The sequence below is a fragment of the Panthera uncia genome, assembly GCF_023721935.1.
Source record: "Panthera uncia isolate 11264 chromosome A3 unlocalized genomic scaffold, Puncia_PCG_1.0 HiC_scaffold_12, whole genome shotgun sequence".
NCBI classification, from domain to species: Eukaryota; Metazoa; Chordata; class Mammalia; order Carnivora; family Felidae; genus Panthera; species Panthera uncia.
The window spans coordinates 25,305,227-25,377,315 of record NW_026057579.1 but is presented as its reverse complement, the minus strand read 5'-3'; the positions used below and the strand labels follow the sequence as shown (position 1 = coordinate 25,377,315).

The 72,089-nt window shown below is 44.6% G+C and overlaps 1 protein-coding gene across 1 annotated transcript; it reads right to left on the bottom strand.

Annotated features, from left to right (window-relative positions):
- Positions 1-42,056: 42,056 nt before the first annotated feature.
- On the bottom strand, positions 42,057-49,279 carry OSR1 (odd-skipped related transcription factor 1). Its single transcript, XM_049652479.1, has 3 exons — positions 48,993-49,279; positions 43,816-44,515; positions 42,057-43,040 (listed from the first exon to the last, which is right to left on the bottom strand). Exons 2-3 carry the CDS (start codon positions 44,481-44,483, stop codon positions 42,905-42,907), a joined length of 804 nt encoding a protein of 267 aa, XP_049508436.1. The 5' UTR covers positions 44,484-44,515; positions 48,993-49,279; the 3' UTR covers positions 42,057-42,904.
- Positions 49,280-72,089: the final 22,810 nt, after the last annotated feature.

The window sequence follows — 72,089 nt, the reverse complement described above, 5'->3', positions numbered from 1 at the left end:
GTCTCTCGCAGAACATGAGTGTTACTTCATATTCCTACACTCCCCAACACTTGGCATTATCACATTTTATAATTTTAGCCAAAATAACAAGTATAAATTTATATCTCATTACTGTTTCATTTTCATTTAATTTGAATTTCTTCATTTACTTGTTAGCCTTTGAGGTCTTTTCTCTGTTAAATTGGTGATTCATATCCTTGGCCCATTTTTCCACTGAGATTCCCTCTTTTACATATTGATTTTTAAGAGTCTTTTTTATGTCCTGGATATTAATATCTTGTCTATATAATAAGAATGCTATCTTGGTTATTAAGCTGTTATCAACTTTATTCATGATGTCCTTAAATTTTACATGATCAAATCCATCAACTTTTCTGCCTTGTGCACTATGTTTTAATGGTTTCATTTAAGAAGTTCTTCCTCCCTCCTAGGCCTTAAAAGTATTATCTTATATTTTCTTCAATTAACATACAGTATTTCCTTCCATGCTGAAGTCTTTAATTCATCTGAACTTCACCTTTATATGTTATCACGTTTATTTCTCTTAAAATTGTGAGGCCTTTTTCCCAAATCCAACTATTAAACTATTTATCTTCCTGTCCCCACCCCTGTCCTTCACGTGTTGTGACTGTTTTATGGAATATTAAGTTTCTAGATGTAATAAATACATGTATAGGTGAATACATATACAATACATATAAATATACATGATATAGATATGCATATATAGAGAGAGATGATATAGATGTTCAAATACAGATGTTTCAGATAAATATAGATACATAAATATATAGATATATGTCTGTCTCTGAGTTCTCTAATCTATTTCATTGGATTATTTGTTTCTTTTACACAAATATCAGTCTTTGTAACATGTCTTAATATCTGGTAAAATAAGTATACCCTTTTCTCTATTTTTTTAAAGTTCACTTAGCTATTCATGGACCTTATTTCTTCCATATTTCTTCCATTATTTCTTCTATTTTAAAAAACATGTTTATCAAGTTCTTCAAAATATCCCATTGGAATTTTCAATGAAATTGCATCGGATCTGTAATTTAATTGGGGCAGAAAACAGCTTGATAATATTAACTCATTCCATACAAGAATAAGGATTGTGTCTCCATTTAAATAAATCATCTTCTATGTACTCTAATAGAACTTTATGTTTTTCTATAGAAATCTTGTATACTCTTGAGTAAGCTAATGCCTGCATACTTTAGTTTTTATTGATTTATGAATGTTACCTTCTTATGTTTTTAAGTGATAGTTGATTATTGCTGATGAAAAACCATGTTAAATATACTTAGGCTGATTTGGGATCCAGGAAACTTTTCTTAGTACTTATAAGCATTTGTTTTGTGGGGTTTTTTTTCCTACTTTCTTTAAATGAAAGCTTCTTTTAATTTTGTTGTTTTTGTTGTTATCTTAACAACTACCTCACTGAGTTACAGCAAATATTCTTTCTTGGAATCTTTTTTTTTTCCTACTTCCCATATGAAGATTATACATTCAAAAAGCTGAATAAATCATGTTTTAAAAAATAACTACATGGGGAATAACTGGAACCAAGAAGAAAGATACAACTGTATTTTAACAGGGAACATGTCCTTCATAGAAGCTAAAACTGGAAGTAGATACTCTCCTGGCTCTTGGAAAACCTGTGAATACTGTTTAGGGTAAACTTTTGTTTAACAGTTGTAGAGATGATGTTACAATTCAGTGACAAAATTAAGACATAAAGTTTATACCAGGGTTTATAAACATAGGTCTTTCAACAGCTTGTGTCAGGAAAATGTCCTGTGGAAAAATGATGCAGTTACACTCCTTATGCAGTAACACTGACAGTTGTACGCACAAGGACAGTCACTCAGACTAAGTCACCAGGGAAGGGTGCTAACTACTCCCAGAAAATGTCTGATGACACACTCTTTCTTCTTCCTATGTCCATAGTTCCATATCTTTCATCCTCTGTCCTCCTTACCCCTTTGGCTGCGGTACATACAGGTTAAATTTATCCTGACTGGAAACATTTATGAAAAATGTTCCCAGTTCATTGAACTTTTGTCAGTTTTCAAACAGCAACAGATGTTTCCCCTGTGCTATTCATAGCCTTCTTCATGTTTCCACAAGCAGGAAGAACCCTCAAGCAAATGAGAGCTATCTCTCGCTAAAGGCAGGAATACTATGCACTGAAAGCAAATTCAGTTTGGAAGGAATATGTCAAAAGTTCCAAAATCCTTCTGTGGACTTTGAAATGATGGTAGTAATCTTGATCACATGGTGGTCATTTGGAATAGTCACATTATTTCACACCACCCAAACCTTTTCCTGATTCTTTACTTACAGCCTATCTAGGAGCAGCTGGAAAGCCTCCAGGGCTCCACCCAACAGCAAACATGAGATCCCATTCCCATCCTTAATGAGCGGCTGAGGATCACCCCACTTTGGAATGAACTGGGTCCACCATCACCAAAGCCAACTCCCTGAGGCATGAGCTGGGGCAAGAGGGAAGGAGCAACTGGAACTGGGACATGAATCTTGCTCAGCTCTTTTAAGACAGACACATGCTGCCACCTGGTTCCCATTACTGCCTCGAGACAGGGAGACCTGCCCACTGAGGCACCCAGGTGGAAGAATGAGGCTGAGGCCCTTGTGCTTGGAGCCCAGAGAATGTTCCCAGCATATCACAATTACAGAAACATCTGTGCCCAACAGCTTTCAGCTGAACTGCTGTGAAAATTTACAGTGTTCGATTGCTTTCAGAATTTCTCACTTCTCAGCCTGAGGCAGGGTGGTCTCAAGGCTGCCAGTGAGTTGCTGCAGGAAGTGAGAGAGATCACAATTTCCAGTGTTTGGATGAAATGTGGCATAAGGGTGTGAGGGGTGATCCCGGGGCCCTGAGGGCTGTGGACCTCCACCAACTGAGCATTTCTTTCTTCCTTTCTATTCAATCAACATATACTTCCTGAGCATGAGGTGAACTGACCTTATGATGGATCCAAATCTGTGTAAGAGATGGTCCTCAAAGAACCAATAACTTAGTGAGAAATAACCAATGGTTAAAAATAATTCAAATAATATTTATGCTGAAACAAGATGAAAATAAAAAAGCTATACTAAATGTGAACATATTTGAGAGTACCATATAGAACAGCACTAAAGTCCTCAAATAAGCAACAATAGCATCACTTGGTATCTTGTTAGAAATGTAAAGTCTATGATCCCCTCCCCAGACCCACTATCTGGGAACAGGGCCCAGGAATCTGTATTAAAAAGTTCTGCAGGTGATCCTGGATTAGCCTTCAGAAGCAATGATCTAGAATACAGACAAAACCAAAAACAAATTCTAGGCAAATAAATTACCCAAAACAATCCAACTTGGCTTTTCCAGGGGACCAGGGGAAACAGGCAAGAAGGACAGACTGCCTAGTGCAGTGTAGCAAAGGGTCACAGTGCTCAATGGTGAAAATGGATAAGGATTCATGGGACTAGTAGCAACAGCTAGCCAAGGGAGGAATCAACAAAGTCTTGGAAAATTACAGAGATTGCATGAGGATATTTTCTTAAAACACTTAGACATTGCTAATATACGATGTCATGCAAAGACCTCTCAACAATTAGAGGATAAACAACTAGAGGGTAGGACTGTGCACAGTTGGGAAAATTGGCCAAGGCCTCTGTCACAATTTATACAACACCCCCACAACCATCACTACCACCTTCTATACTATGAACCAAGGATTTTCACTTTTTCTGAGTTTTAAATATTGTAACCCATATGACGGTTAACTTTATATGTCTACTTGACTAGGCCACGGGGTGCCCAGGTATTTGGTTAAACATCATTCACGGCATATCCACAAGGATATTTCTGGAGGAGATGAACATGTGAATTGGTAGACATAGTAAAGCAGATTGACCTCACTGACATGGATGGGTCTAATCCAATCAGTTGAGGGCCTGAACAGAACAATATGTCAGCATAAGAGAATTCTCTCTCTGCCTGTCCTTGAGCTGAGATATCAGTGTCTTCTGATGCTTTCAGACTCAGACTCCTGGGTATTCAACTTACTGACTGAAGACCTTGGGACTTCTTAGTCTCCATAATCACTTGAGCCAATTCCTTATAATAAATCTATTTATGTACAAATATATATACATATAAACACATATGCATATATACATACATATACATATGTACATACTTATCTGTGTATGTATCTATATATATATATACATATGTTTATATATATATATATATATATATATATATATATATATATATATGTTTTTCTATTGTGTCTGTTTCTCTGGAGACTAATAACCTTTGTTAAAATAATATTTTACCTGAGATCAAAATGCACAGGAGACAGGTAAGCCAGCTTTTCTAGTTGAGAAGTGTATTGGGCCTTGAGAGGATTCTACAGAATTCCCAGGGATTTTAAACCATTAAGTTAAAGAAACGTGTGTGCTCTTCATTCTAGTTTATGGTCTTCCACAAGCTGACACATACTCCCTACCCATCCCAGGTCTATCCTGGTCAATCCTGTGTAAATGAAGGCTACCAGTTCCAAAACCATTTAAACCATCTCTTATAACCTCCCTATTAAAGCCAAGTGCTGCTACTTTCAGTATATTCATGTGCCTCCTTGGTAGAGTTCAATAATCCAATCTTGTGAAGACTGGGCTCAATTTTCTTACCTGATCCTGAGCTCTTTCTGAAGCCTGTAGAAGGCAGAGTCAAGACACCTCTGTGATGCAGGGAAGAAACTACACAAAGGCAATGTGCTTTCAAGAGTCTTCTACAACCACCGCTGCCACACTTACTCAGGCATTACTCACTACCTATGATGCAAAAGTTCTTATCATAGCCACATGGCAATTTTATATTGAGTTGAACCTCTGACATTAGGGCAAAGTTGGATGCTTAAATAAGTGGCCAAAACTTAGACCTTCTGATTTCCCATTACAACACATTTTTCCTCCCCTACCCCTGCTTTATTAAGGTACAACTGACAAATAAAAAATGTATATATTTAAGATGTACAAAGTGATGTTGGTTTTTTTTAATGTCTATTTATTTTTGAGAGAGAGAGAGAGAGAGCACAAGCAGGAAAGGAGCAGAGAGAGGGAGACACTGAATGTGATGCAGGCTCCAGGCTCCAAGCTGTCAGCGCAGAGCCCAACACAGGGCTCGAACCCACAAAATGTGAGATCGTGACCTGAGCCGAACTCGGATGCTTAACTGACTGAGCCACCCAGGTGCCCCCAATGTGATGTTTTACATATGTATACACTGTGAAATGATTACCACAAATAGGCTAATTAACACATCCCTCACTTCACATAGTTAGCCATGTTTTTTTTGGTGGTGAGAACACTTAAGATCTACTCTCAGGAAATCTCAAATAGCAGTATCATATTGACTATAGTCATCATGCTAATTTTAAATGACCTATCTTCAAGTTAGCTAATTCTTCTGTATGATCAAGTCTGTTATTGAAGTTCTATATTGAATTTTTCAGTTCAATCATATATTCTTCAGTTTCAGGATTTCTGTATGGTTCTTTTTTATGGTTTATATTTATCAAATTTCTTATGTTGCTCATATATTGTTTTCTTGATTGTGTTTGGTCATCTGTGTTCTCTTGCATTTGCGTCCAACTTCGGCTCAGGTCATAAATCTCACTGCTCCATGAGTTCGAGCCCCGCACCTGACAGCTTCAGAGGCTTGAGCCTGCTTCAGATTCTGTCTCTGTCTCTCTGCTCCTCCCCTGCTTTCTCTATCTCTCAAATGTAAAATAAAACATTTTTTAAAAGATGATTACTTTGAATTGTCAGGCAATTTGTAAATTTCTATTTCATTGTGATAGGTTACTGAAGCTTTATTCATTTCCTTTTATGGTGTCATGTTTACCTGATTTTTCATTATCTATATAGCCTTGTATTGTGTCTTTGGCATTTGAAGAAGGGAACACCTCTTCCAGTCTTTACAGACTGGTTTTGGCAGGTAAATATCTCCTGTTAGATCTCTTGATGATGGGATTATCTCTGGTTTGCAGCTGAATGGGTATGAAGCCAGATCACATGGCTGCTGCTGAGTCTACAGCTAAAAGACCTGTTACCAGGAGCTCAGGGGGGTGTGGATCCTGCCTGGTCCCTAAGAAGACAGGACTGCCTCCAGGACCTTTGTCAGTAGGGTTGGCACTGGGACAAGGGTCTACTTCAGGATCTACAGTTGGGTCCACAGACAGGGGCTGTTACCAGGTATGAAGAAAGGTATGGTTCCTACCACGTCCCTGAGAGGGTTCCTGCTGCATCACTGGACAGATCCTCTGGGGTAGGACTGGCCCCAGACCACAGGAGGGTGTGGCTCAAACCAAGTCACAGAGCTGCTTCAGGGTCTATAGTCAGAATCAAGGTCTGCAGATCTGCCTCTAGGGATACAGGAATACATCTCTTGCTGGGTCTCTGGGTAGGCAAGACCAATCTGAGACCATGGCTGAGAGGGTCTGGAGCCAGATCATGGGCTGCTTCAAGTTCCACAGCCAAGACAGGTCATCTGGTCCGCTACCAAGGTATACAGGTGTATGGATCTTCCCAGGTCCCTTGGCAGATAGTGCTAGCAGATGGCCTTAGCAGGATGAAGGACAAACAGGGCTGTCACTAAGTCCACAGAAGGATGGAGCTGTTTCTATGACTATAACTAGGACCAGGGTTGGCAAGCCTTCATCATGAGTGTGTAGCTGCCCTCTCTGAATGGCCTTCTTTGGTCTTAGGCTCTACTGGGGTTTCACAACATACTACCTACACCCCAAAGTTCCCACGAAGGCACTTTTGCCCATTGATGGCTGCCAAATTATTGTTGCTTTTGGAGAATATGAGTGGGTACTCTCCTGTTACACCACCTTACTGGCATCCCATTTTTCTGTTTGGTTCAGAGATCCCTAATCTGATAAAAGATAAGGTGAGGTAGGAACTGTTGACAACTGTGCAAGAAATTTTAATTGCCCCTGTGTAGTTCCTGGTCTAAATCAAAGGGTAATATTAGATTTGATAATATGTGTTGGCGTTCTTTTGTGGTGGTTTAGGTTTAGGTTTCCATTGGTTAGTTGGTTCATTGGTTTGGGGGAATTTTATTTTGTTTTGATTTGTTGTTGCTTTTGAAACCATCGACCTGAAGGAAAACATGAGTTAGAAACAGAGTAATGAAGCAGCATGTAAGAAATTATCCTAAAAATAAACTATGATCTTTGTAAAAACAGGAAGAATTTATATCTCCTAGGCTTTAAATTTTTTTCTTGATTCTACCACCAGGATGGAATAGCAGAAAAAGAGAAGAGAGAGGCACTCCTATTGTATCTTTGACAGAAAACTACAGATTCTGGCCAGTCAAAAATATGTGTCTGAATTACAAATATTTGAGGAATAGAAGTGAGGAGAAAGGAGATCTTACTTTTAACTGTCAACAGGAATTTAAAAATAATCAATGAAAGTCAAAATTCTCTTGTACTATTCTATGGAAGACTTTTTCTGTATGGTCCTTGACCTAAGAAGGCCATGAACTGACATCAATCCGTAAGACATCCAAGCATGTTTTAAAGAAAGAAATCCAACATGTGAAAGCAGAGAGTTAGCAACATAAAAATATCAGACTTTGAGTCACAGAGCATACAACTATAAAGCCCATTAGAGGGCTTCCAGAATAGGCTCCCATTTAATACATGGGGGAAGATGAAACTATAAAAGGAGAAATGGACCTAAAAGGCGGGGGGGGGGGGGGGGATGGCAGGGAGGACCAAACAGGAACTTTACCTAAGAGGGGACTCAAATAACTATAAACATATATAAAGTTGTTCAATTTCACTAGAAATCAAAGTTGCCAGTTAAAACAATAATAAGATATATTTAACATTCACCATACTGGCAAAACACTTAAAATTTGACAATACCAAGTATTGGTGAAGATGTAAAAATATGGAAACTCTCTACTCTATGAATCAGGCAGTAAATAGGTTACAACAAATTTAGAAAGCAGTTGGGCATAAAGTTGAACACACATAACTATGACCCTCCCATTCTTGGGTGTATACACCCTAGAGAAAATTCAGCAGATGGGCCCCAGGAGAAAGACTAATAATGTGCATGAAAGACTTATCTGTAATATCAAAAGCTTCAATGACCCAGGGGCACCTGGGTGGCTCAGTCGGTTAAGCGTCCGACTTTAGCCCGGGTCACGATCTCGCGGTCCGTGAGTTCGAGCCCCGCGTTGGGCTCTGGGCTGATGGCTCAGAGCCTGGAGCCTGCTTCCGATTCTGTGTCTCCCTCTCTCTCTGACCCTCCCCCGTTCATGCTCTGTTTCTCTCTGTCTCAAAAATAAATAAACTTAAAAAAAAATTTTTAAAAAAAACAAAAGCTTCAATGACCCAAATGTCCACTGAGAAAAGAATGACTAAATAAACGGAGTTAAAGTAGCATTCCAGGGGCACCTGGGTGGCTCAGTCAGTTAAGCGTCTGACTTTGGCTCAGCTCATGATCTCATGGTTTGTGAGTTTGAGCCCCATGTAGGGCTCTCTGCTGTCAGTGCAGAGCCCACTTCAGATCCTCTGTCTCCCTCTCTCTCTCCCCCACCCCTGCTCCCGCTCTCTCAAAGATAAACAACCATTTAAAAAATAATAAAATAAGTAGCATTCCATTTAGCACTGAAAAGAGGTGAACTATAACTATATAGCTGAATTTCACAAATACAAGTTAAAAGTATACAAAGCCAGTCAAAGAAAAATACCACACAGTGTTTCTCAGTTTAATAAAGTACAAAAACAATCAACACTAATCAACATGTTGTTTAGGAATGTGGTATTTGTGTGTGTATACATATATAGTGCATGTATAGAAAAATAAGAAAATTAAAAAAAATAAAAATCCAAAATGATGGTTAGCTCTGGGGTTTAGTGAGGATGGCATTGTCAATAGGGGAGGGACATATGGAAGGCTTCAAAAGTATGGGAAATGTTCTACTTCCTAATCTGCCTGAAAGGTACCCAGGCATTTGTTTTATTAGTCTATAAACAATACATATGCTCTTTTATATATGTAATTGTCATCATTAGAAACAAAATTAAACTTGTAACTTTAATACAATCAATACAGACCAGTAGTCAAAGGTTAAGTAATTTTCCCAGGTCACTCCACAAACAAATCACTAAATCTGGACTTGTACCCAGATGATATAGTTTCAGCATCCAAGCTTGTAATGACTATGTTATTCAGCCTACCATCCCACTACAGGATATATACTACACTCCTTACTTAACCTTGCTGAGTCTCTTTTAATCTGTAAAATGGAAATTAAATATAAGTTTGTAAAGCTCTAAGCACAGTGCTTAGCCCATGTTATGTGCTCAAAGATAATGCTAAGAATGAGGGAGGGAAGGAAGGAAGGAAGGAAGGAAGGAAGGGTAAAAGAAAGGGAGAAAGGAAAAACTGAGAAGGAAAGAGAGAAATACCAATGAGGAATGGCATCCTTAAAGAAACTGCACATGCCCAATTTAGAAAATGTACAAAGTAGAAGTGTAAACTAGAAAATCTGTTTTCTCTTCATTGCTGCAGGCCCCAGAGCATCTGGTCTCATTAAAGGTGCAAAAGTCGAATATCCTATTGAAAATTCTCTTTGGTGTAGGAAATTAAGTTAAATTAAAAACATGACCTTTCTTTCAAACTGGCAAAAGTGATCTCGCTCTCTAAGCATGATCGTATCCATCAGTAATACATCAAAACCAGACGTCGCTGTGGGACTTCTATGGCGGAGCCATCAACCTCCTCTGAGACTCCCATTTATTTGGCTCCATTCAGGCAAAGAGGATCAGGTTCTTTATAAAATCCAAAAGAAGAAGGTGATATCCGCCCAGGGAGGAGGGTTTCAGGTCTTCTCTAACATTTCACAGGCCATTCACTCAAAGGGAGAGCTGCTAACAGCCTGGAGGGTTGCTGCCCCCACTCTTCACTTTGGATACAACATTGAGCGGGACAGTACAGACAGAATTGCTCTCTCTGGCAAAGATTGAGCCATGAATTTGATTGTAATCTTATAAAGCCCAGTTGGGAGAGCCCTGGAGACCCAATGGGGACTCTAAGCAGGAACATGCACTCAGAGACCTGATGCGCCCTCCCTCTCCTTGTTCTCTGCCCATCCGTCCCCAAACAGAGACTACCCTTTCCCTACACCAAGATGCCCCAGAGCAGTGGGGCATTATCAGTCTAGCTTCACCATCCACCCAACAACCCCAAAGCCTATCCTCTTGCAACCCCACTCAAACTCGGGCCTTTCTGGAGGTCCTTCTGTGGTCCAAAGAGAATGCAAGGGGAAAGAGCTCTCCAAAGAGCAGAGCAGCAGTGCTGACAAGACAGAAGCCCAGAGCAATGACAGCCCTATGAGAAAGTGGCCTCCTGAAGCCAAACTCCAAAGAGATATTCAGAAATGCAGACAAAGAATTTATGCATAAGTATAATAACTGCAGTGTTATTTATAGGCCCAAGTAGTCTGAAACAATTTAATTGCCCAATTTATGCCAATTTATGGTTACATAAATTGTGGTCTAATTATACCATATCACTTAAAATAGGCTATGACACATGAACACTCTGGTCCCCAACAGGAGGATATTTTTCCAATTAAGTTATTATTACTGATACTATAATAATGCATATATTTAGTAGAACTTTACAATTTATAGTGAGCATTTCTTACATCAAACTTATTCAATTTAATCAGCACGAATGTATGAGCTAGTCATGATGTCTGTTTTTATAGATAAGGAAACAGATTCTCAGAAAGATTAAGTGATTTGCCCAAGGTCAGATACCTAATAAGAGGCAGAGATGAGATTCAAATCCAGGTTCTCGATGGGAGTTGGGGGGAGTAGATATACACGCAAAAAAATGTCAAGCCTTACTTGAAGGAGCTTCAGAGCATTGTGAAGTGCACTGCAAAATGTGCTTGACCAATATGAAGGGCCAAAAAAGACTTGTGACACTCTGTGCTCAAAGAGCAAAGATGTTTACAAGTCTGAAGAGGCTTTCATCTTAGACCCTTTACAGTCAGGGGTCACTAAATAACCTAAAAGGATGGGATAGCTGTGTCTACAATAAGTTGTAATAATAATAATAATAATAATAATAATAATAAGGAGGGGGAGGAGAAGGAAAAAGATGAGAAAGAAAGAGGAAACATGGTACTAAAATAATATTTATTTCATAATTTTCATAATCACCTAACAATTCCTGAAAAATTCCTCAAGAATTACATAATGGAAAACCAGCATCACACAGAGCTTATTTATTTCCTTGATACTTTTAATTGTTTTGATCTCCAAAAATCACTTTTCAGAGTGAAAGTAAGTATAGAAAACTCTCCTTAAATATATTAGCTATATTCTGGTATTGTTCCTACTGATTAGCAGGGGATGTAAAGTCTGAGTCATTTGGAAATATGTTTAAAAGAAACACAATACATATACATATATATTATACATACATAGAATATTATTCAGGCATAAAAAATAAGGAAATCTTGCCACTTGTGACAACATGTTTGAATCTAGAGGATAATGTGCTAAGTGAAAGAAACCAAACACAGAAAGAAAATACTGTATGATCTCATTTATATGTGACATTTTTAAAAAGTCAAACTCAGAACCAGAGAATAGTTGTTGCCAGGGCTGGGGGATAGGGAAAATAGAGACGTGTTGGTCAAAGCATACAAACCTCGGTTAGAAGTTGAGTAAGTTCGGGGCACCTGGGAGGCTCAGTTGGTTAAGCATCTGACTTCAGCTCAGACCATGATCTCATGGTTCAGGAGTTTGAGCCCCACATAGCGCTCTGTGCTGACAGCTCAGAGCCTGAAGCCTGCTTCAGATTCTGTATCTCCCTCTCTCCCTGCCCTCCCCTGCTTGTACTCTGTCTTTCTCTCTCACTCAAAAATAAATAAACAAAAAATTTTAAACAAAGAAGTTAAATAAGTTCTGGGGATATAGCATAGAAGCTATAGCTACTGCATACTTGAAATTTGCTAGGAGAGTAAATTGTAAGTGTCCTTACAACAACAAAAAAGATAACTAAGTGAGGTCATGGGTGTGTTAATGAGCTTGAGGGTAATCATTTCACAATGTGTGTGTGTGTATGTATGTATATTAAATCATCACATTGTACACCTTAGATATATTCACTTTTATTTGTCAATGATACTTCAGCAAAGTTGAAAAAACACACAATACCTTATAGACATATTTCCATTCTCCATCATCATCATCAATTCTGGAAAAAACAAGCAAACTAAAACATGCATGGAAATACAAGGAAAGGGAAAATTATACCATGGTAATACAACATGAAATGGCACGAGTGTGTATGTGTTTGTACATATAAACTAAAGAGAAAAGGGTAGTAAGGAAGAGAAAGGAAAAAATGAGCACTTAATTCCACCCAAGAAGAAAAAGATTAAAGCTACTGTACAAAACACTAACAGGTTTCAAACAGACCCCTAATTGCTGGAGGTCATGTTCAATTCATATTTGTTCATCCGGCCCTTTCAATGGATCAATCTGCTACTCACGGAAACCTACAATTGTTGTTAATGAATCCAATGTTCTCTAAGTTTTTCCATAAACGGTTCTTTTAAATAAATGGAACTTGAGTAGCTAAACTGTTTTGAAAACAATAGACCATAGACTGTGCAGTGTTACTTTCCCCACACTCCACCATGCACTGGAGTCTTAATTAGAGCCGTAGCTATCTGAACTATTTTTGCCTTTGACTTTATAGCACAACATGTAATTCCTATTGGTATAGTAAACCAGTAACTTCAGTATTTGTTAAAACTAAATAAAGTTTATAAGCCTATCAAAATACCTCTTGTTTCTTGTAAATGTTTAGGAAACATTTCTGAAATGTTTCTGAAAGTTAAAGTCTTAAGAGTTAGCAGGAACCAGTGACCTCACTTTGCACTTTTCTTCCTTCTGAATGAAGCAAGCCCTCCACTCCACAAGGGGCAAGGAGAGCCATGGCCGTCAGGGAGGGGAGTCAAAGAGGAGATGAACCACAGTAAGGGTGGACTTCTTCCACAACCACACAAAGCCCCTGATGATAGCACGCTTTGTCTATTAATTGCCTAGCACCATCCATTACAAATGACATCTGTATTCCCAAGAGCTCTGAGTAAGAAGTGAAGGAGGAAGGAAGAGTGAGGTCTCAATCCACATAGTAGCCCTTGGGGAAAACAGCCTTTACTTATTCCCTACATCACTTCTGAAAAATTGTGTCACGTCATTGTTCTTTGGCAGGGTCCTGAAATAATGCCTATATGCAAAAAAGTAGTAAAAATCAGAGTCTCATTAATATTTCAAAGGACTACACCTCTGCCTATAAACCACTAAGTCTGTAAGATAGGAATAACAGAGATACCAACTTCACTGAGTTGTGAGCATTAAATAAGATAATCCATGACACACATTCAGTATAATGCTTCACAGTAAGAACTCTAATATACTATTATTAGTTGTTGCTACTATTGTGGCTGTTCTGTTATTAAGAGACTCTGCATGACAAGCCTTGAGTTACTTCTAGGGAAGCTATAGGTGATGTAGCCTTTGGCTGACTCAACACCTTCCCAACTAGTTTTGCCGGATACTCACACCTGAATGTTGATTTCTCTTTTAGGCCAATGCAGTATTTGGAAATGTTAAAACAGCACAGCAGTAACAAAGCCATTCATGGTTTATTCATGTGTAGCCCTTTGAAAATCATGAGATTCCTTGAAATATTTCAAGTTACCTTGAAAGAGTTGTCATTATTCTGTCTCATTTCCTCTCTTCTTATTCTCTTTTGAACACAATTTAGTCAGGCTTTTGATTCTATTATTCCACCAAAATAGCTCTTACCAAGACCTCCTATGATTTCCAGAAATCAATTTTCAGCCCTCATCCCACCTTCCTTACTGAAATATATTTTCCCCTTGACACAGCTCACTTGGCTCACTTCCAAATTCTTCATCCTTTCCTATTCAGTCTTCTTCCCAAGGCTCTCCTCATCTTCCCACATTCTAAATGATGAGTGCTCCAGAACTCAGTCCCAAGAACTTTCCTTTTCTCTACACTGGCGATCTCATATAAACTTGTGGCTTTAAATGTCCTTTATATCTCCATCCTGAACTCCAGAACTCTATATCCAACTACATGTTCAGTATCTTCATTTAAATGCCAAATAAGCACATCAATATTGTCACATCCAAAACAAGATTTAGAATTTTTCATATCCAAATCTGCTCCTGTCAGTCTCCTCCAACTTAGTAATTGGTAACTCTATCTTTCCAGTTGCCAAGGAAAAATTCCTTGGAGATATTACTGATTCCTTTCTTCTGGTCATACTCAAATGTCTGATCTGTCAGTGAGTCCTGTGGCCAATGCCTTCAAAATATAAAAAGAGAATACAAACTGTGATTATCTTCACTACTACCCTCCACTAAGTGAGACTGGAAGCTATCGGGAGACTATGAGCAGAGAAATAACATGATATGACCTAGGTTTAAAAGGACTTCTGGCTGTATTGACAATGAACCGCAGGAGGTCTTTGGCACAAAAAGACCCAATCAGAAGCCTACCTTAGCAATCCAGACACTAGATAGCACTATTCATTGCTGTATCCCCACTAACTTGAGCAGTATCTGGCTTACAGTAAGTGCCTAATGAATGTTGTTGAACAAGAAATAAATATAGCACAAGCAGATCCTGGAGGGGCTGAGTCCAAGGTCAGGGTTTGTCATGATAACAGGTAGATTAGGCAACCTAATCTACTGGTGCAAAATGCACAACAGAGCACCAGAGTATATAAAGTGCAGTAGATGCTCAATAATTACATGTTTGACAATTGGTTAGCTGGTGGATGAATGGATAGATGATGGAAGGAAGGAAGGATGAATTCACTGATGGGTAGACATTAGGAGGTAGGCTAGCCAAGCTGCTCCAACAGCTTGGGCCTTTGTAAGATGGTGCTTTTGTGAGCCTGAATGAGGGCTCACAGACAACAATATACCCAGAATCATCACCAGAATACCCAATGAAAGGAATGTGTGAGAGACATCTGTCCTTAAAACTTCCAATTCTCAAGAAATACTTACTACACTGAGAAGTGTGTTTTGATTTTCAATAGTATATGAAATTGACCACACACATTATAAGTAATACTTTCATTTGTTCTGTGACATTGTACAAATTACAAATATTTTATTGACCCAAAATGTTTAAGTATCTATTAAAATGTTATCTTAACCCAACTGACAATGATACCACTCTTAAACAAGCTCTACCCGCCCCCGCCCCCAGAGTTCTGCTGACTATCCAAACTCATTATTTACATTAACACATGCACAGCCCTCCATCACATAACACATCCTGTAGCCGCATTTTCAGCCCTGTCAGTTTGGAGTTTTTCCTTTGGTAATATAAATATCTAAGAGAAACAAAAATGTTTCTTTCTCTCCATAAGAATTTCTCAGTGACTTATCCAAATGCCACTATTAGTCTGCCTCTCTACCATCTTGACCTCTTCATTCTACACTTCTGGCTCAGAATTTCTGGGAGAGACTGAGTAGCCATCAAGTGTGGCCTAGCATTAGGAGCTACAGCCATGCCTCATGCAATGATAGTTCAGCACTATGGACAGCAATGTGTATGCTTATGTGCACCACCCCCCCAAGAGATTTTATGTTCTAACTATACTCAGAATGTGTACCCATATCACACCACCTCCTCGAAAAAATAGCAATAACAGGTGAGATTAATTGAATACCTAATGTGTGCCAAGCACTGTGCTAATCTATTTTATTTGTTATTATGTTTATTCCTCTCAAGAACCCTACAAGATTATCTCCATTCATGGATGAAGAATCTCAGGTCCAGAGAGATCGAGTAACTGCAAATGTCAACAACTAATAAGTCTTCAGAGTGGGCCCTTGATCTACTTGCAATACCATCACCACCCCCAAATACACACATAATAATGTTTCCTCTCAACAGCCCAATGAAGCCCCAGTTTAGTGGGCCACCAGGTCACTTCCTGATAATAATCAGTGAGAAGAAGGTCCTATATCAGAAAGGAAAATATAGCAACCATCAGGTGTCACCCAAGGAAAGTCACCATTGTGCAAGGGAGAAGGAAAGGGGCTCTGAAGACATGTTTTCCCCAGCCATATCTACAGGTTACTCACAAGGTCTCTGGGCACATAAACCACAACGATAGGCACATTCCATTTACAAATGCTTGCATGTTTTCATTTTCATGTTTCTGAAATCTACAGTTTTTTCCCAAGCATAGCAGTTTTCTAATCAATCCCGCATGTCTGTTCTCAACCATGTTTCTGAGGGCCAGCCAGACAAGCTGCAAAGTCCTTGGCCACAGAAGCACCTGGCTCCCCAATGATGTGTGGCTCATTGTCTTAAATCTAGGAAAGGCTCTTTGATCTCCCTACTTAGACAAGATTGCGGCCAGGCCTTTTTCCAGCATCTTTCCAGACTCAGCATTCCCCCTTCTCCCAGATCCTTTGCTACTCACTGACATCAAACTCCCTCCCTCCCCTTCTTCATCTCCCATAGCTCTGAGCAGACATATCTCTCTTTGGGTCCTCCTCTTGCCTCTATGAACCATCTCCTGTCTTGTGGATATGCCCATGACTCTCAAACTAGACTGTAAACTTATTCAAGAATTACCTCTTAAGGAGGAAGACTTGATCCTGGAACTACCCCAATTTTAAGTGTCATTCCTTTGACTTTCTATGGAGTTATGTTCTTATCATAACTCCATAGAGTTAAGCTCTTATCATGTTCTTATCCATGGATCCTAAGTTTTACACATAAAACAGGGTCAACACTTTCACAACTTTGTATCTCCCACATTGAGTGTTGCCCTTTACCTTAGGACACTACCTCCCAAAATACACACAGGTGCACACACAGAGACACAAGCATATATGTATATGTATGCATGACTGAGTGCATACGTGTGTGTGTGTGTGTGTGTGTGTGTGTAGTACTTTCTCTGCTACTGAATTACTGACTTCCTAAGATTAGGGGATATGTCTAATTCTTCTCTGAATTTCTAAACTCTGATACTGTTCCACATAGAATGTGGCCAGGTATTCAAGAGGTGGATTGAAACACAGAGTATGTGCATTAAATGGCTCAAATATTGAAATGTGAATAACTCTGGCATAAGCCATACCCAGAAAGAGCCTAGCCAGCTAAGTCTAACCTGTCTGTATGTGCTACTCAAGAGCTGGGAGATAGTGCTGAATCTCCAACCCACCAAGGGACTTGGACAGGAAACACCTTTATACTGAGCACCACAAACAACTCACTCCACACACTCCCACTGATCACCTTCTACGTGCCAGACCCTCCAGCTAGGAATAAGAAACTAATTGGTCTATTTTGAATTGCTTTTTAAAAATATGGAAGAAAACCGAATTCATAAAACAGGATATAAAAAAGGAGAGTAAACTGTTTTTACTGAATACCTCTCGTGTGTCAGGTTTATTGCACATATTACCTCATTTAAGTATCACAACCAACCCGAAACAGGGAAATCATTTTATCCATCTCAGGGAGCTCTAGAAATATCTGAGCCCTGATCTGCAGTCCTGGAATGCGTGCTTCAGACCTGTAACCCTTGTGGGAGGCAAGATTGATCATGTAGGCATCCCTGCTCCACTCACTCACTATCTGTTTCCATTTCTTCTACAGCTCATCAGAGATGGTGAGCCAATTTGAGCACATAATACAATACAGTTTAGTAATGTTTCTTTATGATAGAAAAACAGTAAAGATTTCCTGTCATAATATGAAATGCCACTTACAGGAGTACAGATGCTGACTCTGAGCTGATTAGCCAAATTACGGTATAAACTCCAGCTCTTGGAGTTGTGTCCCCAAGGCAAAGTAAAATGCCCAGTAGCGATTACCACATTCCTCAACAAAAACAGCTTTCTAAAATGTGATGCAAATAAAATATTACATTTCTTAAACTATGTTGTCTTTGGGTCAGTTGCATATTTTCTACCAGAGTTAATACCACATATTGAGGTATAGGAACTTAAGACAAGCTTCTAATACAGTGAGCCATTTTAGGCAAACCCAAATTTCAAACAACAATATGCTCTGCACAATGTAACTTGTGTTACATTGCTTTTGGTCCTCACTGATCCTTTGCTTTGCAGTATGAAATTCTTTACCTCTGACTGCAGTTGTGGGAAGAGCAGAGAAGCATATGTTGGCCAAGTAGATGAACTTAGTACATGTCCTCCAGGCCTTGCCCTTTGGGGGGCCCTACCACTGTCCTCACGACACCACTCTAGTCCAGCTTTGTGTTTCCATCCTAAATCTTTTTTTTTCCATCCTGTATCTTGAAAAGACATCCAAGACTCCAAACTTCTATCTTCCCCTGCCACCCAGATTATTCAGCATGCCCTCCCCATGTCAGAGCACTGCAGTTCCAAAACAGACAAGAGTTAAGCCCACCTTCCACTGTGTCTGATCTCCATATAATCAACTGATACTTATTGAAAATTCTGTTATGCCTGGCACTGAGCTAAGCTCATTATACAAATGACTGCATTTACTCTTCACAACTTAATTGAGGATATTCACTTTTTACCTCCACTTTACAAATAATGAAATTGATGCAATTCCAAAAGACAAATTCTATGAGGACTTTATCGTATGTTGCAACAATTCCATGGCCTAGAATAGGGCCTAGCATATAAGTACTCAAGAAATAATAGCTGAGAAGAGTGATATCATCAACATGGTGGAATTAATAGTTTTCTACCATCTTTCTGTCCAAAAATACTCATTTAATTACCCATGAAGTAGAATGCCTTTGTGGAAGTCTGGGAGTCCAGTGGAAAGTTCTAGCATACAGATGGAGCAAAAAAAAAAAAAAGTGAAATCAGATGCATTGAAGAGGATAAAAGCAACAGTTTCATTATACTCACATCATCCTTCTCTCAAAGTGGCACATCTGAGTGCCTGTGATTTCTCCAACAAGGGAAAGTGAGAGTATCTGAGTGAGTGCCCAGCTTCCCCAGCTGTGTGGAACCCCATCAAAGAGACCCAATTCCTTCCCACTTCACCTAGAATCCTGAGATGTGCTGCCTGAATGCAGAGCAGGAAATGTCTGGGAGAACAGCAGTCAGGGCTCTTGGAGGGCACTGAAAAGACATACATCCTACTAAACGTGTTGCACACCCCATCAGGAAGTCCATCAATGAGCCAGTGGGACTATCTCACCTACACATCCTCCCACTGGTCCACAGGCACCCCAAATGCATCACAACCTCTCCCATACTCTACCCTACCACTCTGTGGCCAGCTCCCTGAGCACAATCCCTATGACAACAAAACTGAGTCTTTGCAGAAAGTTAGTGAGCACATGTGGAAAGCCAGCCCAACTCTGCAGCACTGTGAAAAAGCACACAGTCTGAGCATTCAACACTGCCCTCGAGAAAGCAAATGGGAGTCTGACAGCCCCAAGTCTGGTTTTGCAGGATCAAAAGAAGGCATGCAATCTTAAGAATTCACCTTGTAAGAGGGGACAAGAACTGTGGAGAAGAAATACAATAGAAAATATCTGAAAAAGGCTCAGAATCCCTAACATGGATGATGGAAGGTGTTTCCTGAAGCCAGTCAGTAAAGACTAGAGGAGGTGAGTGTCTCTTTAAATGCGAATGCAGCAACACAAACTTCAAGGAAAATTTAAAAATTATTAATCACAAAACCATCAAAGAAATAATATTTTCTAATAACCAACCTTAAAAAATGAGATTTCTCTAATGAAAAATACAAATAGTCATTTTAAAGAAACTCATTGAACTTCAAGAAAACACAGAAAGGCAGTTCGCCAAAATCAGCAAAACAATAATAAAATGAAGAGTCTATTACAGATATATAAATCATTTTTAAAAACAAGTTCTGGAACTGAAGAATGCAATGAATGGAATTAAAAATTCAGGAGAAAGGGGCACCTGGGTGGCTCAGCTGGTTAAGCATTTGGCTTTGGCTCAAGTCATGATCTCCCAGTTCATGAGTTCACGCCCCGTATCAGGCTCTGTGCTGACAGCTCAGAGCCTGGAGCCTGCTTCAGATTCTGTGTCTCCCTCTCTCTCTGCCCCTTCTCCACTCACAGTCTGTCTCTCTCTCTCTCTCTCTCTCTCTCTCTCTCAAAAATAAACATTTAAAAAAACTTTTAAAAATTTCAGGAGAAAGTGTCAGTATCAAACTGGATCAAATAGAAGAAAGAATCTGTGAAGTAGAAGACAGATCTTTTTAACTTGTCCAATAAGAGGAGAACAAGTCAAAAAGAAGGAAAAGGATAAAAGAAAGCCATATGGACTATGGGATACCATTAAAAGAAATGACCATGGATTACTGGAGTCCCAGAAGGAGAAAATAGGGAGAAAAGGGCAAAAGCTTTTTGAAGGAAAGAATGGCTGAGAAAATCCTAAAACTGGGGAGAGATATGGACACTGTTGGTGGGAATGTAAATTGGTACAACCATTATGGAAAACAGTATGAAGTTTCCTCAAAAAATTAAAAAATAGAAATGCCATATGATCCTGCAATCCCACTCTGGACTCATATCTGAAAGAAATGAAATTATCTTGAAGAGATAGCTGCATTCTAATGTTTGCTGCAGCATCGTTCACAATAGCCAAGACATGGAAACAACCCACATGATAATCAGCAGATGATAAATAGACAAAGAAAATGTGAATTATATATAATTTAGCCATTAAAAAAAGGAAATCTTGCCACTTGCAACAACATAGGTGAAATTTGAGAGTATTATGCTAAGTGAAATAAATAAAGCATAAGAAAGAAATACTGTATGATATCACTTCATATGTAATCCAAAACTAAACTCACAGAAACAGAGAATACAATGGTAGCTCCTGGGAGCTGGGGGTGGGAGAAATGGGGAGATGTTGGTTAAATGTACAAACTTTTAGCTGTAAGATGAGTAAGTTCTGGGGAGCTAATAACAGCATGGTGACTATAGTTAACAATACTGTATTGTACACTTGAATATTGCTAAGTGAGTAAACCTTAAATGTTCTCACCACAGGGGGGAAAAATGGTAATTATGTGAGGTGATGGAGGTGTTAACTAACCTTTTTCTGATAATCATTTTACAACATATACATGTATCTAATAATCACTTTGTACACCTTAACTTAGGTGGGTCTAAGATGTCAATCATAGCTCAATAAGCCTGGGGAGGAGGGGGAAGAAATTATAAGGAAAAAAAAGGAATATTTGAGTATATAAATGAATGAAGGTTAACAGAGTTGTTCCAAGATCACACAGCTAGTAAGCATCGAGTCTAGAGAATACTGTGTAAAGTAGGACTTCCCACATTCCTGTGCTATGCCAATGCTGACATTCTCTAGGCACATCCAAATTAGAGGTCAGCTTGGTAGCATAGTGTCGAGGACAATGCATGAGACTAGGAAGGACAGAGCTGGGTCCTGGTCCCGGTCCCACAGTTTACCATAGGCCATTAGACAAGTCACTTAGCTTTCCTTAGCTTCAATTTCCTCATCTGTAAAATAAAAATAATATCGACTTTTCATTGTGTTGGCAGTTATTGCATAATAATATTAACTTCACCATACCTAAAAGGAAGTAGTAACTTTAACTGCACAGAGTTAATATGAAAATTAAGGGAGACTGTAAACTGTGAAATCACTCTTCAAACTAAAAAGATCTGTGCAAATGTAAATCCACAGAAGAAGCAATTATCTTCACAATTAAGAAAGACTGAGAAACAGGGAAGCACATTTCCCATCATTATACATGGTCATTGCTACCATGACCACCTGTCAGAGAAGCTTCAGTTATAAGATCTGCCCTTTGTCTATAGCACTCATTGACACTTGGGGCCACTAGCCAAAGCTTGGGTGAAGGATTTTACCTCAGGAAATTCCAGACATGGGCTTAACACCAGGATCCTGATGTCGCTGCATTCCTATCTGCAGGAGTTAGGAGTCAAACCTGGCACAGGACTTCCTGCTAGCATGCTACCCGTAGCCCAGCCAGCTTTCCTCATCTTCGCTGAAATCATTACACCTGTGTCATCTGCTTTTGGTTCAAGGCCTACCACTCTGGCTGCTCATTCAGTTTCCACTAAGAAAGTCACCTAATATTCTATAGCAATTGTTAAATGTTAAATTGCATCCCCTAAAAAAAATACGAGAGTCCTAATCCCCAAGATGCCTCAGAATTTGTCCTTATTTGAAAATAGGGCTATTAGATATGTAATTAGTTGAATTCAAATGAGATTATATTCGAGTAAGGTTGGTCCCTAATCCAATATGACTGGTGTCCGCAGAAGTAGATGTCCATGTGAAGACACAGAGACACACAGGCACAAGGCCACGTGATGACAAAGGCAGACAATGAAGTTATGCAGCTATAACCAAGGAACCCCAAGGATTGATGGCAAACTCCAGAGGCTAAGAAGAGGCAGCCAAGAATTCTCCTACAGGTTTCAGAGGGAGCATGGCTCTGCTGACACCTTCACCGCAGACTTGTAGCCTCCGGAACTGGGAAACAATGCATTTCTATTATTTTAAGCCACTTGGTTCATGGTACTTTGTCATAGCAACCCTAAAAAACTAATACAGCTTAGTCTACAATCCAGCGAAAGTGCAATAGCGCTACCCCCACCGGACTCATCAACAAGAAGAACTCCCAAACAAAGGTTCAAAGTAGCGTTATGTCTCATTTATCCAGAAAGCAATGCTTTAGGAGACTCAACTATGTAACTGTGGCCAAGGACCAGAAAGGAGGCAATAAAGTGCCCCAGTCAAATACCTATGACATAGTTCACATTGTTAATTCCTAGAAGAGATTTTTGAAGACTCATTTAGAACCTACTGACCCTTATCTGAGAAACTGCCCTACAGCAGAGTTGACGCATAAACTACTGGAGAGTAGGTATAGAGCTGATAGCAGAGGCGAGCAGTAGCTGAGGATGGAGAAGACAAACTTACAGGTGACATTTAAAAAACTCTCGGCATCCTGGGGCCATTTAGAGCAGAGGGAAACATGTCTACATTTTAATAAATGCTTGGGAAAAAATGATGAGTTTGATTCATCCAAAATGTATAAGTGGTTTTTTTCCAGTCAGTTGGAGTAACACGGACCATTTTTACGCCCCTGCCCGAAAAGACTAAAAAGCCAGACAAAATATATGAAACAATGGTGTTCAGGGACATAGGATACCAGGCAATGAGGGACAGTGATTCCTCAGAGATGGGAAGCAAATGAGGTGAGCCCTACTATTGCCCAAGAGCGCATGCAGGCTTTGGAACTGGGGGGGAGGGTCCAGCAGGGCCCAGGCTCTCCTGAGTGGGGGAACGGAGGGAAACCAGTGAGCTTCCAGGGAACTGTGCCAGCGAGGAAAGAGCTGCAGAAGGAGCACTCCTCCAGAGATCTAGGGAGTCTCCCTCACATCCTCATGGTGTCCGGAAACTACCCAAGACTGGGGAAAGAACCACCAGAAAGGATCAGCAAGCACAAGCCCCAGAGTTCACACACACCTGGAAACAATTCCTGTTGCCACAGCAGAGCAGAAAACCTCATAATTCATGGAGCGTCAGGCAGAGCACTAAGAAAGGTTTTTTTCCCTCAGCCGTGGGACAAAATTGGCTCTGATATAAACACTAATTCCAGTAGCACCTAACAAGATTTAAAATACTTTAACAACGGTATGGTCTCAAAGTATCTCCCCACAAAATACTTATCAATTACAAACTGATAAAGGGCAAGTTTAGGGTGGTGAAGCTAGGCAGACACAAGCCCATCAAATGATCAAAAGTTGAGTCACCAGTAATGGACAAGTCAATGTGCCTCCTCATAGGATGCATTAACGGCATTCCTTTTGTAATGCTCCTGCCAAGAATGCATTCTCCAAATCAAATCATGGTGATACGTTAGGCAAACCCAAAATGGGGGAAGTTTTACCATGTAACTGGCCTATGACCTTAAAAAGTGGCAAAGTCATGAAAGTCCTGGAAAGACTGAGAAACTGAGTGTGAAAGAGACAAAAGATGCAAGACAACCAAATATAACCAGCAACTCTGGATCGGACCCTTTTTCTTTAAAAACCATAGCTGGGCACCCTGGGGGAACATGAGTGAGATCTCTGGATGACATGACAGTAATAGACAGATGTTAATGGCCTGATTTTTATTTTGATGGTAGCACAGAAAGTCCTTCTGTGGAAGAATTACATACTGAAGTCTTCCAGCAACTTACTTTCCAATGGCTCAGGAAAACTGTTATTTGTAATATTCCGGCAAATTTTCTGTAAATATGAAATTTTATTAAAATATAAAAATAAAACTTTACTGAGGAACAGGAAGGAAAATTCTAATAAGTGAAGAGACATTCTGTATTTCTAGAATGGGAAGGTTATATATTTCAAAACCATCATTTCTTCCACGTAAATTTTATGAAATCAATACACTTCAAATTAAAATTCCATCAGAAATTTGTGAAAGTATTAGGGTAAAAGAGCCAATAAAATATTGGAAACTAAAGAAAACAAGGAGTAATTTACATTTCAATATATTTAAATTTACTTCAAAATGCAGTAATCAAAATGGCACACTATGGCACCAGCCTGCAAAATACTTGAATAATTGAACAGAATGAAAAGGCATCAAAAAAGGTCAAGTTAATGGCATTTGAAATCAGTTAGGATGAGTTACTTATCAAATATTAGGCTACTGGTTAATAAATTTGGGGGGAAATTTTTAAATACGTAACATGCCTCATACTATATATCAAAATAAATCCCATGTACATTAAAGTTTAAATACACATAATGCATCTATAAAAGTAATAGAGAAATGTAATCAACACATTTCTAAAATCTTGAGGTGCAAAAATTTTCTAAATATGACATCAAAGGCAGGAACAGAAGATAAAAATGGAATTATGTACATATGAAGTTAAAACCTTTGTACATCAAAAAGTACACAAAGAAAGATAAAACGGTTGTAACAAAATCAGGAAAGAGTTATAACATCCTTACTATTAATTTTTTTTTAACGTTTATTTATTTTTGAGACAGAGAGAGAGCATGAACAGGGGAGGGGCAGAGAGAGAAGGAGACTCCAGGCTCTGAGCTGTCAGCACAGAGCTCATCCCAGGGCTAGAACTCACAAACCGCAAGAACAGGACCTGAGCCAAAGTCAGACGCTTAACCAACTGAGCCACCCAGGTGCCCCTAATGTCCTTACTATTAAAGAACATTATATATCAATTAGAAAGTAAACCCCAAAAAGAAAAGAAACAAGTCACAAAGGAAGACAAATAACTAATAAACACAAGAAGCTGGGTGTTGAATTTCATTAGAAATAAAGATGCAAATTACAAAATATCATTCTTCACCTATCAAATTAACAGAGGTTAGATGCTCATCCAAAAGCATCTCTTCTAATAATAAAAAATTAGACATAAACCCAGCCCTTTTTAAAACAAAGAAACTGTTAAATAAATTACAATATTATGGTAAGTAGAAGTCTAAGATGGCCCCAGGATTTCTCCACCCTGGTACACATGCCTTGTAGAATCCTGCTGACTATCAATATGATGGTTTACTACCCTGATTAGATCATGTTATATGACATAGTTATCCTTAAAATGAGGAGATTTTTCTGGTAGGCATGGCCTAATCTTATGAGCCCTTTAAAAGGGAAGAGTTTTCTCTGGTCACAGAAGCCAAAAAGTACAAATACAGTAAGGATTCAATGCACCACTACTTGCCTGCAGATCAAGGGGGCCTTGCTTGCATGTCAAGGAAAACAGGTGGCCTCCAGCTGCTAAGAGCAGTCCTCAGCTAACAACCAGCAAATACAAGAGGACTTCAGCCCTATGACCTTGAGGAACTGAATTCTGCCAACAAAAATGAGCTTGGAACAAGTCTTCCGAGAGTCTTCAGAGAACTTAGCCCAGCTGATACTTTGATTTTGGCCTTTTGACATGTGACCAGAGACCTTAACCATGCCATGCCAGACTTCTGACCTATGGAACTGTGAGCTAATACATGGGTATTATTTTATTTATTCACTTTTTAAATGTTTATTTATTTATTTTGAGAGAGAGAGCACACGTGCACAGAGTGGGAAAGGGGCAGAGAAGAGAGGGAGAGAGAGAATCCCAAGCAGGCTCCAGGCCATCAGCGCAGAGCCTGACTCGGGACTTGATCTCAGAACTGTGGGATCATGACCTGAGCCAAAATCAAGAGTCTTATGCTTAACCTACATGCCCATGGGTATTATTTTAAATTGCTGAGTTTGTGGTAATTTGTTACACATCAATAGAAAACTAGTGCAAATATATTCACACAAAGTATTTCAAGTATCTGATTGGTATTTTCACTAAAAGTACAAGAAAACTGGCAAATGTTTATGATATAGTATTTGGATTTTTTTCTAAAGGAATCAAGGGGCACCTGGGTGGCTTAGTTGGTAAGCATCTGACTTAAGTTCAGGTCATGATCTCATGGTTTGTGGGTTCGAGCCCTGCATTGGCTCTATGCTGACAGCTCAGAGCCTGGAGCCTGCTTCGGATTCTGTGTCTCCCTCTCCCTCTGCCCCTCCCCCACTTGTGCTCTATCTCTCTCTCTCAAAATTAAATAAACATTTAAAAAAATTTTAATATAAAATAAAGGAATCAAAACTAAATATACAATATAAGCACAATTTTAATTGATATGTATAGAAGGGGGATGCCTGGGTGGCTCAGTCGATTAAGTGTCCAACTCTTGATATCGATTCAGGTCATGATCTCCTGGTTAGTGAGATTGAGCCCCATGTTGGGCTCTGTGCTGACAGTACAGAGCCTACTTGGGATTCTCTCTCCCTCTCTCTCTGCCCCTCCTGTGATCTCTCTCTCTCTCTCTCTTAAAATTAATAAATAAACTTAAAAAGCAAACAAACCAAAAAACACTGCATAAAAATACATCAAAATGGCATGAGAGGTTATATCTGGTGAAAGAACTAAGTATTTTAAATTTTTCCCTTCTATTTTTCTGATCCAATTTTTCCTAAATGAGGGTATATTATTTTAACAAGCAGAAATAAAATCAGCAATACTTCAACAACTGCCAAGAACAAAGCTTCTGGTTTTGAGAGGCTACTAAAGTATTTCAGCTAGTTTATCAATAAGATGGAAGAAAGAATCTTTATAGCATCTTTATACTAATATTTGAAATTAAGCTCTGTTGTGAAATAGTAACACACGAACACAGGCAAACACAATGAGACTGTTGTCTCTGACCGCTTCAGGGACAGTCCCCAATGTGACATTAATTCTGAAGCCTGTGCCTCCGCAGTCGCAGATGTTGTGAATGAACTTGGGGAATGCTGCAACATTAGCCTTCTCTGCTAATCCTGCTAATGCACTCACAATCTATTTGACAGGCTGCCCATCACATCCCCTCTGTCAGGGCGAGCAGCCTTCGGAGGTGGCTGTGACAAGCGGATTACAGAAAGGACGCCCAGGAGGACAGACTGGCCCTCCCTCCGCTGCACTCTGACTAGCTTTGTAGATAGGCCGCATACCACAAAGGCAATCAGACTCATCTTCAATACAGACCTCTTGGCACAGAGTACCATACCAGAGGGAGACGTTCACCAACCCAAGGGAATGAGTGTTTTCTGACAGTCACGCCATCCTCCAGCCTCATCATGGAGAAAGAAACAAGGCAATTGGAAGGAAAAATTCACAGGTTTCTGGATCATTCCTTAATAGCAGAGCCCCCTCCTCTGCAGAGACCCTGTGTGCTCTAAAAAACTAGTAAAAGTTCCGGCCTCTCGGGATGAGTCAGAACACAGCTCTGCCCCCTCCTTCCCCTCTGGTTACCAGGTTCCTCAGTGAGTGGTTGACACTCCATAAAACCTACATTTACAGCTTGGGCTTCATTAAATTAGCAGGATCATTTTATTTGCCTTCTAAATTTTCAGGGATTCCATTTTAAATGTTTCATTTAAATACAAGGCAAAATAGAAATAAAAGGCACAGTCTTCACACTAGCAGATTATTCTTTGAAAAAGTAACATAGGATTTGTCCAGAGCAAAGTTCCTATTCCTTCTTCTGCAAAAGTCCCTTCCAGCCAGCCCCCATCACTCTGGAAGTGGACAGTTCTTTCTACCTCAGTTTACACACTTGGTTCTCAAATGATGAGAAGGAGACTTTTCCCAGAAACAGTTAACTTAGTTACCTCCTTTTGTCATGAAGTGTTCCTCACTCCTGTAATCAGGCCAAGGCTCTTCAGCTTCCCGCTCATCTGGGAATATGTCCTCGGGCTCAGGAGCCGCAAAAGGCATAGAGAGTACTGAGACAAGCAGAACCGGCTGGAGGCCTCAAGGAGCCTACCACCTAGAAGAGATGACCAATAGTGACCCAGTGTTAGAAGTGCTATGAGTGAGGTTTCTGTACAAGAGTGAGGTTCCATACAAGCACCTGGGAGAGACTGCCAGACCAGACTGTGGAGGCAAGGTACTCTCACCACCTTCTCCAGCTGTATTTTTTTTTAATTTTCTTTAATGTTTACTTTTAAGAGAGAAAGACTGAGAGTGATCTGGAGAGGGGCAAAGGGAGAGGGAGACACAGAATCCGAAGCGGGCTCCAGGCTCCGAGCTGTTAGCACAGACCTGGATGCGGGGCTGCAACTCACAAACCGTGAGATCGTGACCTGAGTTGAAGTCGGACGCTTAACCAACTGAGCCACCCAGGTGCCTCTTCTCCAGCTGTATTTAAGCCACACTGATCATTGGTGCTTCTACTGTGAGATAGACCTCTGAAGGTTAGCTGAAAGTCTTCACCAAGTCCCATCAGGACAGTGACCAGAAATCCCCCACTGAGGCCTCACCCTCCACTCTGCCATCAGTCCTTGACACGCCCAGCATAGGTGTTCCAACATTATTCAGGCTCACAAACTTGCAGTGAAATGAACAGAAATGCAGAGGAACATCACACACACCACCCTACTGTCTCCAACAAGCCACACCCTCTCCTGATGGAAAATAAGCACAATAGCTCTCATGCAGGCGAAGTTCAGCCACCGCTCCTGCTCCTCTTTCTCCCAGAAGGGGCTCCATCCTAAATGAGACCCTTGGCAGGTCGCTCTATGGAGCAGGAGCCAGGCTTCTTCCTTGTACCTGGAGGTGGAGGCTAGGACCCAGGCCTTCCTCATTCCTTGGCCTGTGCACAGCACCCCCTGGGAGGCCCAGAGCTTTCTCAGCCCACCCCTCTTCCCTACTCTCTCCATTCCCAGAGAGGTTAAAGCCTAGCACTCTTTGTCCTTCTGGGCAGGGCAATCAGAATTTTGGAGATCTCAGTGAATCTCAGCTGTATACAGGGAAGCAGTAAAGGGTCTTGTGAGTGCATGAATTTTGGGGTCTGAAGAACCTGGAATTGATTATGTTCTATGACATACTCTGTTACCTTGTGCAAATGTATTCTTTTGGCCTCCATCTCCTTATCTGAAAATATGAGAATAGTATCTGTGGATGTCAATCTCCCAGAACAGTGTTTGACATATGGTAAGGGCTCAATAAATGGTAGCTCTATAAAATATTTTCTCCTAGAATATCTCCTAGGTCTGCATCTAAATATCAGCTCTCACTAACGAAGGAGGAAGGAAGGGATCTCATGAGAAAATGAGTGATTCCAGACCCCTGGGGAGCAGTCCAAGGTTTGTTTTCAAAGGGAGGTAGACTCTCATAGATGTCTCTGAAATCATCCTGCCAACAGAAGTACGTTCAATTAAAGCAATTTCTGTTCATCACTTAGAGGCATGCCCCCCAGGCCAGACAGGGGAAGTGTGCACCAAGGATCACTCCAGACATTAAGCCCACTGTGCCCCCAACTTTCTGGCTGCATATACATGGGGATTTTCTGGGAACCTCAAAGGACCTGGAGCCAGCCAAGCAGGCTGAAGACAATCACCCATTGTAAAAACGATGAAACCAACAAGCTGGAAAAGTCAGAATGGATTTCACCTGGCCTCCTCAGGCTGCACTAACAGATCCCTACTCATGCTCCATGCCCTTCTGGCCCATGCCTACTGTACAGCTCAGAGTGATTTATATGACAGGGAAATAAGCCAATAGTAAACACACACAAAGAAAACTCTAAACATTGCTTTACCTTTTTTCTGCCAAAAATGTGCTTTGCAGCCAGTTGTAAAGTGACCTTAATATCCACAGATAAAGTTCATGTAATACCTAGCTTTGGCTCACTCCCTAATTTCAGATTCTGAAGATTACAAAGAGTAGATAAAATTTACAGGGATTCTTTTTTAGTTTCTTGCCACATCTGAAAACCTGTTCAAAGATAGGAGAGATCCTGTGGGCTGCTGGTCTCCTACAGATGGGCCTTATGCAGAGATTCCCATTTTAACACAGCAGTATGCTTGGTGTGGTCTAACTACTATGAACACTTCACTCTGAAATTTGAAGTGAGTTTTCCTTGTTTCTCTAGAGATAACTATTTATTATTCAAATCTTTGTGTTCATTTTTTTCAAAATGTGTGTTTTTGTAATTGTTCTTGCTTTCGAGGGCAGTTGGTTTACTTTTATTGTGCTTCTGGGGCAAGTCAGAATATCCACATGCTTCTTCATATTTCATAAATGTGAAGCTGATTTTCTAATTACAGCTATTTTGATCTGTATATGTCTGCTACACAGTTCTGTAACCCATATGCAAAGCTTCTACCTGAATCTGCATGGGCGATGTAACTAGCTGTCTGGCAACTAAAGAAGAATCAGAGTATCCAGGAGAGAAAAATAAATTTGATTTCTCGCTCATAGCAAAAATGGGACGTAGTCAACCCTGTCAATGAAGTCTGTAAACATTTTTATAGTTATCCCAAGCACTTTTCCCCCCAAGCACTGTTTAAATTCTCTTTGCTCAAAGACATTTTTGAAACACCAAAAGAAACTGAAAAGCTGGGAGGTACAGGTACTTTTTTTAAGGCTCCGTAGAAAGAAGTAGATAGTCTTTAGCAATGTTATCTATATTTATGGCACAAATGTAAATTTTCTCTAACCAAAACTGTACAAGTCAGAAAAGATAAGTACTTTTATCCTCATTGACAGGTAAGGAAATTGAGGCCCTCAGAGGTTACAGGATTTGACTAAGGCGACCCAACAAAGTTCAGCAATAAAATGTGTGCTGAGACACACATTTCCTGCTTCCCAGTTCCTTTCATCTGGGTTATCTATTTAAGTTGCCCTGACTTACTGAAGTAAACATTATGCTGTAACAACACACATTTCCCTCAGTTTGCATGATGTCCACACTTAGCCTGTGCTCAGGAACTAGTTACAGGTCTTAATAAATAATATTAACTGAAGAGAAGGTTTTGCTTTAATAATTATTTCTCAGGGTGCTTGGGTGGCTCAGTCAGTTAAGCATCCAACCTTGGCTCAGGTCATTATCTTGCAGTTTTTGAGTTCGAGCCCCATGTCGGGCTCTGTGCTGACAGCTCAGAGCCTGGAGCCTGCTTCAGATTTTGTGTCTCCACCTCTCTTTGCCCCTCCCATGCTCATGCTGTGTCTCTCTGTCTCTCGATAATAAGTAAAAGTTAAAAAAAACTAAACAAAATAATTATTTCTCTCCCTGGGGTACCTGGGTGGCTCAGTCCATTAAGCATCCGACTCTGGATTTTGGCTCAGGTCATAATCTCAAGGTTTGTGAGATCAAGCCCTGAATCAGGTTCTGCTCTGTCAGCACAAATTCTTGGGATTCTCTCTCTCTCTCTCTCTCTCTGCCCCTCCCCTGCTTGTTCTTCCTCTCTCTCTCTCTCAAAATAAATAAACATTTAAAAATAATAATAATTATTATTCCTCTCCCTGACCAACTCAACACTAAGAAATATGTAAGGCACAATTATAGAAGAGAAGGGAAAAAATCCTATCCTGTTAGGAAATATTCTGACAATGAAGGAAACTAATCTAATATTTTAGGAAAATTTGGACAGATTCTTGAAATTCCATTGTCAAAAATTTAACAAAGCTTACAATTCTATGGACATATTTATATTAAAAATTACAACGTGAAAACCAGACATGAGAGTAGGGCAAAAAAGAAATCCATGCTCCCAGCCACTAGATACATTAGATTTTTTTTTGTTTTCATAAACAAAATAATAACAGACTCAATTTTACTAAGCCAAAATTCAAGAGGTTATAGCTAATCTAAAAATATTGATTGTTCTTTTTTTTTTTTTGTATCCACAGGGACCCTACATACCAACATTTGAGAGTAGACAAAAGTTTTGTAACTTTACAATAAAATACCACCCCAGAGCATGTTATGTCAAAACCTAAAGTGAGAATTTTGTATTACAAAATTAAAAACACCACAATATATTAGAGTGGCAACCCCGGATCGGATCACCTTGGAACGATAAATGAAATGATCCCAGGAAATGGGAATTTGTGCAGAAATTTGTCACGTAGTGGATAGTTCCATAAGGCTAATACCAGTTCACTTTTGCAACAAGATATTCAGAAGGCCACAGATTACCAGTCAGGAAAGACTGGGTGAGAAGTCTGGACTTCTGTCTGCCTGCATGCAAAGGGAAGCTCCTCCACATCCCATCCAGGTGTGTCTGAGAAGACTGAGTGGGCAGCCAAACTTGCACCACCACCCAGATGTAAAAAGCTTTCTGTGTACCCCCAGAAGAAACTATGTGGGAACAACAAAAAGGACCTCTCCCCTCCTAGTGTAAATGCCAGTGGGGAGCCTGAAATCTCACCTCTACCAAGTTGCAATACGGCAACCCCTCCTCCTAAGGTGGTAAGAGAGGCCAAGTGGGTGTCCTGGACATTCATCCCCACATGGTAGTAACAAAGTGACACCCCTTCCCTACCAGTATGGCAAGTCAGAGGAAACTTACCAAAACAGATTTCAATAAGAGTGTCATAACATAATACCAAAAATTTCAAGGGTATGATCAGAAATTACATGTCAGACCAAGAACCAGGAAAATCTCAACCTGAAAGAGAAAAGATAATCAACACACATCAACATCAAGATCACACAGATGTTGAAATTATCAACGAGAATTTTAAAGCAGCCATCATAAAAATACTTCAATGAGCAGTTACGAACCCTTGCAACAACTTAAAAAGTCTCAGGAAAGAAACAGAATATATATTTTTAAAAACCATTTGTAAATTTTATGGGTGGCTCAGTGGGTTAAGAATCCAACTCTTGATTTTGGCTCAGGTCATGATATCACGGTTTATGAGACTGAGCCCTTGTGGGGCTCTGCACTGACAGCAAGGAGCCTGCTTAGGATTCTCTCTCTCCCTCTCTCTGCCCCCCACCCCACTGGTTCATTCTCATTTCCCTCTCTCTTTCTCTCTCACTCTCTCTCTCTCTCTCTCTCAAAAATAAACTTTAAAAAACCCATATGTAAATTTTAGAATTAAAAAAAAAATCATTGGAATTTTTTAAACCCTCAATATCAGAATGGAGGGGACCCAGGAAAGAATCACTGAACTGGAAGACAGAACAGTAGAATTGACCCAAATTCACCAACAGACAGAAAACAGAGTGAAAAATGTGAAGAGAACCTCAAAAACCTGGGGAACTATAACATTTGTCATTGCAGTCTACGAAATAGAGAAAAAGAGTAGAGATGAAAAAAGTATTTGGAGAAGTTACAGCTGAACATTTTTCAAATATGGAAAAGAAATAATGGCTGAAAACCTTTTCAAACATGGAAAAAGATACAAACCTATAGAATTAAAAATCTGAGAAAACCCCAAAATGGATAAATCCAAAGAAATCCATGCCAAGAACCATCATAATCAATTTCTGAAAATTAAAAACTTTAAAAAAACTAAAAAACTTTAAGACATAGAAAGTACCTTGGAAGCAGCAAGAGAGAAATGACACCTTACATGCAAAGGAAAAACAACTCAAATGACAACAGATTTCTCATCAGAAACCATGAAAGCCAGAAGGAAGCAGCACATTTTTCAAGTGCTGAAAAGAAAGGACTGTTAACCCAGAATTCTGTACCTGGTGAAATTATCCTTCAGAAATGAAGGAGAAATAAAGACATTCTCAGATGAAGGAAAATTAATAGAATTTTTCACCACCAGACCTACCTTAAAATAATGGCTAAAAAAGTTCTCCAAAAAGAAAAGAAATGGTAAAAGATGGAAACCAAAAATATAAGAAGAAAAAAAATTGAAAAAGCACAGACACAGCTAAATACAACAGACTTTCCCTCTTGAGTTGTCTAAATTGTTTGATGGTCAAAGCAAAAAGTAATGCATTGTCTAACTTGGATCTCAATGCACGTAAAGGCAATATTTATGACTATCATGTCATACACAGGGAGGAGGACAAAGGGGCTTACAAGTTGGTATCTTAGTTCAAGCTGCTATAACAGAATACCACAGACTCACTGACTTAAAGGACAGGCTTTTCTTTCTCTGTGAGTCCAAGACCAAGGTGCCAACAGATCTAGTGTCTGGTGAAGGTCATCTTCCTGGTTTATAGATGGCCAGCTTGTTGCTGTGTCCCCACATGGTGTGAAGCAGAGAGAGAGGAAGCAAGTTTCCTCAAGACGCTTCTTATAAGGACACTAATACCATTCATGATAGCTCCACCTTCAAGACCTAATTAATTACCTCCCCAAAGCCCCATTTCCTAATACCATCACATTGGGGATTAGGATTTCACCACAGGGATTTTGGGGGGTTACATTCAGTCCACAAGAGGAGTTAAGGTTTCACTCAAACTGCTAAAACATTGATATCAGTAGGTATCAATGTGGTAATTATACAGTTCTGTATCTTCATTATGGTGGTAGTTACAAGAATCTACCTATTCCTATTTTTGTGGGAAAATAGCATCAAACTAAATGCAAACATTGTACCAATATCAATTTTCTGGTTATGATATTGTATTACCATCATGCAAGGTGTAACTGTGGAAGAAAATGGTGAAGGACACATGGACCTTCTCTGTACTATCATTGCAATTTCCTATAAATCTATAAGTAATTCAAATTAAAAAGTTAAAAAAAAAAAAAAACAGAACTCAGAGTGCCTGGGTGGATCAGTCAGTTAAGCATCCAAGTCTTGATTTCAGCTCAGGTCATGATCTCACAGTTTGTGGGTTCAAGGCCCACATTGGGCTCTGTGCTGACAGTGCAGAGCCTGCTTGGGATTCTCTCTCTCCCTCTCTCTCTCTGCCTCTCCTCTCTCATGTGCGCGCTCTCTCTCTCTCTCAAAATAAATAAACCTAAAAATAAAATTTTTTTAATTTTTTTTTAAATTGAAAAAAAAAAAAAACCCAGAACTGTTCTAGGTTAAAAGAGGACAAGACATAAACGCAATGTGAAAAACTTTGGATTTTGATTTTTAAAAATTCAAAAAATGGGGGGTGCCTGGGTCGCTAAGGAGGTTAAGAGCCTGACTCTTAATTTTGGCTCAGGATTTGATCTCACAGTTCATGGGATCAAGTCCCGAGTCAGTATCTGTGCTGACAGCACAGAGCCTGCTTGGGATTCTCTCAGTCCCCCTCTTTCTCTGCCCCTCCCCTGTTCTCACTCTCTTTCAAAATAATTAAATAACCTTAAAAAAATCAAAAGGTGGGAAAATTTGGGGAAACTATAATGTAGATGGTACATTTGATGACACCAGGCAAAATTATTATTGATAATAATGTTATGGTAAAAGAGTAACGCCCTTATTCCTAAAATATGTGTGCTGAATTATTTAAGGTTAACATATAATGAAGTCTGAAACTAACTTGCAAATGGTTCAGGGAGAAAGACAGCAAGAGAGAAATATAATAAAACATTATCAGCTGTTGACTCTATAAAGAAAGTATGAAAGTGTTCTCTGTCCATTCTTACAATTATTCTGTATGTTTATAAAATTTTCATTTTAAAAAAGTTGGAGGGGCAGAGTGGAAGGATATGTGATAAAGCATAGTAAAATGTTAACTGTGGAATTTAGGTGGTGGATAATTGAGTGTTCCCTATAAATTTCTATTGTGCCATAGGCCTGAAGTGTTTAAATTAATATATGGGGGGAGAGAAAGCTGAGGAAACATATCACAGCCCAGCGCCCTCCTCCAGCACTCCCTATACTCCCCGGCCCAGTTAAATACATACTTATGATAATTAAAATAAAACATCATTTGCCAGGGACAAAACCTTGCCTGGCTTCCTGCCTGGAGAAGCCCTAGCAATGCCTCCCACTTTTCCCATAGTGGTAAAACCCCAGCCAATGCCACGGTCCCCACAGCCACACTGAGGAGGCTCCCATGGGTCCTGCTAATTGTCAAGGAGAGACAAATCTGAATATGTTATATATATATATATATATATATATACACTAAAAAACAACAACAACAACAACATTCTACCATTGTGGTGGGAGTTTTTAACACACTAAAGTACCCAAGTTAGGAATTAATAGACAAAGAAACTGAAAAATAAAAAGGAATATAGAAGATAAAAGATTTAGAAGCTACATCTATGGTGCCCAGATCTATGTAACGGTTAACAAGAACTCTTTGAGCCATGTCACCCACCTTAGAATGGGTCTGCTCAAATAGTTCAGCCTTGGCTGGTCTTCCTGATAACAACACCATAATAGAGACTGTTCTGGACAGCCGTAGCACCACACCTGCTCTGGTTCCTAGTTATATAAGCTTTGAGATATTAAGAATATTCTGAATTCTGCACAAAATGTTCAGCTCTTGACACAGGTTAATAAGAAGTGAACCAACCCCCCAAGTAAATCTCATTATTTAAAGCAAGGCCTAAATTCTCTGGAGGCTTGTTTTCCCTCTCTGGTTCTTTGAGAAGTGAAGAATCTAGCCATTCCTGCCCCATCTCCTGTAGCTTTCTTCCATGGCCCCTGTAAAGTTCCATCTACCTACAGTCTCCAGTGTTACCCACTCCTACCAGTGACAAAAAGCAACCCATCCCTGCCTTGTTATGACAAAACTCCTTATCTTATCCCACGAGCAAGAGTCCAATCAAACCAAACATTGAAAATAAATTATGCCTATACCTCCCCAGAGATGGCTGAACTGCTAAGAGCCATCTCCATGTTTAGAAATAAGAAACAAAACCTAGTCCATTCACCCATCCATCCCAGTTTTCTGAGCCCTTCTGTTTTCTGATAGCTGGGGCTAGAACTAGCACTGGCTAAGAAAAATGGCCAAGAGTGGTTGGTAGCAGAGGGCCAGGGCTCAGGTGACTGGGTAAAAGGAACATTCTTGAAGATATGTCCATGTAATAGCATTGTATAACTATCAGAGAAAGCAAAAATCCAAAGAATATTGTAGTTGGGTGTGTTTGTAAAGTCAGAGACCCCCTCCCACCTATTCAGTCACACCTACCATATATACAGCCCCCTGCCCTGCCCCACACCTCAGTCTGCCTCAAGTTGTCTCTTTCTTCCTACGTATATGCCACAAAGGAATGGTAGGTAGGGCACTTACATTTTGTCACCCACCTTCCTCTCTCAACCAAATACAACAATAATCTGTGAACTGATTTATCCATCTCCATGCAGTTTAAAGAAGGCTTCATCCAAGTTTTCTAGAAGTTTCATGACCACCAGTCCAGGTGATATCCTTCCTCCATCCCTTTTCAGAATCTTTGGGTGATGAGAAAGTGAGGATGGGAAGATTCTCTTAGGAATAAGGCAGCTTGGGAGCTTCAGGATGCTGAGGGAATCATTTCGAATGCTTTGCATGGTGCTTCATAAATGTCAAAGTTGTTCTGCAACACATTAGGGCCCGGTTTTGGTTTGAGTAGTGAATAAATGATTGAGAAAAGATGTATGACTTTGACCTCTACACCAACTGAATGAGGTAGGTGGGAAGAGTATTATCCCCATTAAAGGAAGAAAGGCCAGGCTCAGAGAAATTCACGGACTTGGCCAAAGCTTGTAAGTGGCAGGAAAAGTTAACGACTGGGTCTTCAGGCCCCTTGCCTCAAAGGAAACAAGCTTCTAATTCTTCCTCTGCCACTGACATGAGGTTTGCCCCCTTCCTCCTATCTCAGTCCATAGTGAATTTTTTCATCTGAAACATGAGCAAACTGGACCCAGCCATCAGTCTGGCTCTTGAAGTGGCCCTCTAGAAAGCCAGGCGGAATGGGTAGGGTGGGTGGCCAAGTCTGTGCCTCCAAGAGCTCCGCTGGTCTGGAAGCCAAGACCTCTGTCTCAAAGACCCAGCTTGAAAGGACTAAGGCCACACCGGATCTAGTGCAGGGCCTGGCCGCACCACCCCTGCCGGCTCCAATCCCAGGGACCTCCGTCGGACCATGGCAGTGCTGGATTCGGGGTGCCACAGGGACTCCAGGGGCCTCCAGCTCGCATGAACCCAGAGCTGCCCTCTTCGGCTTCAGCATCTCTAGTGCTCACAAACGCCCATAGCGGGAAGCGCCCGCTATGCCAGTAGTACCCCACGTTCGTTAAGCCTGAAAGCGGGACACGGAAGTCGGCAGCGACCGCCCGCCACCGCCCGCCACCGCCCTCCACAGCCGCGGGACCGTGAGCTCCAGCGCCTAATGTTCCGCGGGATGAGTTCACTCTGCGCCTGCGCGCAGAGCGTGCGCAGTGATGGAGGCGGGGGGTAGGACCGGGTAACGTGGGCGGGGCGGATATCTCCCAGCAGCTGGTGCACTGGAAAGCTACCAGCGGAGAGGTTTATCCGAAGCCACCAGATTCCAGAGGGGGACGCTGCGGGGCGTTGGACCCCAGACCAACGCTTGGGGTCTGTGGATCCTGTTGATGGAGATGAACGAATTCTCGGCGCGTTTCTGGAAGGGTTTGCAGGGCGGGGCCGAAAAATGTGGGAGCCGTAGTATCACAGCCCACATGTGACGTCATAACACTGCATAAATGAGATAGGTAGACCTGGCGGAGCCCGGGCGTATCTTGCCAGAGGCAAATGTGACGTTACAGCGCCTTAGTGCCTTGGAAGGTGGGATGGGATTCCTTTGAGCCAGCTCTCGAGACACCAAGATTCCAGGGGTGGGGTTGGGTATGTTATCACAGGTCCCACATTCTTGGAACTGAGGTTGTATCTAGGAGCCCTAGACCAGCCCACCGCATCTCTTCTTTCCCCCACAACCCTATGCTAGCCCTGACTCCCGCGGCCAAGAGGTCTGAGGAAAAAACGGCCCATTGTACGCCCCAGACCCCTGGCTACATTTCAGAAGAAGGGGGTGGAACCTGAACCTCTTCTTGGGAAGAAACCCCTGCGAGCTTTTCTTTCTCCACGGTGTACCGATCTCCTCCCAGAGCACCTGGAAGCTCCAGGCTGCCTTAAGGGTTTCTCGCGCCTTCTACCTGTTCAGCAAAGAGATCCAGCCGAGTAGCCCCGCTCCCTTGCCCCTCAGAGAAACAGATGGCCTAGCAGTTTAGGGAAGGACTCCCGCTGAACTCTCCTCTCGCCTCCTTCACTCCCGAAAGCTGGGCACCTGAGACCACAAAAGCTTAATGTATGAAGACTGGGGTCGGATAAGGATGGGATCTTCTAGGCGTGTAGCGGGAATGGGGGAGTGTCCCCTTTGCAGAGTGGGTAGGCAATAAAACCCACCCAAGCATTTCCGGCATTCTCATTGCCTTTTCTTGCGTCCCACAGAGTAGGAGCTGGAAACTGTCCCCCAACCACGTTGCTAGGAAAGGTGGCCTGTGTGATGTCTTGTGGCCAGAATCCCCAGATTGCCCTCCCACTTGCCCTTCCATTTGCTGTGCTGTTACTACATAGCGTATGAACAATCACTGTCACAGTATAGACAGCGAGCTATGCTGAGAAGTGGCTTCTGGGTCCATCAGGATGATAGAACCATGGTAGAGCAAGGCAAGGCAATGGCATTGTGAGTGGTGAAGGTCTTTGGGCAGTACCCTGCCCCACTCCCAGCCCCCCTCTATAAACCCTGTGCTGGGAATCCATTCTTCTACACTTGATATTATCGAAAGTCAGTTGCAGGGTCTAGGATGGAAGGACGGGGATTCAGGTTACCAGAGGTGGCACGGGCCAGAATGGAAAAACTCGCCTGCGAACCTCCCCCATTTCACAGCTTTCAGGAGGTCTTTGGGGAGGGGCTAACTGCAGAAGCTCTTGTTGTTCTGGAGGAGTGCGAGGTGGCTAAATTGGGGTGGAGTGCGTTGGGCGGGGCGGAGCGGGGCGCAGCAGTAGTAAATCCTCAGGAAAGATGGGACCCCAGAAAGAGCAGAGGAACTGAACGAGGCGCTCCGTCAGATCCTCAGGGGTGCTCAAAGCTCTCTGTGACAGGTGTATGTACTCAGGCACTGTCGTCTTGGAACAACCACGTCTCCCGACCTCCTGGGGCTAATGACAGAAACGATGTGGGCCTGCCATGGACCCTCACGTAAGCCATGGCCAAGTGCAGACCATACTACCGACTGCACTGGCTGGGCTAAAGCCAAGTCCAAAACCCACTGATTAACTCTCTCTCCCTCTCTGCGCCCAGAGATCACAGTTCTCTGGGATCCAGATTCTGGCCTGTCCCGGGTCGCATCCTTATGAAGCTGCAGAAGAAGGGCTGTGATCTTGCCGGACTAGCGGAGATCCCTCAGTCCGGTCAAGACCAGGCAGCCCACGGTCCTCATTCGCAGTGGGCCGTGGAACCGATCAAGAAGTTTTTGAGCGCAAGACCAGATATCCACAGGGGTGGTGGACAGGGGCTGCGGCAGAAAGTTCTGCCGAGTCCTCAGCAGGACGCACTGAGGTGCCCCAGTCCTGATCCGCCCCTCCAGGCCTGTCCAGCAGGGGGCAGCGTGGCTCCGAACGCGGAGGGCAGGGCTCTCAGCGCAGGCCCAGCCAAGGCCACGGGGACACGTTGGGCCCGGGAACCGCGGAGTACAAGCCCGCAAGGGGGGCGGGGGCGGGGGCGGGTATGCCCAGAGGAGGTGACGATGGTTCAGTGAAAGTCTAGAGCGTTTTAACTCTTATGGCCTGGGCTTCCTTTCTCAGGCCGCAGGGCTCTGCCGGAGGCTGGGACCTTGGGTCCCCGTTGCAGGGAAGCTCGGCCCATCGTTCTTCGCGGCCGCTGAGCTCCAGGCTCAGAAGCCCGAGAGGCCGAGCGCTCGGCTTGGGAAAGGCCTCGGGCGCTACCGCCTGCGCCGCCCTGCGGTCAGGACACTGGAGCAGGGGGAGCCCCGCCCCGCCCCAAGAAGGAGAGCCCCCGGCGGCCTGGCCTCTGTGGGAAAACTAGACGCCCCGGGGAAGGTTCAACTTGTGGAGGGAGGACTCAGATTTCCCCTCCTAAACTTCCCGGGCCTCCCAGGGCGCCCGCCCCCGCCATTCCTGACGAGGCTTTAAAAACTGTAGGGAATCTTTGGGCGTGGAGCCGTACTCCGGGCAGGGGATGAGACCCAGCCAGAGAATTGTGTCGGGGGGATCCTAACGGAGGGAGGGTTGTAGGTTTGGGGCTTTGGGGAAGCAGCGATGATTGTGCATTTGCAACGGGGTATTGGGGCCCTGGGGACAGTACTGGTCCTGAGGCTATACGTGAAGGCACCCCACCACCACCACCACCACCACCACCAAAGCAGATGCTGGAGGCCAGTAGGAAAGCCTTTGGTTGGAGAGGTGGGTGACATTCTGTTCCCTTAGTGGATCTTAAGCGACCCTGGCACCCGGAGACGTTGTGATTTTTTTTAAGGCCGAAGTAGTGGCTGCAGGCTGGGTTTCCTTGTAAACTACCAGCCCCGTGGAGGTGAGGGGTGGGGACACTGAGACCCTAAAGACCGAAGTGGAGGAGTAAAGTACGAAAATAAACATGGGGCCGGGGTAGACCAACACAGGGAGAGAGGAGGCTTCTCCACCCATCTCAACCCTATCACTCCAAGAAGGCCGGGTTTCCGGAAGCGGGACAGGTTGGAGCGGGCAGGGAATCCTGCTCCTCTGAAGGAAAGAAGCCTCCCAGTGTCCTGTTTGGGAGGGAGAATACCCATCCTGCAATGCCTGTAAAATAACCGTTTATTTCATATTTTAAAAAACTCCAGTGATAAATGTCCGTTACCGATGGTCAGCATAAAGTGCCAATCGCAATACAATGCCCTGCTCCTAGCCGGCTGCTCGCTCGTGGTGACGGGACGGCGGAACAGGGGAGCCGGAGGCCGGGCCCGCTGCAGCCGCAGGGCTCAAGGCCCCCGCCCCGCCATCCGAGTCCGAGGGCCCACGGCCGACCGGCTGCGGAGCAGGGAGGGGGCGCTCCTTGGCCCCGCGGTCCCAGGGCCCGGCGGCAGAAGCAGATACACGGATTACACTTTTGCAGGCTCCCGGGGTGGGGATGGGGACGGGAGGAGGGGGTGGACTCTGCAAACGCACAGAACTTCCTTCCCTCTCCCCTCTCTCTCCGCAGGCAGAGTTACAAGCTTATATGGTCAAAGAAAAAAATAATAAAGTAAACGTATAAAATAACAATAGAAAAAGTAATACTTCTGGGAGAGGCGCCGCTGCGGCTCCGCGGAGCTTTCGTTCTTTTTTTAAATGCAGTTTCCCTTCCGCCACGTGAGTACCGCCTTTTGGCCAAGACTTTAGCCGCGTCCTGGGGGAGCCGCCCTGGCGGCTGGGGTCACGGCTCCGGGCGGGGCTCTCGAGTTCCGCGTGCGTCCGGGACCCAAGGGACAAGTCTGGGATAGAGGAAGGTCCCGGGAGCCCCTCCCGCTGCCCGCCAGAGTCGCCTTCGGCTTCTGGTCCCTCTGGAGGAGGGGGTATCGTAACCCAGGGTCCTGGTGACCTGGAGGCTCTTTTAGCATTTGATCTTGGAGGTTTTGAGCTCCTTCACCTGTGAGTGTAGCGTCTTGTGGACAGCGAGAGTCCTGGACTGGCAGAATCCTTTCCCACACTCTTGACACTTGAAAGGCTTCTCTTTGGAGTGAATGTATCTGGAAGCAAAAACAGAATTAATCTTTGCAAAATGATGTAATGTTATAAACAGTTATCTAAGATCCCCTCCCACTGCAACCAGGAGCTTGCCCTCAGAGAGTGGGGGGGGGGGGGACCTAACGTGGAGTGGGCAAAATTCTAAGTTTGTGAATAGAGTAGGGAGGTGAAGGAAACTGGCAGGCAATATCTGACCCATCTGATACGTCAATGGGTCCAGCTAGGCCCACCCCTGCCTTCCCCAGGAGGGGCAAGCACTGTCTCCTTATAAGGTCTGGGTTAACAATAAAGGTGAATGAGGGGACCCAGGGGCAGGGAGGACAATTTGCTGGAGCTGTGCTGTCCAAGTGGGCAGCCACTAGCCACATGTGGTTATTAACATGAAAAGTAAGTAAAACTAAAAAGTTAATTTCGCAGTCACACTAGTTGCACATTTCAAGTGCTGGGCGGTCACATGCGTCACGGGTCCCCCTGCCCGTCACCGCAGAAACTTGGACTGAACAGCACTTGCAGATGCACAGGTGAAGGAAGGGATGAGAAGGCTGGCATGCCTGTCTGATGCTCATGGAGACCTGACTTATTCTCCCCAAGCTCTCTCCACCCATCCTCCAAGAACCTATGCCTAAGCCTTGTATGGCTTCCTTTGCGATGTTAGAGAATTCCCAGAAACTGGGAGGCCTGGAGAGCCGAAGTGGGGCTCAAGAACCACCTCATTAGGGAGGAGGATGGTGAGGACAGTGACAGACAGCTTTGGGGGAGGGGGGTCACACGCCGTACCTGTGGTCCCGTAGGTGGTCTTGCCTCCGGAAGGCTTTGTGGCAGATGTCACACGTGTAGGGCCGCTCATCGGTGTGCGTCCGCTCATGGATAAGGAGGTTGTAGGACTTAGTGAAGTGGCGGCCACAGAACTTGCAGACGAACTCCTTCTTGGTCTTGGAAGGCAGGCGTCCCCTCGTGGGCTTCTTTTCGGGGGACAGCTTGGTTACATCCAGGAGGGCACCCAGCCCACCAGTGGGGGAGCCAGGACCTTCCCCCCGGCCAAGCTTGGATGGATCTTCTTGTGTGGCAGCTAAGGCCAGGTTGGCAAAATCAAAGCGTGGCTTGGTCTTGAGCACAGAGGGGCCACTGCCTCCAACGGTGATCTCAGGCTTAGGCTGGATTACGTGAGGAAACCAGGGAAAGGCGGGCAGTTGGAAGCGTGTGTCCACGAGGCTGGACACGGCGCCCGGGACTTTGGAGAACGAGGAGCGCGGCAAGTGCATGGCAGGGTAGCCCAGCGTCCACTGGTGCAGGTGCACAGCGTGCAGTGCGCTGAAACCGTACAGATTAGGCAGGTGGTCCGAGGGCACCGTGGGCAGGCCATTCACCGCCTGAAGGAAGGAGTAGTTGGTGAGCTGCAGGGATGGATGAATGGGCACTGGCGCTGGCAAGGTTTTGCTGCCCATTGCGGTAGCTGCAGTGGGTTCTCAATCGCAATCTGCAAAAAAAAAAGAAGAGAAAAGAAGGGAGAGAAAAAGAGAAGTTCAGAGGAATTCCAGCTCAGCCACACCCTCTCTGTGCCCCAGGGCAGACGCTGGGAGTCTGAGACCCCACTGAGGGAACCCACTGCCCTCAGAGAGAAAATGGAAACTTCTCTGATGCAAGGGCTCCCTCCAAATGGCCATGGCAGAGACACACAACTTGCTACAGAAACCAGCAGGAAACAAATCCTATGCAATGCAACCAACTTAAATGAGGGCCTACAGTGGAGGCAGAAGCTGGGGGAGACTGATGTGTGGAAATTTACATCCACGCAAGCCTGAGTCAACACAGAATTTCACTCTCCGGCGAAGAGAACAGGAACTTGGAAGCACATTTACATGTCCATGTGCAGATAAACAGAAATGCACAATGACAGATAAACACAGATTCACATGTTCTGAAGCAGAGATGACAACAAGGTGGCAAGATAAACTGAGATGATCAGTGTTGTGCTGCTAAACAAAATGCTGACGTGAACATGTTCACATGTGCGTGCGCACGCACACACACGCACACGTGGGATTGCATGGAACCCACGCAGGGCCTCCAGGGAAACAGCACACATACAAACACACACAGATCTGTACATCTCCCAGCTCCTCTGCATTTAGCTCTACTTAGCTGATCTTCAGTCTGGCTTCTAGAAGCCATGTCATCTTTCTCCTCAAAGCTCTCAACTTTGACCTCAAATTTGCTTCTCTGCCTCACTATTAATGAGCCCTCTTGACACCACCCTCTGCGGCTGCTTTTGGGCTGACTTCTTACCTGAGCCCCTGGGAATTAATTGCCTTTGAAGGTGATGATACCCGCCTTCATTTACGAATTCAGTCAAATATCTGCAGGTACATACAAGGGGGCTTCGGTTCCCTCCCTACTCCATCAAACAGGGTGCAGTGTCTCTGGGCTCTCGGATATTTCTGTACGCAGTGACACCTGGGCAGGTGGGTATGCCTATGGGCTACAGTATTGAGGCCAATACAATCAGCTTCTATGCTTTCTGTGCCCTCCAACTGCAAGGCCAGGAAGCTGAAGTGACCAGCAGTCTAGCATCTCCTGGCCTCCTTGGTCAGGATCTCCAGCCTCCGTGGACAAGTCTGGGTTCTGCAGAGAGACCTTTCATCTCCAAGCCTCCCAGACACTCTTAAGTCAGTCTGTCCAGTGGAGGCAAAAACATGGAGAAGGAAAAGTAGAAAGTACATGGTGGGGGGGGGGGTGGCTTGTGAGACTCAAGTGCTGAACTCTCTCAGCTCTGAGCTGAGGGCTACTCGAGAAGTCACTGAGGGAACAGGGTGCTTGGTTCTTTGCCTGTCTCAATCCCCTGCTGCCCACTTTTCCCTTACCCCCATTTCCCCTCTTCTCTTCCTCAGATTGCTCCTCTAACCTTCAGTAAGCCCTCCTTCCTGGGTTGTGCAGGCCACGGTACCGCTCCTTCCCACTGCTGGACGCTGACACCACCCAGACAGTTCCCCTAGGCTGGCTTACCCTCAGCCCAAGGCCACAAGGCCCAGTCGGACTCGGCAGCATTTCACTGCAGCAAAGCTTCTCACGGGAGATAGCCCTGCCCTTTCAGGAAGGAGTATGGACAATCTCGATGCAGAAACCCTTTCCCTTGGAAGCTGTCAGAGAAGTCACTGGCTGAATAGTAGGCCCGCGGAGAAAGAGGTTCTGCAGGGGGTGGAAGGTGCAAAACACTGAAAGCCTGCAGAGATGTTCCCACTGCAGGTTACATTAGCAACCCAGCAAAAACGCAGTGTTAAGGCAGCAATTAATTCAGCCTGGCGCCTGAGGACCCGCGCCTCAGTAGCAGAGGGCCTCCCTACCAGTTTTCCCTGCGGCTTGATCACTGGTGGTCCAGTGATCCCAGAGCGCGGAGATCATCCTAGAGCGCTAACACCCCGCGAAGCAAAATACGAATTGGGGCAGAGAGAAAGCAGGGGCGGATTAGGGTTGGGAAGGAGAGAGGAGGGAGAAAGAGGGCTCTCGCCAACTTAAAATGTTGGCCCAGACTTAGGTGATTAGGTGAGGTGAGCGCTCTTTGATTTGCTGTCACTTCTTTTTCCCCTCCTGGCGCTGGAAATCAGATCCTTATTTCCGGCTCCCTGGGGCCGCGGGGCCACCAGCATCCCCGCTTGCTTCTCTAGGTGCTCGGCCTATCGCCGGCCAAGAGAGCGGCGGTGACGGTGAGACTCTGGACTGCAAAAGGACCCGAGCCCTGCCTGTGCCCCGGTGGGGAACCCACCAACGTCGGGTACTAACCTGGCCTCTCCTCGCCTACCCTGCCTACCCTCAGGAGCCGAGAAGACCTGGGGCTCCATAGGGGGAGGGGGCTTTTGCAGCCATCACTGCTCTTGGGAGCCAACCTTTCCGGGCTATCTGCCCGATCTTGTGTCCCCCAACACTCAATTTATTTTCTTCAGCATCACGGCCAGTTTCTTATTTTCTGCCGCAATCCGAGGCCAGGGCTCCCCAAGCTCTCGCCAACGACTTTCCCGGGGACGAAATTCGTTCGAAACGTGGCTCCTTACACTAGTACCAAGAATGGGCCAAATGCACGATCCGGTTTCAGGCGGTCAACTAAGAGAAAAACACAGTCTCACACTCGCCTCTCCAGCCGGAGAGGATGAACGAACTCCCAGCCCCTCGGAGTCCCGTTGCCCTGACCCGGGGGGCCCTTGTGTGAACGTTTTAGATTTTTAAACGCGAGGGCAAACACCTCTCCCCGGGCCAGGCATCCGCTTGGCAAGGAGCTTGAGCCTCGAGATCTGGGAGGTGCGGGTAAAGATTCCGACTACAGGCAGCAAAAGCAATTCGCGCTTCCAATCCTGGGTCCCCCGCGCAGTGCAGGCGCTCCTTCCCTCGCGCGGTCGAGCGCCAATTCCAGGTCTGCAGCCAGCCCTATGCCGGGCATTAATGAAGTGTGCAGAGTCTATTAAAGTGGTTTATTCGGGGCTAATTGAGCGTGAGCGAGTTAACTGCTTGCATTAATGAGGACGGAGCGAGCTCCACGAGCTTTCGCCTGAAGGAGCCCAGCAGCAGCCCCAGAAAATCATCCTTGACATCGAATCCCCAACACGCGTGGTGACAGGCGTCCAGGCCCCTGGTGGGAGGACTAACCACCACCGGATACTTCTGTTGAATTCTCCCAACGAACGAGAGCGAACGAACCCTTCGGCTAGGCGGCCGTCCCGCGGCATTTAAACGCCCGCTGAGTCCTTAGCGGTCTGTTCCCCAGTCTTAATGAAACCGCAATTACTTCGAGGAGCCTCGGATAAAACATCCACCCACTGGTCGCCCCCTGTCCCTGTCAGCCCTTGTCTTCTCTAGGAGGCCATGAGCCTGGGAGACCAACTTGCTTTGCACGTGGTTTCTGTTCCCAAAAGCCAGCCCGGTTGAAATTTACCAAATTGTGGCAACAAAGAAACCCTCGCAGCTACTTTACCCTCTGAGAGCCCATCCCGCTACTGCTCGAGCTGTTGAAAAAGGACTGGATGTGGGTTTTCGTTCTTCTGAACCTAGACATGTCGGGAAAGAAAGTAGTTCCGCAGGCAGCCCCTCACCTCTTTCCCTCTCTCCTCGGGCTTCCCCCTTCTCTCCTGAAGGCTGAGTTAGGGGACAGTCAGGGGGAGGAAACGAATCCTCGCCTTATAAGTCCCAAGCCGGAGACATTCACGGCACCCACAGCGTTTCTGCTACTTGGGCGTGCGAGTCTCCAATTGGGAAAGAGTGCTCGCGACCCCCTGCACTCTTCCCTGAACCGAGACAGTCGCAGGTTAACTCCCCAGGCCCTGACTACACAGAGCACTCATCCTATTGAGAACACCCCGAAGTCAGAGCAGAAGTGCGAGGCGGGGTCAGGCACGCGGCCCTGCGCTCCGGGTCCAGCCGGCCGGATACCCGAGCGCAACTACGCAAAATAACAAACTTGCACGAAAAGCGCGACCCGGCTGGGGCATGCACCTGTCCCTGGCGCCGTCGGCTGCGGCCGTGGCCATCCATCCATTCTCTCTTCCTTCTTCGTCAGCTAAAGTAGGTCAAACTGCGCTAGGCGCGCGTTTCGGGAAAGTTTCTGCCCGCTGAAGTTTCTTCGGTTTCTTAGAGGGGGGCCCACAGGCTGACTCCCGAAGTCCGCGGGCATCTCGCCGCGGATTCCTAGGAGCCTGGCAGCGCGAGGGCCAGTGCTGGAGGCCCGCCCCCTCCTTCCCCGGAGGTCAGAGGCCGAAAGACCCCGCTCGGGAAGTCCCTGAGCCAGCACCCCCAACCACCCTGGGCTGCAGCTGCTCTCACATTCACTAAGGTCCTGCAGCCTCCGTTTGGCAGGAGGAGCTTCCTTCTGGGACACAGAGAGAGGAGACACCCGCCGCGCTGTGACAGGGGACCCGGGAGCGCTGCCCGCATTCCCCTCGCCGAGCAGGGGCGCCCAGGGCTGCAGTTACCTTGTTCCGCGGCGGTCCCGGGCTGAGGGAGTCTCTGGGGCTCCGCTGCGGGGGACCCGGGAAGCCAGAGGCGCTGGATTCCACAGGCACCCCCGGAGCTCTTGAGTCCTGGCCCCTCTCCGGCTGCGGGGACTCCGAGCGCCCGACGCGCGGGAGCGCTCCACTGGCCCGGAGCCCTGCCCCCCGGAGGACAGTGAGCCCCGCTCGCAGCTCCCTGGTTGGGTCTGAACCGGGAGCGGCTGAGAACTTGCTGGGGAGAGACCGAGCTCCGACTCACTCATCCCTTAGCACCGAGCCGCCTACTTATTTTAATCCACCACCCTCCTCCCTCCCTCCCTCCTTCTCCCTCCCGCCTCCCCTTGCTTCAGGATTCCTCCCCTCCCTTGCCTGTCCCCCAACCCTGCCCTGCGCCTGCGCACTGAGAGACAAAGTTTTGCTGACCCGGGCAGCCGGCTTTGGCAGCTGCGTCGCTTTGCCACGGCCTCCCCGGACCTGCGTCCCCTGCTTTTCGGTCCTGTGCGACCCCTTTTGCATTGTTAGGCTCACGGTGGCATCCCTGGAGTGCTAAAGGAAACAACCTCAAGCAGAGGAGAGCAGGCTGAAACTGCACTCTTCGCGGTCCTATTCCTGCTCACCTGGGACACAAGCCTGTGCAGGGGTGGTGGGAGGTCGCCCGGGATACCTGCGCCGAGGCTTGGACTCCAGTGCCCTTCGGACCCTGGCAGAGCCGCCCTTTCTTCCAGAATCCTTTCCCAGAGGCGGCTGGCCCTGGGTATCCAACAGCTTCTGGACGTCCAAGAGTGCTCATCGCCAGGGCAGTAAACCAGACCTGAATGCCTATGGCTGACCCCAGACTCTGGCTTGTGGAGTTCGGTGGAGAGATCAGAGGTGGAGGGCAAGAAAGTTATTGGAGTCCCAAACCCTCTGGGATTCCACTCTTACTTACAGTCTACCCCTCCAATCAGGTACTCATTGGTTTGGGGAGTTTGGAGCGCAAGCTGCAAAGATCGTCAGCTCCAGGACCTCTAAGCTAAAGGAACTGGTTCAGGTGGCATTTGGGACCTACAAGGGGTCAGGATTCTGGCTTCGAAAAATTCTGCCTTCACTCCTTCCGCCTTAAGGCAGCATCCCTACCTTACTGACTAATGGGCTCCGGGAGCTGCCCTCCAGCTGACCCCAGCCCTGACCTCTCCCTGCCACCTCTCTGGAACACTGGGCCCTGGGTTCAGGAGGAGGCAATGGTTTCCCAGGACCTGGGTGGGTCCAGATTGACACCACTGCACTCCCAGTGTTTGCACCAAGGTCGCTGCTGAGTGACTCACCCAGCCCTGGGAGCTGGATCCTGGACTCAGTGGGTCTCTAGCATATCGGTACTGTGTCTCTGGGAAGGGAATGCTGCCAAGTCCAGCTTTCCTCTGAAGATCTTATTGCTTTTTAGGGTGTCAATCCCTGACCCAGGGAAATGATAGTGGAAATGTCCCCCCAAAAGACATAGTTGAAGAAGACCCTTGTCTTATCCACAGGGCTTTAGGACAGAACCTGGCCTCCAGCCCCTAGGTAACTTTGACTTGGGTGGGGAAGAAGAAGGGGGGGGGGGAGGTGCAGTTTTTGCCCCAAGGGATTGCACTCATCCCCTGCCACAGATTAGTGCTGGAGTAAGGGACCCAAGTAAGTTTGCAGTTGGAATCTTAGCAGCTGCCAGCATGGGGTGATATTCTGGCCAGGGAGAGGATCCTTGGGAGAAGAAAGGAGCTGAGATCACTCCCTTCCCTGAGATTCCAAGGCAGCAATACCAAGAGCAGGGGAAGGCCTGGAAGGAGAGTCCAGCAGGGTATTCCTGGATTGTGCTTGCTCCTACCTGGGTCAAGGAATTTCCTTGTGCTAGTCTTGGGCTCTCCTAGGAGACAAAACTCAAGAACCTCCATTAGCAGCAATGAAAGAATCCAAGAGAGGTCTCCACACTTGGCCCTCTGGCTGTCCAGATTGCTTAGGAAATGTCCTCTCAGAAAAGGACATTCAGGTGGGATGGAGCCTCCTGGGGTGTGCAACCCCATCTCCTGCTTAGAACTCCACACAGCATGACTATGTTTCCTCCCTCTTTCCACTTCCCTATTTCTTATGAATCAGGGCCCTTGGCTAACATGCTTCAAGGACTTGTAGAAATCTCTAGATAGTAGGATCCCTAAAGAGCTCATGGAGAGTCTTTAGGAATGCCAAAGAAAGGACCATGAAACTGGGTTGTTTAACGCCACTTTTTCCAGGTTATCTGGAAAACTGATTTGGACTCAGGCCAAATCCTGGAATCTAGTGGGTGTAGGGCAAGATGAGGATGTAAGGTTGGAGCTAGCCCCTCATGGCCCAGCATCCCAGGCTTTGCCTCCCAAACTCTGGCTGGGTCTCCTGGAGCTAGTCTGCAAGGCAGAATGAGACGAGGTGAGAGATGTGGGACCCTGGCACAGCTGGGGCAAAGATGGGCCTGTTTCAAATTCCCGCCTTGGAAGATGATCCTGCTAGGTCTCACTTGACAAGGAACAACCCCAGAAACCCCAGGAATGAAATTAACGATTTGTTAATGGCTCAAGAGTCCTCCACCCCAATCTGAGCTCCCAAGGGGGTGACCCACAAGCTATGGCCTCGGTCTGCACTGCAAGCCAACCAAGTTCAGGTTCCCTTTCAGCACCGCAGGCAGAAGCAGCCCAGGAAGCTAGGAACCCCACTGCCCTCCTTCCAGAGGGAACAGGGGCGCATCCCCTCCCCCACCTACTTAAGAGAAACTGATCAGCCCAAAGCATAGTCGCAGTGCTGCGCCTGGATTCCAGCTTGAATGAATTGCGGAAGGAAGGACCCAGGACGTCTAAGGGCTTCCAGGTGACTTTTTAGCGAAGTCAGATTCATTTAGGACTCGCAAGGACATCACTTTTCGAATTTAGTAAACTTCCTCAGTAGCCAGAACCCAACCGTCCTATGGCCCAAAAGCACATCGCAGGTGACAGAAACTTTTGTGTGGCCTCGCATCCCGTTCCAGGGCGTCCAGAGCACCCCGCCACCCGCGGCTGCAGCCTCTGCTCACTGTCGGCTCCCGCCGGAGACTAGACCCGCGCAAACTCTTGCCACCGCTCCTTCTGGCTCTCTTTCTCACCCACCGCCTGCAGGGCGGAACCGCCCGCGCCCAAGGAGTCCCTGTGTTGTCTGGAACGGAGCACCCTTGGGAAAAGGTCCCCAAACTAGCTCCCGGGCTTCCAGGTCCCGGTTACACCCCACCCCGCAGGTGGGGTCCGGCAGGGATCAATACACCCGGCTGCCTGCCGAGACATCCGACCGCCTTGCTCCCAGTCCCCCAGTGAGCCCTCGCCGCCACGTTCTGTGGGCACATTGGGGGGTTGTGACAGCCCCTGCTGGTCTCCCTGCCCCAACCCCAGCTCCTCTGGGAACATCTGCTTACTGGGAAGGAAAGAGCCCCAGCCTGTCTTCCGAGTGAAAATTGAACAGCTTCCAGAATATTAACTAGAACATGGCCTCTATCGCTTTGGGGTGTTTTTGATAAAAAAAAAAAAATGAACCCCACTTCTCCCTACTCCCCAGCCACACAAAAATGACCTCATTTTTTAAACATGGAATTTACTTAGCACTTTCGGAGTTTTTGCTTCCAATGCAATCTTTTCCGTAACTACTTTGTGGACAATTGGGGCTCTGCTCATTTGACCCCCCTTTACGCATGTACAGAGCTTTCAAATAATCCGGAGATTTAGGTATCCCTCTGTAATCATTTAGATGATGGATTGTAATAGCTCAATAGTTCCTCTGGAACCATTACGATCAATCAGGTCAAAATCCAGCTTTGGGGAGAAAGTTTTTAAGCGGGGGAGGTAGGTAACACGACATCCACACACACTTGTACAGATAACACGCTCTGATAACGTACAAACAACTCCAGAGTCTTAAGAAAATAGATCCCAGGTGAATCCAAGAGCCGGTGTTTATTGTGACAGCGACAGACAAGTTACAGTATCAAAACTGAAAGGGAAAGTGAGCTGTGTTTCCAGGCAGTTCCCGTTTCGTAAGTTCTTTATGAGACCCTACGTATTTTGTAACGATTTGTCACCTTAACAAATGTAACAATGCACATAGACACAGATCTACCCTTGGTCTGTAAGATCATGTATGAAGCACGGGTATTCATGTGAAATTGCTTGGGTTCTGGGCATACTAATCATCTGTAAAATGAAATGATGACAATGCCTTGTATTGTGAGGAGCATGTGTAAAATGCGTTTGAATGGTGTGGTGAGTTTCAATTTTTTGTACAAGTATGAGTTGTCAATTATTTTAGACAGTTAACAAATCTATGTTCTAAGACTACTGAACTTTTTCTCTTATCCAACGGTGGAAATAAATGTATTAGAAACGAAGCAGTGTCTAACCAAATTGAGGATGACGAAGAAAAGTTATGTTAACTGAACTGTGTATAGTCCGGGTGAAACACTTCGGATTAGAATTACCTTACCATACCCGCGGCGCTGCGTCTTTAACGGGCTACTTCGGCGGCGGTCGGCGCTGGAGGAATCCGCGTTCGCGGTAATTAAACATTTCCAGACACTGGAGGGTTATTATCTGCATAGCGATTTCCGGCGAAGGGACTCAGAGCTTGTCTGGCTGCGAAGTTTTATGCAGATTCGAGGAAGAAATCCTAAAGAAAACGCGCCACCTGCTGGCGAGCACGTGGCATCTCCCGGTGCCCTTGCCTCCAAAACTCCCAAATCTATTCTCTTTATTGAATCTTACCTACCAGTGGGTTTCTTTCTCTTTTAATTTTCTTTTGTGGGTTACGAAATTCGCCTTTACTCCTTTAAAACTATGCACACTCTTACGCTTCCAAAGAACAAACAAAAGAGGGATTCCCTTTCTCCACAGGGTTTCTGGTTTTCCCTGCTCCAAAAACCAGATTTGTGAGTTTTTGTTTTGTTTTGTTTTTAAGTAATCCGAAATCCTTGGCAACTATCTACCACCATTAGTTTCTGGCCCTGGGAAAAACGATGAAACGATGAGCCAGGATCTGTGAGCCTTTTCTGCAGTCTTCGTCAAAGCTGGGTTACTCTACCTTGCAGGTAGCTCCCAGGTTGCCTGAGAGGTGAGGAGAGGAGATTCCGTTCTTGCACCCCTCCCGCCCCTGTGGGGAGCTGGGCAGTACCGGATCTGGTTCTGGCTTTCTGAAGACCATAGGAATGAAGAGAGGGGGTCTGCTTCGTCAATCGGTTTCCCTTAAACCTGTGACACTTGCTACCCCTGTCCCTCCTCCCAAGCCATTAGATTCCAGCTCCTTTGTTTCTCCCTTTCCGTCTGAATTCCCTCACAGAATATTATAGCTACACCCTCTCTTTTCCTTGGCATCAAAGATGCATCTTTTAATTTTTTTTTTTTTTTTAATTTTTGGGGATACCTGGGTGGCTCAGTCAGTTAAGCGTCTGACTCTTGGTTTCTGCTCAGGTCATGATCTTGCAGTTTTGTGAGTTCAAGCCCTGCATGGAGCTCCACACTGTCCCTGTGGAGCCTGCTTAGGATTCTCTCTCTCCCCCTCTGTCTCTGCTCCTCCCTTGCTGATGCTCTCTCTCTTTCTCTCAAACTAAATAAACTTAAAAAAATTTTGTTGACAAGTAATTGACATACAACATCGTGTAACTTTAAGGTGTACGAGCTGTTGTTTGATACATTCACAGACTGCAATATGATTGCCACCATAGTCCTAACACTTCTATCACTTTACATAATTATCATGGCTTTTTTGTGATGAGAACACTTAAGATCTAGTCTCTTAGCAACGCTGAAGTTTATAATGCAGTACTGTTGACTATAATCCCAATATTGTGCATCAGCTCTCCAGAACTTACACTGGTTGCAAGTCCCCAATTCTTCTATCCCCCAGCCCCTGGTAACCACTACTTTCTGTCTTACGAGTTCAACAAAGATGCATCTTGGATGCTTTCCTTCCTTGCCATCAAAGCTCCAGCTTTTCAGATAGGGACAGAAAGAGAGAAGTCTTCAGAATACATCTGTTAATTATGCTGTTTGGTCTGTCCTCTGCCTATAGAAGAAAGTAGGGTGTAGGAGATCCTTGGGAGCTTCAGCTACATTGCTCTCACAGGCCTCTGGCCACCTTCCTTATGTTTGAGAACCTATATAAAGATACAAGCTAGGGATTGAGGAAAAGATGGACCCCTTGACCCTGCCCCAGATGGTTAGAAAAAGGCTCTGCTCACCTAGGACCCATCACTCTCTTTGCTCCAGTAAGAGGTAGGGTCTCCCAGTTCCTTATCCTGACCTTGCAGTGAGGGGAAGAAAGGAAAGGGACCCAACTTAGACACTCCAAAGAACTGCCAAGGCCACCAGCTCTCCCCCAGGCGGTGTGAAGCTATGGGGTGCCTCACCTAGATTCATGAATGAGGACACTCACTGAGAGATCAGGGGCTTATGCCTCTTTTGGGTTCAAGGCAGGAGGTCTTCCTGAGTGCAGACTATCATGCTGCAGTCGTGCTGGCTTCCCAAAATGGTGGCCTAACTGGGAAAGAAGAGATTCCCTTTGGGAACCTGAAAGGCATCTGGATGCAGCTCTAAAAAGTGGCGATCCTCCTCCACCTGTTATGACAGAAACCCAAGTACCGACTTCAGGGAGGCGGTAGGGTGGGAGACTGGAACTGAGAATGTTCCAGGACATTAGTCCCTTGACCAAATCCACAGTGACAAGCAAACTGTGAGAGGGCCATGCCCTCTGCTAGAAGAACTCCTGTTTCTCTGATTTCTGTCAAATCAGACTTTATAGGAAGAGAACAAGTGGTATTTGTGGATCTGAGCCACATGACAGTGTAGTGCCATATCTACACAGAGGAGGAAACCAAACTCCCTATTTTAGCCAACCACAAGGACCAGGCACCCTTCCTCCACGCTCTTAGCCAGAAGTTGGTGTGGACGATGACAATACCAGCTCCTGCCATAGCTCCCTTTATTCCCAGATGGCTCCAGGCAAATCCCCTTGCGGATCATGCCTCCAATTCCCTATGTGGGAACCTTTCCTCTGATGATAACAGCATCTGCTGAAACACTTTGAGCAAATACAAAATAAAAAAAGGGAAAGATATTAGCATGTGATTTTTCACTTCACTGAATGACTAATGCCTGGGTTCCTTTGGTATATTAGGTGTTAGTTTGCATATCGCATGTCAACAAGAAAGAGGTGGAGAGAAAATTTAAAACTAGAGTGTTATTATCAGTGTATTCCGGATAAATAATTTTCAGGAGTAATGACTTGGTTTGCCAAAAATTAGGTCTGTGACAAACATTTTAGAAGATTTATCTAAAAAAAAAAAAGTCACGTATTCTAGTGGGGCCTGTTTCTTTCCTAATTTTCTGAGAAGATATCCAAAGGGGAGTTGCAAAAAGCCCCTATGAATGGAAAAAGCTTGGTTCTCAATGCCTGGGGTCCTGCATAGGCAGCAAGGTGACTGGGAGCCTGGAACACCACAGCAGAAGGCTTGACACTGGGTACCTGAGTCTTAGCCTGAAACAAAGCCCACTCACTGGGGAAAGGAAGGATAAGAGAACATCCCACAGCTCAGTTTCGCGGCTGGCCAGTCAGCTAATTCCTGCTGGAGTGGTAACCCACGGTTAACACACTATTGGGTTAAGAAGCTGCTTTACACAATCCTGTGGCACAGTCAGTCCCAGAGTCTTTACACAATGCAGATTTCTGGGTCCATCCTCAGAGTTTCTGGTTTAGGAGACCTGCAGTGGGCCCTGAGTATCTGCATTTTTAAAAGCTCCATAGATTATTTGGATGTAGGTGGTCTTTTGAGCAGATATATACTGAGGGCCATTGGTAAAGTATGACTCTGGCCCACGGTACATGGGTCTTGCTAAGGAGAATTCCAAGAATTGAAAAGTTATCCAGAGTCAAAGAAACGGCTCTTCATTGAAGTATCTTATACACTTGAGTAGGCATTTCTTTTTGTAAGCCCCCTCTTCTTTATTTGCAAGAGAAGAGAACCGTATTGGGTAATTAACAAAGACATTCTCACTTCCTCAATTTTAAGATTCCACTTCACACATGCTGTAGATGATGAGAGATTTGGGGTAGGTGCTTGGGTCCTGACACTCATATGATGTAGGAAGCTCTGTACTGCCCACATGTGGGATTTGTCCCATGAGAGAGCCAGCCTGGGTCTTGGAAAAAAAGACTCATCTCAGTCCACAGAGAAAAGGTCACTCTGGCAGGAGAGCTCCTTTGGGAATACAGATGCCCCAGACGACCGACAAGCAAAACTACCCTCTACAGTTGGGTACGCAGAGTCTATAGTTTGTTCTGTGAGTGTTACCAGAAGCTTCACAGAGAAGGAAAGTGCTGTGGGCTAAGTAGGGACTCCTTGGTCTGCCCATTCACCCTGCACATTCCAGATTTTGTAATAGGACTGATGGTTATTCTCCACACAGAAGCAGTCTAGACAGCTGAATGGAAACACTACAATAGCTCATTATTCCCTGTGTTACTTGGGGTCAGGACATCAGGTCATAGCCAATAGGGCTTTTTTCTTAATGCTCTTCTTTCATTTTGACAGTACTTTGCAATTTGGGGAGGGGCAGTTAAAAACTCACTTCAAGTGTCTCTTAATTTTAAAAACCGTGGGAATCGTTCTACATGAGCATTAGCAATTTTAATCACTGATCATGTGTGTAGGTAAGGTAACATACATGTCTCGTTGAAAGTGTTTATATTCGGGGGCGTCTGGGTGGCTCAGTCAGTTGAGCATCTGACTTTGGCTCAGGTCATGATGTCACAGTTCCTGGGTTTGAGCCCTGTGTCAGGCTCTGTGCTGACAGCTCAGAGCCTGGAGCCTGAAGCCTGCTTCAGATTCTGTGTCTCCCTCTCTCTCTGCCCCTCCCCCACTCACGCTCTGTCTCTCAAAAATGAATAAACATTAAAAAAAAATTTTAAAGAAAAAGAAAGTGTTTATATTAATTTCCTTAAGTTAGGTATCTGTAGGGCCCCTGGTTTGATGGGAAGGACCTTTGATTTCAACCACTAACACCACTGGAGTAACTTCAGTGAAGAAGGAACTCTGTGTGGGGCCTCCAGGAGGAGACAATCATTCTTGTTACTCTTGATTTGCTAACAGAGAAGTGAGGTCCAGAAGCCTTCCAGTGCATGAGGCCAAGGCTCCTTGGTGCAGTCCTGGAGCGGGATGAAGCCTCAGAAGGTGCAGCTGGACACAGTTTTCCCAGGGCCCTCTCTTCTCGTGAGCTTGTGGGCCCCACACCCCTCATCACCTCACTGAATCCCTGCAACAAACCGGAGAAGTCGGTACAACAATATTCTTACTTTCTGTCAATTAGTCCCAACGTTTCAGAGCTGCATAAGTCTGGAGCCAGGACTTAAAAGCAGTTATGTCTGATTTCAAAGCCCGAGTTCATAATGAAGCACACTTGGCCCTCAAGGTTGTGGTCTGATGGTGGCATCGGCATCCCTGGTGAACTTGCTAAAAACGCATAAGCCCAAGTCCTGTCTCCAAACTACCAATGTGGAAGGTGCATTTTAGCAAGACCCCAACCCCCAGGCTCTGTGCTTGCTGTCTTTGCCCCAGACACAGGATTTAATCTCTGCTTCTAGAATAGACAGGAAAAGCTCCTGGATGTACCAAATTAAATCAAAGAGCCACAGACTCAAGCTTAGAAAAATGGTAGCACCAAACCACAGGTTTAGACCCACAAACCCTGCTCTGGCCCAAGAGTAGGCAGTGTGGGCCGGCCCGCCAACAAACTGGCTCTGGCCTTTCCTGTGGCCACTGTCCTGTCTCCAGAGGTTAGGGTGCCTGAGCCGAGCTTCCGCTGTTAAGCTGGGCACAGCCTCTCTACAAGAAAGGCAGGCTTCGGAGCTTGCTAGAGGAGACAGGAGATGAGGCATATAGCAGACCTTGACGGTATTTTGGGAGCAAAGGTACTTGCCTCTACCTCCCACCTCCTAGTTGACAAGAAAATAAAAAGGGGCTCATAGGATCTTCTTTGGTGAAACATGAACTTACACAGTAACACATGCATTACTGGTGATATCTACACATTAATAATGCATAGTTGATGAGTCATTTTGGCACAGATAATGTTTTGAAATTCCAAAGGAATCCACAATTAGGGATGGCATGTTAAAATTACACAAAAGGTCCATCTCTCACAAATCCCAAAGCTCTTAAATATGCACTTTCGTTTCATTATCTCAATCTCTGCCCAACTCAGTATAATCATCGTATCTTCCTCATCAACACTCTGCCAACAAAAAGGACCCGAGTTTCAGCAAGTGTGCTCAGCTTCTCTTTCAACTCCCTCTTGAAACTCAAATGCAGAAGATGTCTAAGTGGAGGTGCAGCGGCCCGGGGCCCACCATGCTGAGTGTCAGCAGGGCAGCACAGGGTCAGCAGGGCTCGTGCTGGCGCTATCCTCTCCCTTTCCAGGTGTTTTCTCCTCCAGGAGCCCAGGACTTTCGGCTGGCCCCGTTTGACTCTCTCCCTTATTCTGAGGTTGGAGGGGTTGCAAGAATCACCACATCAAGGGAGATGTGCCTTTTAAGAGCAGGGTCTGGAAAGAATCATGTTTAACCTACAGGATTGGCAGAGAAATGATGGAATTTGCCTATTCCAAAAAGCACAGAGTATAAATTCTTGGAGGAGCCTTAAACGTATCATCTTTGACACCTCCATTTCACAGATGAGAAACCTGAACCTCCGTAACATGACGGTGACTCCGAGCTGGGTTTCGTGACATCTAGCAAGTACCCTTTACATTTTTCTCCCTACTCCCCATTGTTGTGAGGGAGGCCTGGAAGGGAGGTGTCTTACAAGGGTCTCCCTTTGTTCTCCATCTTCAGAGGACAAAGCCCGTGTTAGGCATTGACATCCCGGGGTGGAGGCCCTCGGTGAACTGGGCAGGCGCGCTGCGGTATACGGATGCACCGATGGATGGCCGAGCCTGGGCTCTGGATGATTGCTGCTCAGTGCAGCAGCTTTATGAAAACATTAAATGTCATTACTTATTTCTTCATGTCCAAAATGTATACTTCAACATTTTTTCTCTGTAGACAAGTGTCACTTTTACTGCAATCTTCAGGCCAGATGTTCCTGGTATAAGTGGTAACAGCTGCCATGCTGGCAGACGTGTGGCTCCAGCTAAGTCACTTTCCAAAGACCCCAAGGCCCTCTCTGCAAAAACACTGGCATGACAGGAGAAACCCGTACCTGGCCCTCCCAAGCCGCCCCGGGAAACCACGGGGAAGGCTGGAACAGGGCATTTGGGCGGGCAGGCTGCCAAACCACGACTGCATTTCCCTCTTCCTCGGTGATGAGCTGGAGTCCCTGGATAGAGAGAGCTGCCCGTGCTCCTTCCCTTCCGGCTCCCCTTCAAAGCAGCGTTTATAGTGCCATCACCCATTATCCACGTCCTCATTTGTCTCGGCACCAAGTCATTTCCCTGGCTTTCTGTCACCCTCGCCATAGCCTGCTATGATCTCAAGTTGATGTTCTATTGTTTTTGAATTTTGCTCAAGTTGTAGCCGCCTGGTAGCATTTATCTTCTCTGTTCCCTTGGGCTTTGGTGAATTCCTCAACAAGGTCCCATCTCAGCGTCAGCGTTTCCAGAAAATGCAGGCACAATTTGCTTCCATCTTCAGTGAAGACTGGAGACTTGATTCAGCCAAAAAATAACTCTTGCCTTTGCAATTTTTGGCTCTCTGGCTGAATAGCCTATTATTCAAGAATGTCATCCTGTTAAGTAAGGTTGAATTTATAAGACATGCAAACATAAGGACAGACACACAGACACAAACACTCTCTGGACATCATACAATGTATCTATGGGTGGCTGCAGCAGGATGCTCCCTCCAAGAGGTGGCGAGCTCATTCAAAGTTCTGGCTCCTTCAGGCAGGACTGAGGCCAGCACTGGGCAGGAGTAAATCCCTTTGGTGATGCTAGAATCTGGCTAGATAAGAACTCAAAGGACAGAAGTTCTCCTAGGCCCGAACTGTCAAGAGGTCATTGGTGGAAGAGTGGTCCAGCCACTGTCCCTCCATCCAGGATCCTGGGTCTCAGCCCTACAAAGAAGTACCTTCTACCACAGAAAAGACCAAGAAGTGGCAGAAGGGCTGGGCTTCGGGTCCTGACCTTGCCTCTCACTAGCTACTTCGTCTTGGGCAAGTTACTTAACCACCTGAAACTTTATCTGTAAAACAAGATGAACACCTGTTCTTTGAGGTTATTATGATTAATGAACCAACATCTATAAAGCTCTTGGCACACAGGGAATAACTGATCGATGTCATTTCCTTCTTCTGCAGGGACCAGATCATGGTTTTGTCACTTCTTGAATGGAGTGGTCATTTAGGTGAATTCCCTCTTCAAAATCAGGACCATTTTTCAAGCCTGCTGCTACAAATACAGTCAGAGCCGCAGTGTCAGTTATTACACCAATGTCACTCAGCTTCCAACCCACCTTTCTACACCCTGCTCTGTGGTGCTGGGGCTGGGAGCCTACAAACTATAATTTTCCCCACCCAGCTGTTAGACTTTGTGAATAGGTGGACTCAGGGGGAGACTGGAAGCAGTCTTCTCACTGTTTCTGTCAGTCTCGCCCTAGGACTGCCCTTCACTCAGCCTCCCCAGGTGGTTCCAGTTTCCAGCTTCTTTCTGCACTCCCAAACTCCAGCCTCATTGTGCCCTAGACAGGTGCCATCACCAGCTGGCAGTGCTTTCCCAGGGACTGGGAGAGCTGAGCCCCTGGTCCATGGATTTCTTCTGAGTTCCTGAGACTTCTAGGAGCAGTAAGGGAGTGCTACCTCCCCAGAGGGCTGAGTCCCAGGTCTGCAAGGTCCCTTCTCCAATCTTCTAGGTTCCGATAAGCCCAACCTCTGCCTTTGTTTCCCCACCCCTATTACTGTTGTGTTACTGCGGTACTCCCACTGGGCTTTCTTAGACTTCTCCACCCATTTAACCCATTCTTTCTTCTAAATTCTCTCTGTTGAAATGCCTAATATGGTTATGGTTTTCCTAACTGGACTCTGACTGATACAGGGACCACATATCCCCCGTTTGCCTAGACTCTCCTGATTTACACTAGTTTTCCTGGCATCTTGTCTTGTTCAGCATTTATCTCATGAAAAATTGTCTTGGTTTCCAGTGTAGACTGTAAAGTCACCTTAGATGTAGTTGTCCCCTTTAACAGGCTCCTTTGAGCACTGTGTGTATCAGGCCTCTCCAAATAGATTTCTACCATTTCTCTTTGATCCAGAGCCATATTCATATTTTCTACTTTGAAATAGGACACTGGCATTGATTGTTAAAGAAGGGGGAGCTTCTTGGACACAGCTTAGAATTGGAGCTACAGAAGCATTGCCCATAACTTCTCTTTCTTGTAATTCTACAAATTGGCCCCTGGTGGCTGTCTTCATACTCCCTTCTGAGCCTGATCTACTAGGGAAGCAATGGCTCCCTTTTGGAATGCTTTATATACAAAGCCTATTTTTTTTTAAGTTTATTTATTTATTTGGTTGTGGGGTGGGGAGGGCAGAGAGAGGTAGAGAGAGAATCCCAAGCAGGGCTCTGTGCTGTCAGTACAGAGCCCAACCTGGGGCTCGAACCCACAAACCATGAGATCATGACCTGAACTGAAACCAAGAGTCGGCTGTTTAACCAACTGAGCCCCCAGGTGCCCCTAGATCATCCACTTCTGCTCAAGTATCATACCTCCTTTAACCCTTCCCCCAGGCACGTCCTTCATTCTCTTACAAACCTCTTCCAGGAAATTCTCTACCTTACTTTTGGCACTTTACCACTTCTTAAGGAGCTTGGTATCTTTTATACTGTGGTCTTAGATTGCCGTAACTCTAAATGCATCTTTGACTTGCAGTTTGGCCAGTTGGTAAGTTTCCTGATAGACTGAATTCCTTACAGTCCTCATCAATCTTTTCTTTCCTGGTCTAGTAACAACGCACTTCTTCTACTTGGTCCCTTTATGTCCATCCCTCTCTTTTCTGTCCTTCCAAACTCACATGTGTGCTAGGATATTTTGCACTCCTGCACTTTTGTTCAAGTCGTTTCCTGTGCTTGGGACTCTCCTCCCCTTTCATCCAACTCATCCCTCCAGACCCCTGCTGAAGCTTCCTCCGATACCCCAGGCTGAGCTGAGTAACGTCCTCTCTACTGCCATCATTCCTGTTACAACCTCTGTCATTGCACTTAGCACATTATACTGAAATCACCTCCTACATGCCTGTCTCTTCTGATGGGCTTCTCCACAAGCTCCAAGGATAAATGATGTGTCTTGCGCACCTCTGTGCTCACAGGACGTAACACAATGCCTGTCACATAGGAAGCACTTGATAAATGTGTGTTGACCTAAACTTAATACATTTTTGCTGAATGATTGAATGACATTGAGGCGGCAAATCCATGAGCTGCCATTTTTCTCCCCTGGACACATATTTATCTCCTTCTTCCCCTGCCAAAACCCCAACGATTGCTTCACTATGCCGGATAATCTTTCTGTCAGGTCTCTGACACACAAAACACATGTAATCGTTCCATTATGAGGGCTGGCACTAAGTTTAAGCTGAGTGTACAGATTTATTAGATCTTGTACCAGGAAACTAGTGAGGCAGAGAGTTTAGGGGGATTTCCAAAGGGGATGTAAACTGTTCATGAGCCCTTGTACTTCGAGGCAATTCTATGTTCCTGTGGGGGCCTCAACTGTCCTTGCAGATTGTGTTTCTCCATCTTCCTTTGCAAAATGAAGGCAGGCTACTGCTGTACACTGATGTGTAGAAGAAAGGAAGGGCCAAGAGCAACGAGCAACCTGCACACTCAATACTTGCCATAGCCACACATAGTAACTGGAATGTCCCCATTACTGGCTCATTGTTCCTGTGCAAAGACAAGTTGCACACAGTTTAGCCATCTGGTCACTCAAAGTGCATTTTGCACACTGGCTAGTTTGCTATGCTGATATGATTGTGAGTTCCTACTCTTGGAAAGGAAAGGTACTGGGTGCAGATGGCAGGAATGCCTAGCAGGGGTTCTAACGGTCCCCAAGTGTTTGCTGTCCCTGTTGCCCTGGGAATCCAAACTTTAAGGCTCCACTTAAATCCCATCTCCTCTAAAAAGCTTCATCTACCATTTTGGCTTCTAGGACTCTCTCTTAAAGCTCTGAAGACAAGTGGTTCCCAGTGTGGTATTCCATTGCATTATCTTAAAAAGACAGTGTAGTGCAAAGAGCCCTGGACTGGGATGTATAAAGCTCACGTACTGATTCTAGGTCCCTTCGCGATGTTGGCTAGATCCTTTCACAGCTCTGAGTTCTCCACCCCTCCCTCCTCCTCCTTCTTCTCTCCTCCTTTCCTCCTCCCCTGATCCTTTCTTCCTCCTGCTCCTCCTACTTTTCCTTCGTCTTTGTCCTCCCTTGTTTTCTTTGCCTCATCCTTCTCCTTCTCCCCTTCCTTCTCTTCCTCCTCCTCCTGCTTCTTTTCTTCTGTGATACAGAACAAAATACCCCTGCCATGCTACATTGCCAAATTTGCAGGAAGGATCTTTATGACACATACGTGAAAATAGTGTGCAGAATACAGAGTGCACGAGAGCAAAACATGGCGTCAGAAGGGAAGGGCGGTAGATATTTTTATTTCATGGACCCCGGCTGCCTACAGGAAGGGGGTGACAGCAGGAGGCAGGGGCTGGTTGCAAAGGGTCAAACAAATTTGGGAAGAATGAATTCCAGAGATGGAGGTCAACTTTGAGTTGAATGAGTAGTCACTGCCATAGTATTCCCCAAGGGGGCCTGAAAACAAAAGATGGGTCATTGGTATGGTGGACAACAAGGGAAACCGTTGATTCTTTCATTCATTCAGTGTATAGCTCACAAATTTCACTGAGTATCAGACACTGGAAGGCACCAGAGACATGGTGGTGAGGAAGGCATAATCCTTGTCCTTACTAAAGTTTCTAGTCGACTGGGGGAGACAGACAGGCGTGGCAAAGCAGCATGGCGGGTATTACAAAAGAGGTGCTATTGCACAAGGTGTTATTGGAGGACACAGGGTGGGCACCTAGCTTGGTCTTGGGCATTCAAGGAGGGTCTTCCTGGACAAGGTGACATCTGACTCAGGAAAGCAGACTGCAAATAAGGAATAACTACTAAGAAGCCCGAGAGCAGGGTCTGAGGCCACCACTCTCTGGACTGTCCAGAGAGAGATTTGCCATGAAGCTGGCGAATATGAAGCATCAGGCCCCTCGTTTGTCCAGGGCTTTTCCACGGTCTTGGCAGCAGTCGAGCAATGTACAATCTCATCACATGTTTTTGTAAATTTTTGAAAAGCAAGATATTTAAGTGAGATTAGTTAAGATTACTGTTTCTTTCCATTTTTACTTTCTATCAGCCACTTCCCCTCACGGACGGGTGGCTTCCTATGCCCACTTTGCCGAATGACCAGCTACTGTACCATGAAGGTGAAGACGAGAGGTGCTAACAGGATATGCGTGAGTCCAAAGGGGCCCCCGCCCGAAAGACGGAGATAGTGCAAACAAACAAACCAAACCACATAATTGGAGCTAGAAGCTAGTCTGTGGGAACTTTTTTTTCAACTTTTAACTCTTATATGAGACACACTGACAGAGGTTTTCTTAAACCTTAAAAATTTACAGTATTACCAATAGCAAGCTATAAAACTAAAATAAAGTTGCCTAAACTGTAAATGGTATAAAGTAAATTTTGGTCCATCATGTTAGAAGAAAGACTATGTTATCTTTTTATTCTCTATCAAAATTTTTCTTATATGAAAAAGTCATCAAAGAGTACGTAGCCAAAAATGTTGGGATAATCCACTATGCAGATGTATCAGGCAATTATTAAAAATTGTTATTTTTCTGGATTTTGTGATCCATGTTGTATTTGTCAGGTTTTTTTTTTATAATTTTTTAAAGGTTTCTTTATTTTTGAGAGGGAAACAGAGCATAAGCAGGGGAGGGGAGGAGAGAGAGGAAGACATAGACTCTGAAGCAGGCTCCAGGCTCAGAGCCTGATGCAAGGCTTGAACTCAAATGGTGAGATCGTGACCTGAACCAAAGTCGGATGCTTAACCAACTGAGCCACCCAGGCGCCCTGGTATTTGTCAGTTTTTTAAAAACATGTAATTTTTGTTTCTTTTTTCTTATTCCAAATAAGTATCACTTTCATATCTAATTTTGTTTTTGTAATTTTGAATTCTTTTTCTTTTTCTTTTTTTTAAGAGGGCTTCCCAAATCAGACAAGCTTCAGGCTTTTCCAAACCTAGATTTACCCCGGTTGACCAAGTGAGTTCTTTGAACTGGTGGGACTCATCTCTTCTGTAACTGACAGTTTCTCCATAAATCCTAGTAATTCTGGCTTGCTGTGCAAACTCAGTGCCTGCGGCATGTAATGTGTCTCTCCTGGATGCTGTGTCCCACTGTCTGAGAGCCACTGGCTCCCTAACCCCAGAAGTGAGCCTTTAAGGGCCTGAGGAACCCAAGGTCCCCAGGAAGGATGCTGTCAGCTGGGAGGATTTGTCGGTGAAGATGAGAGTCTGCTAGGGTGTTGGGAGGCCAGGAGAACTTGGTGGTGTGTGCACCCCCACAACACTGCCCTTCAATAAGGTTTTGGGAAAGCGAGGTAGGGAATGTAAGGGGAGGCCTGCACTAGAATGGGACATACGCGGCCTCAAAGGGGTGGGAGAAACAGGAGCGGTGCTTTTCAAAGTCAGGCAGAGGCCTTCATTGCAGAGCCTCCAGCCGCTTTCACGTGGTGGAGAAAACGAGGGAGGTCCGAACAGCACTTGGTGAGGCTGCAGATGGCACCTGACCCAAGCCCCCAGGAATGGTCACATTCTTTACACAATGACAATTGGAGACAGCAAGGGCTTAGGGAAGAATGAGGGAACTATCAGACAGAGCTGGGAAGGCTGGAAAAGCTGGAAAAACTGGAAAGGCTCGGTCCACACTGGAATTGGTTGCCTAATTGCAATGAGAGATATTCTTCTGTCCCTCTAATTTTCTTTCTCTTTGGGCAGCTCCCTAAAATGTGCTTTGTATATTGATAAACTAAAGGATAAGACCCCTGTGTTAGGGTTCTGCAGAGGCAAAGAACCAATAGAAGATACGCACACATATACATAAATACATGTATGTATTATGCATATGTAGGTTTGTGTATATGTAGTTTCAGGATAAGGAATTGGCTCGTATGATTATGGAGGCTGAGAAGTCCCAAGATCTGCAGTTGGTGAGCTGGAGACCCAGGAGCTGATGTTTAGTTTCAGTCTGAGGCCAAAGGCCAGAGAACCAGGGCAACACACAGATGGTCTACATTCCGACCTGAAAGCTGGCAAGCTGCAGACTCAAGAAGAGCCAGTGTTTCAGCTCAAGTCCAAAGGCTGGAAAAGCCCACCCAGTGTCCCAGCTCAGTCAGGCAGGAGGCGGGGGGTGGGGTGGGGGGGTGGGGGGGTGGGGGGGCTTCCTTTTACTCAACCTTTCTGTTCTGTTCAGCTCTTCAACTGACCAGCTGAGACCCACCCACATTGGGCAGGGCAATCTGCTTTACCTAGCCTAAGAATTCATATTTTAATCTCATTCAGAAACATCCTCACAGATATACCCACAATAATGTTTGACCAAATATCTGGGCACCCTGTGGCCAGTCAAGTTGACACATAAAATTAACCATCATAACTTCCTGCTTAATTTGTCTTATTTCCTGGAAAATGTTAATAGTTGGAAGAAAATGAGGGAAGTTGCAAAGCTGGCCTTTTAGGGCCTGGAGAAATAAACATTATCCCCCTTCACCCTTTTGCAGGGGCACGGTTTACTTCTGGGGATGTTATGTAGCCCAAACATACTTTTAACTGTTTCTTGATTTCTTCTTATTTTTCTAATTGGACTTAAAGTTCTCTGAGGGCAGAGGACTTCCCCTTCCCCCCAGACACACACCAGGCACCCAAAGCTGACCTTACTAACAGCTGTTTAATTTACAAAGTGCCAAGGTGTCAGGTGGCATTGTTCCCTGAAACATTTGTTGTGCTTTTTAAGGAGGAATAGTCTCCTTCTTCTAGAACAGTCTAGAATTATATCCTATAGAGGATGTATAAAATATGTAAAGACCCTAAAACAGCTAATTTCTACAGTAAGGAATAAAATTAATCAAATCTACAAGTCCATTGCAAAAATAATCATTCTTTGTTTAAGTGTGGTCTTGTGTCTCATTATAGGGAATACAAAGCACTGTTATCTAAGCCTGGATCCCTACACTGTGAGGAGAAATTCAAACAAGCTCATAAGAAATCCAAGCATATGAGGCACCTGGATGGCTTAATCAATTAAGCATCCAACTTCGGCTCAGGTCATGATCTGGCAGTTCGTGAGTTTGAGCCCCGCATTGGGCTTGCTGCTGTCAGCTCAGAGCCCACTTCTGTCCCTCTCTCTGCCCCTCTCCTACTCATTCTCTCTGTCTCATAAATAAATAAACATTAAAAAAAGTTTTTAAATGTACTCTATCAATATTATCAGTATTACTAAATCATATCTTATTATTATCAGTAAAAAGTTGAATAGTTATGTTTAAATTAAAAAAAAATTTTTAACGTTCATTTATTATTGAGAGACAGAGAGAGACAGAGCATGAGTGAGGGAGGGGCAGAGAGGGGGAGACACAGAATTGGACGCAGGCTCCAGGCTCTGAGCTGTCAGCACAGAGCCCGACGCGGGGCTCGAACTCACAGACCGCGAGATCATGACCTGAGCCTAAGTCAGACGCTTAACTGATCGAGCCACCCAGGTGCCCCAAGTTATGTTTAAATTTAGAACGGAGTCCACACACACACAAAAGAAATCCAAATACATAATATGTGGGATAAGTATTAACTATTTTAACAAAGGAATAAGAGTTTAACTTAAATAGGTGACTACACTTGGTTATAAAAATCTAAACAAACCCTATGTTAATAATTTTATGTTTTTCCTGTCAAAAAAGCTTTAGTTATATAGATACATGAAATATATGCCATTTGTTGAAATATCATATATCTTAAAAATTTTTAAATCTTGTTGTTGATGCATTTATATATTAAAATCCCTATTCATAACAAGGAAATTGAGATCAGACTTCTATTCCATTTCTTCTAGATTTTATAAATCCAAAAAAATAAAATATTGAAGCCACGCTAGAGGTGACTCTGCTCAATGTTTAGCGGAAGAAAAGTTATTTGGGAAAATTAAGTTGAGGGCCACAGAATGAAAAAAGTTACCAATTCAAATCCTTATGTTTGTGTTTAAAAAAGAAGATCAAATATTTTGGATTCCATGTGATGCAGAAGTCTCAGAGTGGCTAAGTGCCTCCAAGATCACATGTAGGCACTAAAATTTTATTTTATTTTATTTTATTTAATTAATTTATTTATTTATTTATTTATTTATTTATACAATTTATTGTCAAATTGGCTAACATACAGTGTATACACTGTGCTCTGCGTTTTGGGGGTAAGTTCCTGTGATTCACTGCTTATAAGCACTAAAGGAAATTATGTGGAAATTCTTCTTGGCTACCAAGGAATGATCTCTGTCCAGCACAGGTAGACACTTAGAACTTGGGATCCTGCGGCATAAACATCATGTTCTGACCCCCTTCTGTGAGCTCCCTCATGTCTATATTGTGCCATGGGACCAACAGAAGTAGATGCATGGGAAAGAATGGGATTCTGGTCCCAAATGGCCCAGGTCAGGAAGTACCCTTCTCTTCTGACTTGGGCTATTCCTCGACATCAGCCCTGATTTGCTCTCCTGCATTCCTGGCCTCACTCTCTGTTGGCTGCACTCTGTCCGCTCAGAGCGGGCCTTGGTGAGTCCTACCTGAGGGTAGCCTGCATATGCCCTCTTCTTGCTGGTCTGCTCTCACGGGCTCTAACGAACTCAGCAGCAGCTGCTCCTCTTAGCCTCCTAGCCCTTCCTATGGGTGCTGTGCCTGCCTCTAAGATGGGAAGCTGGAGGACCGTTTGTCAAGAAAAAGCTGAATTATAGGCCTTCCTTGTTTCCCTGTTTTTCCCACCTAATGGCATGGATACTGGCCCCACAGCAGCCAGAGACTGCCCAAGTCAGAGCACTTGGGCACTTCCTGGCCACTCCCTGATGTGGCCGAGCTGGTGGCACAGGAAAACAAAAAGGAGTAAGGGAAATAGCCACTCTACAAGGCTCCCTGTGGATGGCTGCCCTGCGGCTCGCTCACCTCCAAAGGGTTTTGCTTAATGGAAAAGCTCAGAACATCAGGTTTTGACAGGACCCTTGAGATTTTATTAACACCCTAATTTTATGGTTTGGAATACTAAAACTAAGAGAGAGATACTTTCTAGAGTTAGGATGTTAGAGACTGGCTGAGCGGGCCCTGCAAGCCTGGTCTGGGTGACTCCCGGCCCAGTGCTCTCTCTACTCTATCAGGCCACACCCTCAAAGAATTATTGCCTGAAGAACATCATCAAACCAACTTTGAACACTCACAATGAGCAAGGTACTGGCTAAAATGTCCCTTTGTCCAAGGACTTGAGAACTGTTTTGCGGTCTCCCCACTCAGCGATTCACTCTGATGCACGCTCTGTTTTCCAACAGACGGAGAAATAGGTGACTGATGTCCCACGCTGGGGAAGCACCTGGGGGTATCGCTTATGCAACACCAAAGTCGACAGAAGCCTCCAGCCTACTTTGCATCTCCTCCCCTTTCAAATAACTTATGTGTATTTCTAATGCGTGAAATGGTTAACTCGGTAGAGGAGAGTCAGAGACGGTACCTAATCCCAGCTTGATGCAATTACTTTAACATGAATTTAAAATAAAATTAAACTTAACAGTTTAAACTGATGTTTGAGGGTTTTAAAAAGATTTAGTTTCCTTTGGAACCACTGTGTTATTTGATCCAGTACAATCTTTTTGAGCTCCATGCATAACATCTTTACCCAAGTACCATTACTACTAGATTATGCCCATAGGTTGAGTTACAAATGTCTAAAAATCTTAAAATTATTAAGCTCAGATTAGAGCGTTCAAAGACTATGGTGTTATTTTAGTCTCCTGCCATATCCTCCATTTACTATAAACTTGTTATATTGGCATTCAAATAAAATGTCATAAAGCAAGTATGTAAGGAGGTGTTTGGGGTTTGTTTCAGGCTTCTGCGAGCCAAGTTTGCATGGCAACCAGGATGTATAACAGAAACACTCAAATAGTCTTCGTAAAAAAAAATGCTGAGCAGAGCTCAGGCGTGGGACAACTTCTAAGTTGGGGCACACCATCAAAGCTGGTCAGAGCAATGGTGGGGTCTAGATAGGGACAGCATGTCACCCGATATTGTCTCAACAGTACACCGAGGCCCCTCTGAGCAGTTGCCAAGGGCTAAGGTATCAGAGGCCAAGCCCCTAGAGATACAGCTTCATGGAATTTGCAGATGTTACAAGTTGGAAGGGCCCTTCAACGCCATTTAACCAAACCCCTTGTTTTATAGGTGAGGAGATGGAGACCCAGAGCTATGATTTGTCTGCAGTCTCAGAGGTCTTCTGTATATCCATCGCAGAAGCAACATGAGTATGCTCACACCCATGTTCTCTCATTTAGTGAATTCTTTTTTGTTTTCCCAACTGAACATAAATTGCAACTGTTCTGAATTAGGATTAAAAAAAAAGGAAGGGAAAAGGCAACAGGCTTCCATTTGGAAGCCTAAACAGTACTCATAGGGAGTCTTTCTGGGCTTCCCAGATCAATCTGCCTGGTAGATCTTTCCCTAGAAGACTCAACTCATGAAATCGGATGGACGGTACTTTGTTTCCACGACAGAGAAGGCATTTGTCAAGTTGAGTTAACCCACCTGCTACCATGAGGAAGGGAGAATCCCTCCTTCCTGAAACCCACATGCAGGGGGCAAGAGGGGTAACCTGGAATGAGGCTGCCCACAGAAGGGTGAGGTGGGGTCCATGAACTGGGAACTTAGAAAAAGCTTCAATCTATCAGTAACCACCAAAGAGGACGAAGCTTACGC

Excerpts from the sequence above, each read along its gene's own strand:
- OSR1 (XM_049652479.1), bottom strand. The coding sequence starts at position 44,483 with ATGGGCAGCAAAACCTTGCCAGCGCCAGTGCCCATTCATCCATCCCTG. Across the intron at positions 43,041-43,815 it reads GACCACCTACGGGACCACAG|ATACATTCACTCCAAAGAGA; the intron begins GTACGGCGTGTG and ends TTTTGCTTCCAG.